The sequence below is a fragment of the Fringilla coelebs genome (genome assembly GCF_963513975.1).
Source record: "Fringilla coelebs genome assembly, chromosome: 17".
NCBI classification, from domain to species: domain Eukaryota; kingdom Metazoa; phylum Chordata; class Aves; order Passeriformes; family Fringillidae; genus Fringilla; species Fringilla coelebs.
The window spans coordinates 12,949,395-13,014,876 of NC_140043.1; the positions used below are offsets into that span (position 1 = coordinate 12,949,395).

General features: G+C 41.6%; 1 protein-coding gene across 1 annotated transcript; it reads left to right on the top strand.

The window, feature by feature from the left end:
- Nucleotides 1-1,020: 1,020 nt before the first annotated feature.
- Nucleotides 1,021-37,357, top strand: IFT81 (intraflagellar transport 81). Its single transcript, XM_084217350.1, has 18 exons — nt 1,021-1,359; nt 2,227-2,330; nt 3,283-3,463; nt 6,333-6,422; nt 7,486-7,551; nt 7,870-7,980; nt 9,218-9,302; nt 15,351-15,514; nt 17,546-17,641; nt 19,366-19,512; nt 26,458-26,607; nt 27,788-27,916; nt 29,034-29,123; nt 30,039-30,125; nt 31,456-31,527; nt 31,616-31,701; nt 35,177-35,222; nt 36,128-37,357. The coding sequence occupies exons 1-18, from the start codon at nt 1,216-1,218 to the stop codon at nt 36,308-36,310; spliced, it is 2,031 nt and encodes a 676-aa protein (XP_084073476.1). The 5' UTR covers nt 1,021-1,215; the 3' UTR covers nt 36,311-37,357.
- Nucleotides 37,358-65,482: the final 28,125 nt, after the last annotated feature.

Below are 65,482 nucleotides of genomic sequence, written 5' to 3' on the forward strand. Positions count from 1 at the left end.
CTAAGACTATCCAAGAACCTAATTGAAATAGCAGAGAGGCTCCAAAATCCAACTATTTCAGGCCTAAGCATGGCTTTTGAAGGATCTGCGAGAACAAACTTGCAGACTGAGAGATTCCATGAGTGAGTTTGACGTTAATTTATAGTCTGGTTCGGATTGTTTGGTGTTTTTGAAGCTGCTGTCCTTGTTTCAGATTTATGCACTACGTATTTATTGCTGCTTTGAGGCATGCTGACAACTGATGTTCAGCCTCGAGGACATAAATTTGCCATTTTTCCCAGATGAAGCCTGGGCCCAGGACTGGCTGTTCCTGTTCCACACAGATCCTCTGCACACCTTTCCATTTCCAAGGAATTAAGTAACCATTCACCTGACACGTACATCAGCCACACTTGACATCCCTTTGTGCTGTCAAAGGCTGCCAGAAATCTTAACTGGGTAACTGCAGCAATCTGTTTGTACATCTCCTACACATGCGACAACAACCTCCCTCAGAAGGAGCCGCAGAGCCAAGTTTATTCTCCAGAGGCTGAATCTCGGACCTATTTCTGCCACTCCTCGCACTCGTTCCGTGAAGGAGCCCCACGAGAGACTTGCCCTGTGCCGTGTCCGCCCCAGCGGCCCTCAGCCTCAATTCCCGGGCCGTTCGCGGCGGGAAGGGGACGGGACGGGGCTGCGGGGCGCAGCGGGAAGGACCGACCGGGCATGCTGTGGGGACACCGGGAGGGCTCCCAGTGCGGCGGGCTCCGCGCTGCCGCAGCCGGCTGTGAGGGCAGCGATCCACGATCCGCCAGAGGAGCCCGGTGCCGGTCGCTGTCCCGGGGCCGGTGCCGCTGCCCTCACAGTTCGGCCGCGCCCCCTCACGGACAGGCCACGCCCCCTCTCAGCTCGGCACCGTCCCGCCACCCTTGGGCACGCCCCCTCCCTGCAAGACCACGCCCCCTCGCCTCGCGGCCCCGGCCCGGTTCGGGCCGCTCGCCGGTAACGCCGGAAGTGACGCCGCGCCCGTGTCCTGGCAACCGTCCCCGCGGTAACGGCGCGCGCGAGGCTCCGGTCGAGGCCTCCCCGCCAGGGCCCGGCCCGGGCCCCGATCCCGCAGCCCCGCCAGGGCCCGGCCCGGGCCCCGCTCCCGGCGCCGAGGGGCGGCCAGACCCGGTCACCGCCGCCCCGGCATCTGCTGTGTGTTCTCTGCAGAGGCTTTGCCGAGACCCAGTTATGGGTGACCAAATGCAGTTCATTGTTGAGAAGCTCAGTCAGGAGCCCTTCAGGAAGAACTACAATTTGATCTCGTTTGATTCGCTGGAGCCGCTGCAGCTGCTGCAGCTGCTCAGTGATGTTCTGGGGGAGATTGACCCGAAGGTAAGGAGGGCCCGCAGGGTGCTCAGACCTCCTGAGCTGGCCTGACACTGGAATTCGCTTCTATTTAAGCCTGGCTCAGTATAATCCGGCAGCGTGTTTGTCTCACCAAAAGAAGTTTTTATGAATCTTCCAGGAAATAAATGCGCCTGGCAAGAATCCTTCCTGCCTGTGCGTCTGAGTGCTCTTGGCAAAGCAGCAAATGCTCCTTGGGGCAGGGCAGCAGCATCCCTGCTCCCCAGAGGCTGATGACGATGTTTTTCCTGTGAAATTAAAGATCTTGGTTCTTACTGACAATCGTGTTTAGTCAAAGTCAGGCTGTGTCCTGCACGCACCCAGGGCAGGAGCTGATCAAGAACTGAACCTCATGACTGTGCTGTTGCAATGGAAATTATATCCCAGTCCTTGGAGGCTGCCAGAAGTGTGTGTGAGATCAGAAGGGACCATTCACACACCTGGGGAGTGGATTTCTGTGCCAGGAAATATGACTTCCAGGGTGAATGTGGTCAGGGTGACTGCACAGATGAGATCCTATGAGCAGGGAGAAGAGATTCCTGGAGTAAATTGACAGGAAAATCCATTAGAAGAGAATTGAAGTTTGGTGATTTAAGGGATGTTCTGTTCAGAGCATCTCACTATTATCTGGTAAAATTATAAAGTCAATTCTTTCAGTGTTGCCAGATAACTAACATCACTTGGACAAACAAATTCATAAAAAAACCAATAATATAATTTATGGCAGGAAATAATATAGTGTTATCCTAAAAATTAATAATTATTAAATCGATTGTTTTATAATAGTTACAATAATTTTTACTATATGAATAATAATAAAGAATAATTACTTATTTAATTTTAAAACCCATTCAGCATGCTGTGGACATCAGAGAGGAGCTGCCAGAACAAACAGCTAAAAGAATGCTCAATCTGCTTGGAATCCTCAAATACAAACCTCCAGGGACTGTGTCAGACCTGTGAGTACCTTTTTGCCTACAAATCACGTTAAAACATCTTTTTTGGGTTATATGATACTGACCTTTAGTTCAGGTGAGCACTGCTTCAATGTCCCCATGGATGTTGGGACGGGATCCCAGGTGTGGCTCCAGCTGGGCACTGTTCCCGTGTCCCCGGGGATCTTTTGGGGTCCCAGCTGGGCGCTGTTCCCGTGTCCCCGGGGATGTTTTGGGGTCCCAGGCAGTGGCGGCTCCGGCCGGCAGAGGGCGCCGCCCGGCCCTGCCCAGCCGCGGTCCCGGTCCCGGTCCTGTCTCACCTGTGCCAGGTGATCCCAAATCCCGCGCTCCCCCTGCTCTGCCGGCATCCCCAAGGCTGTCACAGGAAATAAGGAGCTGTCACTGCTGGGTTTATCCTTGTACTGTGTTACAGGGTTTTATCTGACTCAAGGTAGAAGAATCAGGAGCCTGAACTGCATACTTCCAGCTCAGAATGGGTTGGAAGGGACTTTAAAGATCACCTGTGTTCCAACCCCCTGCCATGAGCTGAGACACCTTTGACTATCCCAGGTTGCTCAGAGCTCCATCCAGCCTGGCCTTGAATACTCCCAGGGATGGGACAGCCACAGCTTCTCTGGGCACCCTGTGCCAGGGCTCAGCACCCTCACAGGGAAGAATTGCTTCCTAATTCAAAGCCCTCTGTCACTGTGAGGCCATTCCCATTGTCCTGGTAAAAAGTTCCTCTCCATCTCTATTTTGTGCTTCCTTCAGGTTCTGGAATGTGCAAATTCCTCAGCCTTCTCTTTTCCAGGCTAATCAAACCCAAGCTCATCATGAGCATTTTCTCTTCTAAGAGCCTTACGAAAATCATTAGGCAAGTGCAGAAGGAATGTCAAAACATTGCAGATTTTTTGTTCCAAGCCAGCATTCTTTGTTTGAGATTTATTGGCATTTTCTCCTGGTTGGTTCCATACAGGAGTGCTTTTCGCCAGGGGCTGGTTACTGGAAGCAAAGCTGTAATTCATCCTGTCTTGCATTGGCTTCTTCAGAGGACCAATGAACTCAGGACCAGAGCTTACCTGGCACGTTTCTTAGTGAAGCTGGAGGTGCCAGCAGAGTTCCTGCAGGATGATACTGTGGCTGACTTCAACAAACAGGTACCATTCCTCATGAATGCCAACATTTCACCTTGATTAAAGGGCCAGCGGGAGGAGGGAAAAATGAATCAGGGAGTTAATGCTGGCACACATGTCCGAGTGAGTTATGTTAAAAGCTTGTTGGAATCAAGGATAAGCAAAGATTCATAATAAAAAGTTGATGTCTTGACCACTTTTCTTCCAATAACCCTGAAATTATGTATTAATAAGTAGCATTGAATTAAAAGGCCTTAAGCCCATTAAGCACTGGGTGCCAAATAATGTTCAGAGCCATTTTGGCTTAGACAGACTTTTAGTTCTTAATTTTTGAGCAGGTTTGAGAGGTTTTTTCCTATGAAATATGACCTGGATATTTTTAACTTTATAAAATTACCACTTCAAACAAGTCCAGAAAATGTTATGACCAAAAGTTGATGTCTCCTAATTATCCACTGATTGTATTTTTAGTCATGATAGTCCTGTGACAGTATTTGATGCCTAATATTTGTATAAGCCTTACTCCAGTTTTGCTTTAACCATTTATTTTTTTGTGAATAAAGAAAAGATTTCTTTTTCTCTGTGCTGACATTCCTACTTATTATGTTCCCACTTCTTTTGTGAGCATTAAATGTTGATTTTAGATAGTCAGACTGGGTGGGTTTGAAATGTAAAGCTTGAAGTGAACCAAAGTTTTGGGTTTATTATCTGACGTACATATTTACTTATTTTTTTCCAGTTTTCTGTGCCTTTTGTTCTGCTAAACCACAGTGGGTTTGAGTGTTTGTAAGAGGTAACCTGATCTGTTAACTCTGCACCAGCAAAGCTGAACAGTCTGACTGAGACTTGACTAAGCCTTTTATTTTTTTGTTACCTCTAACAATATTTGATTTATACCTTGAAATAACTCAGCAGAAGTAGCAGGGAGAGAAGGGAATGCAGATTGTATGTTTTGTTGAGAATGTCACAGTCTTAATGTGTATAAATATCCACCTCCATAATTTCCATTACGTCAGATGTGTTCCTTTTTGGGATTACAGTAATAGAACCATCTCATTAAATTAATACTCTGCTGATTAATTCAAAACAGAAGCTGGGGTAATAGAATGCCTTACTGCACTATAACATGACAGTGCAAATATTTAGATACTAATGAATTAAACAATTAGACTGAGTTATTTAGATACAGCCATGCAATGGTGTCTTTTAAGGGAAATTTCAAAAATGAGAGTTCAGACACCTTGTAACACAGCTAAGTTTTGTGGGTGTGTAGAATCAAGCTAAAATGAACTTTTGTAAATTACTTATAGAAGATACTCAGCAAACCTGCCACCTTCCCAGCTGTGTTGTGATTTAGACATTGGATTGCCTGCAATATATAATTTAAGAAATAAGCAACTTCAGCGCTAATCTCGTTGTTCAGGCTTCAGTGATTTGCTCCCAGGTGCCAGAGATCTCTTTCCATGTAGGAACCTGGGTGGTTTTTTGGTCATTTGAGTGTGTCCCTTATTTCAGGTGCATGTGGAGCTCCCAAAAGGAAAAGTGAGAACCTTATTTTTTGTTATGATCCATCAAACTCTGCTCTGCCTCGTTTGAATCCTATCATTGGCCTTGAAATTTCATGTTCCAAGAGGGAAAATCTTATGGAACTCCTCTTTTGACAGAGGTAGAGACACACAAAGGAAAACTCTTGGACACCAGCAGTGGGAATGCAGTTGCTCAGAGACCACCTGCTCATTTTCATTCTTGTTAAAGGATTTCCAGAGTGCATAAGGGGCATCATGGAAGCCAGTTGGGTTTTACTCCTGCATTTTGTAACTTGTTCCTCCTCATCCAGCCTGTGCATTCCATGTCACACCATTATTTGCCATTTAATCCAGCTCTTTGTGATTTTATCTTCTCCTTAGCCATTTTATTGCTATTTTTTTGAATTCCTTCCAGCTTGTCAGTGTGTTCTTGCTACTGAAACAACCAGAACTGAGCAGAGTGCTCTGGATGCTGCTTCCCCAGGGTTTTATAGAATGGAGGTGCTGCTTCACTGCTCAGGGCTCTGATGCCTTTGTTTGAACTGGCCTTTGCTGTTGCCATTTGGTATTCACTTTCATATCAACTGCTCTTTCCAGGAAGTAAAAAATGACTTGAAACTCTCCTTTTAGATTTTCCCATCTCATTGAAGGGCTGTTTCTGTGGAGATCATTTTCCTTCTACCACAGCTCGCGTTTCTCTGAGTTGAATCTAAATTTATTTCCTCTCCATATTTCTAAACTCTTGCTGTCCCCTGTTATTTCTCTACCCACACAGACTTTCACACTGCCTCTCAGTTTAAGATTCCTGGTGGGCAAAGTACTGGTGTGGAAGTAGCACACTGTCTCCTTGTCTCTGAGTGCTGAGCTGCATCTATCAATCTCTGGGATGTTGTGAGGGTTATGCAACGTGGCACAGCCATTTCTCACGTGTTCACTCAGCTCTGCTCTTGGGCCACTCTGGAAACTCAGGCCCCATTGCTTCCTTCAGAAGAGTTGTTGGAGCAAACACTTCCTTTTGGGGCTGATTTATATATGTGGGATACACAGATGTAGAGTAAGAGAGAGTAATTTATTAATTTGTCCCTCTCGGGTGACATCTTCCTGTTTTGCAAATACACTGGGTACTACAAAAGGTGAAAATACTGAGGAAATTGTGAAGTTCTGATTGTCTCTTCAAATGGAAGATAATGCACTGTGATTTATTTCTGCTTTATAAGTTGACAGGCTTTTGCAATGAGAAAATGCCTTTTTATCTTGTTTTCACCTTATTTCTATGTCTACATTTCTGTCTTAGTAGTAAAACTGTGTTGATCTGAAAATCCTTAGACACAGAGCTCATTCTGCACAATTTCCATTTCATTTCACAGTATGAAGAACTCATGGAAGCATTTAAAAACCTACATAAGGAGCACGAGCAGCTCAAAATATCTGGTTTATCAACTGCAGAAATAAGAAGGGTAAACAAACTCCACAATTTTTTCTTTAGTTGGTGTTTTGCATGTCAGTTCCATGTTTGTTGGCTTTGTGGACAGGGTGAAAGCTGTAGAGGCCAGAGCTGGTGGGCACTGCAGCTGCCTCTTGAGCTGCTCTCTGTTGGCAAACACAAAGCCCTTGCTCATGTTTAGAGCTGAGCTTTCTGGAGCAGATTGGGGAAGGAGGCTGCCAAGACTCTGTGCAGCATGATTTCCAAATATTGGAACTCCATTTCCTCTGAATGCAGACTGATACAAAGCCTTTTGCTTTCCTGATAGCAGCTCATAATTCCAGAGGGTGTTGAATGAATTATGAGCTTAAGTCAACAGAACTGATGAACCCACGTGGCTCAAGTGTTAAGTACAGATATTTGCTCTGTTTCAGCAAAATAATTAAGCTTGTGTACAACTTTCCAGTGGACACACAGAGAAGCCAAGCAAATGCTGAGATAAGGTCTACATTTGGAGAATTCATTTTCCTTTCTCTCATAACTATCAATCTGCACAGACCTGTTGTTGTAAAATAGGACTAAAGGAGAATAATAATAATAATAATAATTAGATACATGTTTCAGCACTAGAAAATGTTTCTTTTAAGACAGTTTTAATACAAAAAGTGGCAGCAGACATCTCTCATAAGCAACTTCATGCAAATTGGTCTGCCAGGAATTGGGTAAAGCTGATGACATTAAGAACATATGTCAGACTGCATCAGATGCTGAATTCGTACTGATTCGTTCCTTGGTGGTTTCTGTTTGTTTGTTTTATTTTAGAGAAATCCACCTGCTTTTATTTTAAATGTTCACTGTAATACTCAAGGATGCAGATGAAGAATGTTAGCATAAAGAGAGTGGGAACTGTGGGGGAAGTAAGAGAGAAGAGAGATTGGAATCCTGGATGTTTGATCATAGATCAATAAAATTACAGCCGCCTCCGTGTATTCAGGGAAGAATTCTGATTTTCATATTAATTTGAAGAGAACTTAGTCCAATCCAATATGCATGGGGAATAAATTAATATTTCTTTATCTATTTTTTCTGCTTTTTAGGACATCAGTGCAATGGAAGAGGAGAAAGATCAACTGGCCAAAAGAGTAGAGCGTCTTAAGAAGAGGGTAATAAGAGAAGTAACACTCCTACATTTCAGTGTCATAATCCTTGGCCTGCAACTCCCATTTTGGAATGCAAACAAGGATTAAGATAAACACACTGTACGTCTAGGAAGGAATCAAGTAACTAATTGACCTACAGGGAATCTCCCCAGGCGTTGATCCAGAGCTTTTAAGAATCTCGAGTCCAGTCCTTTGCTGTCATTTCTGAGTAGTAACGTGTATGGAAGGGAAGTGCTAAGTGGGCTTGTGAGACATATGATCTCTTTAATGCATTTCTCAGCTATCTGACAGCAACATGCACTATTTATCCACTTGCTGTAGGTGGAGACAGTACAAAATCATCAACGGATGCTTGAAATAGCAAGACAGCTTCGCTTAGAGAAAGAGAGAGAAGAATCTCTGGCTCAACAGAAACAAGAACAGAAAAGTCAGGTACTGGCATAACAACATACCTGTTAAAGAGTTGTTGATGTTTGTTTGGGAATTGTGCATTTTAAAAATACATCAGGAACAGCAGTAGATGGGAGAGTTTCTCCCAACCCCAGAAAATTAAATTCCATTTGCAAGATCTGTGTACATTTTAAGGGAAGAGGCTTGACCCTGCAAGTTTTGAACACCACATTGAAGGTACTTGGCTGCCTCAGCTCCCACTGACATCATCCTTTAGCATTCCCAGGAAATGTTCCATGACTTACTGTTGGAGCACCCAAAGGGAACTCTTCACATTTATGGTAATGAGCAAATGTTTCCTTGGTTTGATTTCTATCTCTGTGATCTGCACGAAGGTTTCAGGGGCTGAGCAACACAGCAAGTACCTTGTCTTTTTCCTGGGTGGGGGCAATATGTATTCAGAGGCAACCTTGGGATTTAGACCCCTGCATTTGGGAAAAATGATGTCCTGAGAAGCCCTGGGAGCAGCTGATATCCAAGTGTAAGGGTGGGTTTTATTGTGTCCTGTGTTGTCAAAACGAGATACTGCAATAGAATCCAGTGCCATTTTGTTACAGTCTCACCAAAGTCTGTAGCCTGAATTTCAACACTGTTAAAATGGGGAAGCTCTCAGATGTCTGATATTGCAGCCTTTGTCTGGATGTGGGATCAGTGGGAATCAGTGGCCTCTCGAGCTGTTGGGTCTTTGCTGGAGCCTGATAAGATCATGACTAAAATGAATGTGATGTCCAGTTAATGCCAGTTCTTACTACACATCTCTAAGTCACAGAAATGCAAATCAGCTGGGGCTTGTTTGGCAGGAAGCTTTCCAGACTGCTCTTGGGATGGACAGTGGATTGCTGTGACAACTCAGCTGCATTGCAGGATAAGGAGAGTTGTCTGCTGCAATCCTGATTCCTGCTGCCTTTTGTTGTTGTTGTAATGCTCAAGTCACTCATGTTTTTGGTTGAAAATTGTTGGAGGAATTTCTGCCATCAGAGAAAATATCACTTGGGAGAACAAGAACACTCTTCTCAATTAACAGGAGGGAATATCAAGTAAACCCAGGCCAAGTGTTGAAAATTTGGTCTGGCACATTTCCCTTGTGAAACAGAAAATCAGCAGGCATTAAAGCTGCCGTGTTTTGTGTTTGGGGCTCTCTTGGGGCTCTGTGGGTTGAGTTGTTTGCACGTGGATTTCCAAGCAGTGATCCTGTGTGTGTCCAATTGTCTCTCCAAAGTTGTTCCACACGGAGCAGAGGCTGCAGAGAGCCCAGGTCCAGCTGAAGGAGATGCAGCACATGGTGGCAGATTCCAAACCAGAAAGTGAGTAGGGCTTTTCCTCTTGCATCCTAGGGTAGTGTGGTACAAAACATGCCATAGAATGGTGTATAAATTACTTCCAAAATTAGAGAATCTGACTCCTTCTCAATTTAAATTTAGTAAACCAAGTCATTGTCCTGATCTTTCAAGCACATTTACTATTTCAGTTGCATCACACAACTGCTTTGGCAACTCTTCTGAGTTAAAAGATTTTTCTCAGTCACCACCTCGTAGCAATGTTATTACTTTATAATTTTACTTTGATTTTTTAATGATTCTCATCTGTCACTGAACCACAAGTGGAACTAAAGGAGTATCTGAACCATCTCCCAGGGACTTGCAGTGGATTTTATAACTGTTCCTTTTTTGCAGTAGCTATCAGAGAGTTTATACAGCAAAGCTGTGTCAACAATTCTATTTCAGTTCCTGGGTTTTTTTAAGGCAATGGAAACTCGATGGGTTCAGTTCACAGAAGCAAAGGTAACATAATAAAAAGCCAGTAAATATGTCATTTAATCATTGAGATGAAAATAAAGTTAACATGTTTAATTTCCTTATCTCGAGTCCTGCTTGCAGGGGAAAAAACAAAAAGTATTTAGATGTTCCCAAATCAAAGCTTGGAGTTATTACTTAAGAAAACTTGTGTTGAAATTTTGCCCAAACCAAGACCTCAGGACTCAGCTTTGTAATTGCTTTCCCCAGTTACAAAGGCACTGCCTGTAGCAGCAATTACAGAATGCCAACTGTGGGGTTTTTTTAATAATTGAAATTAGGTGACCACAGTGCACTGAATAGGTTCCATTTATTTTAAAAGCTTTGTTGGTCTACAAGGTAGCACAATTTATTTCATTTTGAAGATTCCCTTTGGCTGCAGTTTGGTACCTCAGCTGCCTCCTGGTATCAGCCCTGTCTGCTGACAGTGCAACAGCTGGATTTTCACTGGAAGTCAGATCCTTCCCTTTAAAAGAAACTTCCTGCATTTTTAATGCTTCAGGTGTTTTTACTCCCTAAACAAGATAAAATGTTCTGAGTTGTTGCCAACGAGCAGAAGCTTTGTTGTCTGTGTTAGGGATTTGATTACTTCACTTTATAATTAATTTTATATTTAAAGAAATGTAAAGGAACTCTGTAAGGAAATGCAACAACTAGCACATATTCATGAGTGTTATTAGCATGCAATTAGCATCAGCCTGCTTGAGCTGTGCCAGGAGAATATGCCTTGTGGTTGGTGGGATTTTAACTCGTAGAAACATCATATTTAGAAGACTTTGTGTTGTATCAGTAATTGTTATGAGCTGCTACAAAACAGCTGGAAGTGATGCTGCTGGTTCACAGATCACTTCTTCTCTGCTTATTCATTTCTCTCCTTCCCTGTTTATTAACTTCAACCTTCCCCTGTTTAATAACTTCAGTACTACTCAGGATATTGTTTAAAGAAGGATTTGCTGCTGGTAGCACTAAGTAACATGGATTTTCATATTCTGGAGGGGTTTTTTGTGGTGTTTGTTGGGTTGAATATGAGCAGTGTTTTTATCAACACTGGGCTCTGGTCTGAATAACCACAACCCAGCTCACACTTACTCTGCAAGATTGACATCATTTTGATCTGCTGCACAAACAGAAATTGATAACATGAAGAAACAAACCCAATCACTGAATTCTTGCTCCCTGTCCATTTTACAGGACATTACTGGTTACTTTATTGGCAGAAATAGGAAGAAGTGAATGAGTAGCTTGAAAATATTGATTAAAAGAATGTGTTAAAATGATCTGTTGATGAACAGTAAAATGTGTCATTTATAAACTTCATTGAGTTAATATGTAGAAATAGATTTAGAACACTGAGAACTTCAAAGATATTGTCAAAGAGGAATTGCTTTGTACAGATGCCTATTTTATTTAATTCTTGATGAAAATCAGAAATTTAGGAGCCTATTACTTAAATATTCTATTTGGTATAAAAAATTAATATTTTTCTCTTCCACACAATGGTCTTTTCCTAAAATTCCAAGTTTAAATGATCTCCTCCAACACTGCAGACATTACAATTAAAGTTATAGAAGTATTTGGTAAAGGAGACTGGCTTAGGTGGAACTTTATTTCATCTTCAAATGATTTTATTTATAATAAAAAGTCACTGTCAATCAATGCAAGGTCATGGTAAAGCACTTTTAAGATAATTTGATATCTGTGATGAGAATACAAGTCTGGTTGGTGAGATTGATGGTGCTGCTGTAGTTGATTTTTTTAAGGTCATTAACTCTCCTACCCCATTTTGAACAAACAAGGCAGCAAAAATTCAATGTGGTCTCTGTTAAAAGGATTGAAAGGAGTTTAGTGGAAGGTTTAGAGAAATGGAATGGATATTTGGCTCTTTTTTTGTTTTTGTTTGGTATTTACACCGGCTTCCTGAAAGAAAATAGCAAATGATCACTGGTGGAATAAAAATAAGGAAATGGCTGAATCATGAGGAGAGCCTTGATTCCAAGTGACCACAATCACTTGGGAAGCCAGGCTCGTGCCAGCAGTGTTTATTTGAAGGACTAGCCAAATTCCAGGCTATTCCTCCAGGAATAATGTATATGCAATGTATTTCTGGCATGTGGGGCTCTTTGCTAAGAAGTGTCTGGGAAGAATTTGTGGGTCAGGAACTGGAGAGCTGGAGCTCCCACTGCCATGGAGGAGGCGCCTTCCCTGCTTTCATTTCTGGGAGAAAATGCCATAGGAGAGTTTCTTTTCCTCTGGGTTTGGCTCTGGCACATCCAGCCCTGCAGCCCCAGGCCAATTCAACATTCAAGAAGAGCACTGAAAGGTCAGAGAGGTTTCAAAGAGCTCTAATAATAATTAGAAACATGAAAAGCTTAGAATCACAAATTCAGGAAGATTTTGGTTTTTCAAGTGTTTGCATGTCCCAGGCCTCTGTTCAAGAGAGGGAAAGGAGAAGTGGTGTTCCTGGAACCTGTGGAGGAAATCATTTCAGCCCTGTCTTTGTGGCTGCAGAAAGGGAAGGGAAGGATTTGATGCTGGAAGTTTGTTCTAGACATTGTCATGGCCTTCCCATGAGGTATTAAACCAATTGTTGGCAGAGAGTCATGAAATGAGTGTCCCTCTCTCTTTCCCCCCCTTTTAAAAACTGAATTCCTGTTGCAAATGGTTCTGGTCCAGGATGCCCAGCTGGCAGCTTGTAGTGGGATTCTGAGCACAAAGTTAATCAAGATTTAGCTCCATTAACAGAATTGTGCAGAGAAAATTGCCTCTCTTCTACATGACTGAGCAAGCACGAATAAACTCTTTCTCCCACCCCTCTCTTTATAATAACAATAATAAAAAATTTTGAATGGAAAACATGAGGAGTGCTCTGAATAGCTCTCCACATGTAAATATGTGGCTGGCAGAAGCTTGCTAAAATAACCTGAGGGCACAGAGCCAGATTTCTGTGCTGCTTACGTGTGTAGATTTTGTAACCATAAGTCAATGTTGAAACATTAAAAACAGAATTTATATGTGTAATGGAAAGATCTGAAGTATGCTGGCCTTTTTTCCTCTCTAGCCTGGGAATTTCAAAAGAATGCTTTTCACTGAAAAAAATCCCCAAACCAGGAGCTGTCCTGTGTTTTGGTTTTTAAGGTTCTGTTTAGCAGCAAAAGTAGCTCTTAGGTAGTTACTGCTCCGTGTGTTGAGTTGTACAGGAGGAGAAATATATCCAGTGCATTCAGGAAAGAAATTATATTACTCATGAGGGATGTTGACATCATGTCTTTCCCCATCAAGAAATCAAGTTTTAACTGGTTTTGTTGCTCCATGAGGACTCAGCACAGCACAGAACCACTCAGGGGGTAACAGGACTTGGTAGCAGCTCCGAGGTTATTTGAGAAATAAATCAGATTGTGATCAAGGTTATACCCTGTGAACTCAAAAGGTCTCTGCTCTTATCAAAGCTCTTGTGGTTCTTTGCTAACTTTCTTGTCATATCTACAACAAATCATTTAAGCATGTACCTTTTTATGAGAAAACTGGAGTAGCACGAGAAGTGAAGTGTTGGTTATAAATGCAGGTTTCTTTGCTGCTGAAAACCTCAAGAAATTGATTTAATTAAAATATTAATATTTCATATCAGAATAATGTAATTGATATCACATTGATTTCCACACCACAGATCTTGGTGATAAATAGCAGGCTGGGAGGGGTGCTCCACTCAGTTCTGAGGTGACAACTCAGCTCACAGGCTACGTGGGAAGCAGCTTTGCTGCATTTGCAGAGGTGGGAGATTTCTAGTGAGACATTAAGATGTGGTCCCTCCTGCCCAGCTCTGTCATGGGCTGAGGTAGATTGGAATTGAGTTCTTCTGGAGGAAAGGAGTGGGAAATCTCTCCCAGGAAGTCCCAGTGTGTTTCCCAGGGTGCAGCTGCAGTGCCAAGTGCACGATGGCAGAGGAGCTCCACTCTCCCGCTCCAGAACCAGTCTGGGGGCTCTTTGTTTTGATAAATGGCCCCTCCACGAAGGGGAAAAGGTCCCGTGGATGTGTTGCTTTCCATACACACAGAAATCAACAAACTGGGAAAGAGGAACTCCCACTCATTTTTAGTTTGTGTTGACTTTTTTGGCAGCGCTGCTTTCCCCAGGGCTTGTTTTTTTCTCCCAGTTCTTGAGGTTTTCTCAAGAGCTGATGGCTTATTTCCCTTCTGGCAGCTCTCCTGTCAGAGTGGGCTGGGAGCAGGGCTCAGGAGGATCTCTCAGGACACTGATTTAGAGGTAAATAGCAACAGAAAAACGGGGGCCCCTTTTCCTGGGCTCTTTCACTTTGTTCTGACCTTTCCCTTTGGCAGTCAGGCTTCTTAGCCTGAGAACCAAAAGCTGTTCTCATCTACATCCTTTCCCATCTCTGTTTCACCAGCATCAGCTGCACTTTTGTATCTCTGTGCTCAACTTCTCTCTGCATATGCAGTAAATGGAAGAGATGGAGATGGTGAACTTCTTGTTTTCCTTGGCATTTCATCATAATTCCGGCTTCTCCCTAATAAGGAGAGAACTAAAATCCCAACCTTTACAAGTTGTTTGAAAACCAAAAAGAACCCTGGATCACCTGGATCATGAAAAATACTCTGGAATACCCATTCCCACTCTCATCTGACATGCAGCTTCTGAATCTTGTAGTCCTTGGCACAGGAATTGTAGTTCTTGCAGTCCTTGCCTCTGAGGAGTTATTCACTAACTGCCTGCTGTCAGTGGGGACTGTGCAGTGTCATTTAAATAGATGTTTCCTTTTATTCTGTTGCATTTTTCTATCTGTGAATTGTTCTTATCTTGAGTTTATTTGTAAATTATCTGTTAAGAAGCCTGAATTACTCTGCCTAGAAAGAGCCAAGTCCTCCTAAGCCTGGTAAGGTGTAGGTGCATCAGGCTGCTGTCCAGCAAAGCTCATAAATGGGGTTGCTTTTTTCTATTGGATTGTTATTTTCTTCATTCTCAGTCTATAAACTGTCCTGAGATGAAATGTTTGTTCTTTCAAGAAGAAATCTTTACAGGGAGGCAATCTGTGTTCCAGCAATGTAAAGGACCCTTAAAGTAGGCATACATTAAACTTTGCTCATTTTAAGGCCTTTTTAAATGCCAGACAGAAAAAAAGTTTTACTTTAAGCATGAATCTCCAAGGATATAATAAATCTATCAATGAGCTAGGCCAAATTAAGATTTTTCTACAGATAAAGTTCTAATGGCTGTTTATATCAGCAGTGTGTGTTGAATTCTGTATCTGACTCAGCTGGAGTTTCCTGTGAGATGGGGTTTACTTGTTATTAATGAGAAGAATCTCTCAAGGAGCTGATAGTTACATGTTCAAGATAGAGGTGCATAATAAATCCTCTTATATTGTTTAAGATCCAGATTAAAAATTTAAATCAAGTAACTCCTCCTTTCTCTGAGCACTGAAGACTCAAATGTTATGCTGTTATTGTAATCAGCTGCTAAATACTTTAATGTGTTGGGGAAATCAAACTTAATTATCTGCTACATTGCTTTTATAGACACTCACTGATTTAATTTGTTTTTAAGGTTTAATGAAGAAACTAGAAGAGGAGATAAATTTCAATTCCTACCTGGTAAATGAAAAAATACCCAGAGAGATGGAAAGTAAAAAGACTTCAGTGTATTTCTTACAGAAGTTGGTTGCAGAGCCAGCCATGACTCAAGCTGATCTCACTGCCCTGGAAAGTGAGGTGAGGGACCAAGGTCACCCTGCATTTGTGTTCTGCAGCATGCTCTGGGCTGCCTGGACTCTGCAGTGTTCTTATCCCTGCTTCCTATCCCAGAGAAAATGTTTCATTCCCAGAGCAGCCTCCCTTCAGTTGTAAAACCAAAGTTGTCTCAATCCCTAATTGCAAACTCTCTGATAAGCTGTTTTTAAATACCCACAAAAGAGACAGGAATAAGCCAACCCCAAACCAAACCCCAAACCCAAACATAACCTCAGGTGCTAGTGAGGAAATTGTGTTAATTCAGCACTAAAGGGCTGATTTTTCTTCTCTTCAGATTTCATTTGTTTGAAATTCTCCCTGCCATCGAGGGGGTTTATCCCAACACATCCAGAGCTTGTGGAGGGAACAGCATTCCCTGAGGGATGTGTGCTCACAAGATGATGCCTTAATCCCCATGCAATGGCTCAGAACTCTCAGTGTTTGGAAGAGCCCTGCATTGTTTGATTTAGTTTTTAAGAACAAAGAAAATTTAGGCATCAAATACTTGATTTACCTTTCCAGGCTTTTTCATAAGTTAAAAGCAAATAGTCTGAGAAAAACCCCTATTTGTCAGATATCCAGAACGTGCAGAGGGGTTTGTTGCCACACAAGTACATTTATATATTAACTCAATGAAATTTTCCTATTTGCCTAATCCTAAATAAAAGATTAAATTTGAAATATAATGTCCTAGAAGAATTTCGAGGAATGCTAATTATTAGTACTTCTATTGATGATAATGATGAAGATTTACACCAATGTTACAGGGAAGAAGAGCAGTTTCCTACCAGCTGGTGTTTAATACCCCTGGGATTTCCAGCTCAGGCTTTGCCATGAAATGGAGATAATGAGGAAACAGAGGATCCATCTTAAGGGATGACAGCATTAATAAATGGCAGATTAGGGCTGAAATAATAAACCAGCCCTCTGATTCTGCCTCTGCTTTCCTAGATTAGTTCCTCTAATCAAAACAATATTTGTGGCTGCAGTTATGTCTTTCAGCCATGCTTGAAACCCTGGTTTTTTTCACATTTCTTTTCCAAGAGTGTCGTTGGGTTTATTGTAATACTTTAAAAAGCTTCAAGTTTTTCCCTCTTTCTCCATGATGTAACCTTTGATTTGTTATATTTTGGAAGTATCTTCTTCTTGAAAGATAATAAAAACATGTCATACACTTGGCTGTAGTCACAGCATGGCCTTAGGCAGCTTTTTTTTTCTTTCTTAAGTAGGCTTTTTATTATCTCAGTGCCTTAAAAAGGAGCTGAAGAGCACCAACCATGCTTCCACCATGCATTTTATAATATAAAACCCAGGATTTTATTTACAGGAGGGCATTCTTATGCCATTTTCAAATTCAAGCCTGTTCTACCACTAATAGAATGGAATTCACAGGAGAGTTTGTTGGGTTTTTTTCTCCAGGTGTTGGAGTATTTTTAGTCCTATTGAGCAATTTATTTGAGATTCTCAGTTTTCCAAGCACATGGATGTTTCCCCCAGAACTTGCAGGGTGATGCCCAGCACTGTGCCTGGGTTCTGCTCTGACTCCCTGGGCTTGCAGCACATGTCCACACTGCTCCCTTAGCAGCAGCAGAGGATGAAAGTGTTGATGAAATCTTTATCACTTAACCTTATTTGCTTCCCTTTGAACTTCTGTTAAATGGTTGAATGAAAGGGAATTTTAGTTCATGTCAATAAAATTACATTTTTCACTCAGTATGTGGCAATTTCTTTTTTCTGTACCAACTCACTGCATTTTCTCTCCACATGCACCAGTTTACTTCATTTTCAGGGCCAACATCATGGTTCTGCCTTATCATAAAGGCACAGAACTGGAATCCAAAAACAGCCTCTTCCTGGCCAATACTTAATGACTCACAGAGCTTTTTGGGTCTGTTTCTGTGTTTTAAAAAAAGGAACTGGCTGGATTGTAAATCTGGGTTGCAAAGCATTTAATTCTTGGAGAAGACAAAGACACCAAGCTCTGTTTCCTTAGTTTTCCACTGTGTCTTGCAGATAGAGGAGGTCACTGCACAAATGAATCAGCTGATTGAGAAAAGGATCATCACCTATGAGCCAACTGACAGCAAATTCTCCATGTATCGCCAGCAGGTAAGGAGGAACAAAATGTGGGTTAAGCAGGAGCAGGAGGAAAAAATCAGTCTCTGATTGGTTTCCATGCTGATTTTTTCCTTTGGTTTTTCTATTTAGCATCATCAGTAGAAATACATAATAATGGAAGTCAGAAGGAAAATAAAGAGCTGTTGAACATATATATATATGTTTAGGGCTGAGGCAAAGGTTGCTTTCAGTCATGTCAGTGAATCCTTTGACTGCAGTCCTTGCAGCACAGCAGTTCTGCAAGGGGCATTTTGGAGGAGCTACTTTGGTAAAGTTCCAGCTGTGGATGGATTCTTCCAAGGCAGCATGGGGCTGCCTGCTGCAGCTCTGTGCCTTCCTTAGGTCTGACCAAATGTCATTTTTCTTTGATTTCTCATCCTGAGGCTGTAAAATCATCTTGCTATAGAATAGGCTGTCTGGTCCAGTCTTAGTAAATTCCCAAGTTATAAAAAGGATTGATGAACTCAGTGATTTGCAGAGCTTACACAGGAACCTGAGTGATTCCTTCTCCAGGTTACCTGCACCACTGCTAATTTTATGGAGGATCTTCAGTGTGATGCTTATGGTGATGGCTTGAAAACTCAAAAGGCTTAAGTAAAATGTACCAATGGGAGGGAAAAAATATGGATAAGATATGTACTGCAGTTCAGTCCCAAATGCAAAGTGAAACTCTGTTTTTATTTGGAAGAGATGCTCTTCCTGAGAGAGAATCCTGCTCTGGAATGTGCTGGGACCAAGGAGGGTCCACCTCAGGAGCTGAGGTTGCTGCTGGGAGCTCAGAGTCTGGGGAGCTTTTTGCTTTCTTCTGCCAGGGTCTGTTTCACAAAATAATCAGCTCTGTTGTCCCCTGGTTTGTCACCACAGACACCTCGTGCAGCAGAGAGCTGAGCTCCCACCCCAGCACGATTCTGTTGGAGATTTATTTAGGGAGAAAGCTGGTCCTCTCAGCTGAGTGTGAGAAAACTGCTGTGTTTTGGCTTCATTTTTTTGGAAGTTTTCCCTTAAACATGAAGAAACCAGCCATGCCTCAAATTCCTGTACCTGCCTCTAAATGCATGTGTTGTGTTATTTTAGAGTATTTTTCAACAGGATACAGAAAAATGGGTTTTTTAAAAATCCTTGAACCAATGTATACTTATGTTGCCAAATCTGTTCTGTTCAAAACTCAGGTACTATTAAATATTCAGTCTTGTATAAAATATTAAGTGTTTTATCTTCCAGACTAAGAAAAAAAATAATCTGTAATCTACACTATTTCTGTACTTTATTGATTTATTCATCATCTTCTAGCTATTTGCCAAGACTTAGTGTAACATATTTCTGTAGGTTGGAGTAGGTTGGAGTTATAAAAATCTGTATTATGACATTTGTGAGATCTTGGATAACTCTCCAGTTGAGCCATGTTGGTGTATCTTGCATATGCACCAGGAGGGACTAAGCAGAAGAAATGGAGCAGCTAAAATGCCTGCCTTTTTCCTCAATGAAAACCAAAAAATGAGGTGAAGAAATGTAAATCTAAAATGTAAAATACATCAGCTTGAGTCTGGGCAAAAAGGCTGTGCTGGAAACCTCATCCATTCTGGAGAAAGTTGAGATGCTGCAGCCAACTTCAATGAGGTTGTGGTTTAACCTGCTGTATATAATTTATACATTTTATCTAAAAATCATTTTTCTCCTGATTAAACAAGGCAATTTTTACGTTAATGATCTTGCAGGCTTCTATAATTTCCCGGAAAAAAGAAGCCAAGGCAGAAGAGCTTCAGGCTGCCAAGGAGGAGATGTCCAGCCTGGAGAAGCAGGTGGAGCAGAAGAACAGCCAGGCCCATGAGCTGGGAGGCTCTGAAGTCCTGACTGAGGATGAGGTAGGGATTTGTAGCTATTTTCAAATGATTAATTTCTCTTACTCACATCGTGCCCAATCCATTGCAAGGTGTGCAAGGACTCAGTGTTGGGCTGGATTAATATTCCAAATAATGGCAATATCATCACAGTGGTGTGATGGTGAATAACTAACCAGAAAGGTTAGAAATCATATAAAAAAGTCTGTATGATTATAAAGCATAATTCCAGTGATTAGCAGAGATGCAATTAGTCCTGTGGTATTTATAACCCACAAAAGTTTTTACTTAAAACCCAAATTTCCCAGACCCTCCCGAGGTTCAGCTGTGACACTGACTTTGGCTGGCACAGACAGTGAGATTGGCAGCTGTACTTCTCAAAGCAGCTTTTTCTGCTTCAGAAGTTTGCAAAGAATAAGGGAGCTGCAGTTTGGTACTGGTTTGCCAGCAAAATAAATTGACTTTTCTTCAGCCAGTAATTTTTTCCCAGTTGGGAAGAATCCTGCTAAGGGAACTTACAGGCAGAGTCACTGAACTAAAGAGAATTTTATCTGCATCATTCTCAGAGTTAATATCCTTCTCCCATGCATTGTCTTTGCACTGCCATCATTTAGCCAGAAGCACACACTCTTGGCTTGCCTGTTCTTTGTTTTTGTGCTTTTTTAGCATACTACTAAACACAGGGAACACCCTTTTTAGAAGGAACTCCCTTCCTAATCCCAGAGGACGTGGCTGCTCCACAAAATCAGTTACTTTTAAAGGAGTCTAAAAGTGTGGATGAAGAGTTCAGGTGGGAGGAATGGCACAGAGAAGTGGAAATTGGTGTGAAGATGAAGATGTTGGTTTCTCTTCCCATCACACACGGTTCCCTTTCCCTTGGTAACAATAAGAGGGAACCCACTGCATTGCATTTCTCTCCACTCCAAGGTTTTCAGCTCCAGTGGACACATTGCTGGAGTCTTTGACAAGTTTTTAAGTAAAAATTAAAGCAGAAAGCTGACAATTTGTGTTTTGTGACATGTGATGGAAAGAAGAGTTTAATTAATCAACAAGAATGTATTACCAAGACAGCAGCATATGTTTTACATTATCTGCACAGGCACTGTAAGGTAAGAAATAATTGTGCCTATTCTTCAGGAGACAAGAAACTGATCCATAGAAATCTGAGGAGAACTGGGTAGGAAGGAAACCTCACAACATTGTGAAAGGCTTAGTAATGAAAAACTCAAGTTAACTGTCTGACACAAGGAAGTGGCTCAAGACAGAAAAAGGACAAGATCTGTTTTGGACATGGCCTGCATTCCTTTTGTTCAAATATGTTCTGCTTTTGATTTTTAAAATATTTTCAATTCTTCATAGAGACAAGGATAAAGGAGCAATTTGGAAAAAACCGCTGGCTTAAAATCAGAAGTGTTTGTCTTTTCATAAGAAGCATTTCCTGGTTTGTAAAATATTTTCTGCAAGGAAATGTGTACTGGCAAGGAAGTCAATATATAAATCCATGTCCTGTTCATGTTTATTACTTCCTTAGGTGAAGTGCAGTGGTACTCACAGGCACCAGTGCAGAGCAGTAAAAAGGGTGTTTCCTGTGCCTAAAGACTAGGAAAAGATTTGAATTCTTGATGGTTTTTGGTCATTTCTGTTTCAAAGGTCATGGTTTCCTCATCTGGAAGGTGGAGACAGCAATGTTTAGTTCTTTGTAGATGTTTGCTGCCAGAATTGCTGCACAGGGCCTTGGTGCTGTGGATTCTGCATCTCCTCCCAGTCCATGGCAAATGCACAGAGCCAATCCTGCCTCAGAGGGGGTGTGAGGAGCCAGGGCTGAGATGAGACAGGGCTGGCAGGGAAGAGGTGATGAGCAAAAGTGGCATGAGCAGTTCTCCCTCCCCAGTGAAAGTCTGGGTTCCTCACTCCCAGCCAACCTCCTGCTGCAGGTTTGTTTCTGGTATGTTCCGCTTCAGGATTTGTATTTTCTGGTTCAGTGCTCCAGTTTTGAGGCAATAGCAGAGGAAATGTTGATTAATGTGGTGGTGAGTCAGTGCTGCAGTTCATGGGGACAGGAGGAGTTTGTCCATTCAACCTTCACTTCACACTCTGACAGCCAAGAGCTTCCTTGCACTTTCCTCTTCCAGTGACACGTTTGACATTTAGTTCCTCCATTTTTAAAAAGGCAGAAAGAGGGAGTTTTAACAAATAGCTTTGCTGTCTTAAATTTAAATGGATTCTTTAATCCTATCAAAGTGTTACAGTCAAATCAAAGCACTGTTTTTCTCCCTATACCCAGCATTTCTGATCTTTGCTTTGTCTCACTTTGCTCTGTTCTGTTCCATCCCATGGCACTCTCAAGGCTTGGCAATGGAGGAATCAGCACCTTCCTAACTGGTGCTCCCAAAGCAGCATTTGGATCTCCAGTTGAGGTGGTTTTAGCCTTTCCTTCACCAAAAGGTCAGGCCTGGCTTAGATTTTTAGGTGCTGGTGTTTTGCTTTCTTCCACAGTCATGAAAAGCATTCCACTGGCTGTGAGAGGTTGTACACCTGGATAGAACTCAGCAGAAACAGCAGGGAGTAACCAATTCACTTACATCAAACACAGAAAAGTAGGAATAAATTGTCTTTGTGGATTCTGAAGTCTTTTTAAGTACTTCAATCAAAGTGCAGTGAGCAGGGGGCACAGTTGGCAGCTCCTCACTGCAGCTGTCAGATCCTGAAAATTAGGGAATCACATGTTGACACTTGGAATGCTGGATGGTTCAATTACAAGTGATCCTAGGTAAAGCTGGGCTATTTTTAGTCCTTTACACAACCCATTGTACTTTCCAGAGTTCAGCACAGGGCCCCAAGAATGCTGAGTTTCCCAAGGATTCAGAGTTTTCTCAGAGCTTGGCCACTTTTCCTCCAGAACTCTTGAGCCACCTGAATCTGCCAGATTTTTGCTGTGGAAGTTCCCTGAACCAAACACCTGCAGAGATTCAGGGAAATCTCCCAGAGCTGAGCACTCCCTCAGCACCCCCTGCCATGGATAAATCCTGCATCTCACTGACCTGTGAATCTTCCCTGAGCACTGAAAATGGGTTTTCATTACAAATATTTAGATTGATTCAAATTATTAGCAATGGCTGCTTTAATACTTCTTGCCTGACCAGAAGCAAGCACTCTTGGAAAATGCTAAGGAAGAGTTTTCCTGGCTGAGCTGTGCCATGAGCAGCCTGTAGGATACTTTCACTTTATTAGACTGAGCTTCTACTGCTCTTATCTTTTAGAAACTCATCCTTCTATGTCTGAGTTGTTAACTCTGTCCAACACTGTCTGTACTAGCTTGAATTTAGAGCCTCTTAGGAAAAAATATGGAAAACCTGTCATGTTCAGGAACTTTTCCTAACTGAATTTTAATACTTTGGACAGTCTGTATCCCATTAATTAGTCTAGTTAGAAATTAAAACATCTGTTCCTCACTTATTAATAAAAATAGATATAGTCAGCTAAGATTTTCTGCTGCATGAATCCAGGAATACTATTTTAAAAGACTTGACTCCAAAGTGAGCAATTTATCTGGGATTTGTTCTTTGGAGAAAACAAGCTTTATCCATTTTCTCCTTTAATGATAATCTTGGAATAAGAACCTTGTGAAAACTTCTCCTGGGGCAAATGTGAGGTTAAAGGAGATGAGGTGAAGAGCTTGTAGTGAAAAGCCAAGGCTGCAAAGGGGAGCTGGGCTCTGGTCCTGACCTCAGAGGTCACCAGGCTGACGTCCTTTCCTGCAGGGGGAGAACCTGCCAGGCTCTGGATGCCCCTGGAGAAGCCATTTCTACATCCCTGATTGCATTTTTGTTTAGAACTGTTATGGTAATTCCTTCACTAAGTGTGGAGAGACTGAATCTGGTGATACCAACCTCTTCCAGATTCTAATAAATGGAGAAGCATAAAGGAGGTGCATTGCTGGATTCTTCCAATCAAAATGGAGCATAATCCAGGAAATGTGCCCAGGGATGGTACATGCCTGTGTTATATGAGAAATCAAAGTCCTGTTTTCATTCACTGTGTTCCATAATCTGCATTCCAGGCTTGTTATGTTACAGTCACCCATAAAAATAGCCAAGTGGAAAGGCAGAATCTTTGCTTGCTTTCCCTTGGATGGTTTTTGTGTCTCCAGGGGCTCTGACTGGGCTGACACAGGCTCCAGGCTGGTTTGCTTCCACTGCTCCCTTAATGCCAGCACTTGGTTCTCATCCAGTCATTTCATCTCAGAAGCTGAAATAATTGCTTGTGTTCAATTGCTTGAGAAAGAAAAGCTGCTGGTGGCCATGGCCTTGACTGGAACATCCCTGCATGGGCAGATCCATGGGAATTCCAGGATGAGCCTGCTGAGTCTGGACACAGGGAGCAGCTGCCTCGGTCTGTGGGAAAATGCTGCTGCTGCTCAGGAGTGGATTCCTTTGGTTACTTCACTTGAAAGTGATGTGGCCAAACAATGTTATTTCTCTGTGAACTATTCCAATTATTGAAAAGCCCTTTCACCACAGTAAAATGTTCTGTGGCATTGATTTCTCACATATGCAAGAGGTGTATAAAGCCTCAGAAGCAATGCTCACACAGATGAAAACATTGGTATTTTATATGTTCTTTTAATTTTTGGAAACCTATGGAATGACTCTCAGCTTTTAGGCTGAACAAACCTAATTTTGCTGTAAGATCCCTACAAGCTGTTGATTTAAGTAGAGTTAAATCTAAGAGCTCCAGCCCAGAACTTGGCCCTGGATCTAAAGGAGCCTTCAGTCAGTGAGATTTTGAGGAGCTAATCTGTGCTGCCCTTGGAGTAAATCAGGTCCTTTGAACATTTTGCCAAATTATTGATTCATTTTCTACACAGATGATCACTTTCCTGCTGTTGTTTATATCTGTTTTACTTTGTTTGCTGCAATAAAAGCTGTGTGAAAGGTCAAGTTTGCTTTAAAAAGCCAGAGGTTGTGCTGACATGCACCTCCTAAAAGGAACAGATTTCAGTTGTCACTGTGAGCAACTTGTAGTTCATTTGGGATGAAATTTGTATTATATAGTCCTAAGGTAATCAACTAATAATAGAACAGTGGTGGAATTGGTTCGTTAATCAACAAGATCCTTTGACTTCCATTGTAAAATACATTATGCTTTGAATATTGAATATGCAAATACCCTTCTTCCCACTCGAGCTATTTTCAAGACCTTAAAAGTGAAGAGAATTATAGTTTGCTTTTCATCCTGGGATGCACTGACAGAAGATCATTCAAATTTGATAGCTCTGTGTGGTCACATATTAAGTTTAATCCTTTACCTCATTCTTTATTATATTCCACTGGTCAAATGAAATGTCCCAAGGATGAAGACAGATTGCTGTGCTTTCCCTTTTTTCCTCAGCTGGTTGGAGAGATTGTATTTATACTTTTGTAATCACTTGGAAATCACAGAAAGCTTGGTATTGTCTAAGCAATTAAATGAAAAAAAAAAGTCTTTTGTATTAATGAAGAGGAGGTGATGGAATTTGCTAAGAAAAGGAATGAATTTGGTGCTGCTGTATTAAATGTGCCAGTAATGTAGCAGAGAGTGTGACAGGGGCTCAGGTGACCTTGTGTATCCTTGTCCTGGGTAGTAGCAGGATGTAGGATGTTATCCCAAAGCCTCTCAGAGGCCAATCTGCATAGAGCACATTGAGTAATTTGTGGGTTTGTTCTTTCACCAAAAACGTTTATAGCTTTTGGCTTTAAAAATAGTTCTGGAGCGTAGCAAGAGAGAGGCAGCTTTGGCCTAGATATTGCACAGGATGGCAGATGAACAGGGTTGATTTCATTGTGGGCAGTTTGCCCAGGACACTTTTTATAGAACATACAGTTACTCTGGGGGTTCTTAGCCTTTGGTCACATTGGGGGTTTGGGTTTATTCTGTAGAAGGGGGAGGGATAATTTCACAAAAAGAAAAATTAATGTAAATTTTGAAATTGAAGTTATTTTATGTTTGAATTTCAAACCTGTATCAGTGGGAGTGGGATTAATTTTCCTCCTGGGGCTGCCTGGTCTGTGCTCCCTGCACACACTGAACACCTCCTCATCCAGGAGCATTCTGAAGCCTGTTCTTACATCATTTACTCCCATAAATTTTATTTGCTTTGCATCTCTGGATCTGAATGCATTTTTTGAGCTGTGATTGGCATTTACCTTGTAGCTCTCATGTAAAATCCAGCAATAAGAGCTGAGACTGCACAACAGATGGAAAACATTAAAGCACAGAAAAATCTTTCCTGTTTGTTTCAGCCCCTGGTGCTTGTGTTTCAAACTGAACACACACAGGTCCAGGTGTGAATCAGCTAAGGCTGTTGGACTGTAAGGATTTTTATTATTTTACTCGGTTTATAATAAAAATGTAAATACTCCATTGCTTTAGATTTTGAGTGAAATAGATACTGCATTTCTCTGTTTCTATGTTTTTATTTTCCTGGGTTTGAAAACTTAGCCAGCAATATCATCCAGGTCTGCAGGAGTCAAGGAAAGAGAACAACAAGTTTTAACTACTGAGAACATAAAAAAAAATAAAATCTTTTCCCATGTCCTCTTTCCTTCCAATTTAGCTGCTGGCTATTACCATGTTTTGGTCTGCAGGGCTGGGGCTCTGTTACAAGTGCAAATTACTGTTGCATTAAGTTTTTATTATCCATGACTCCCAAAACGTTTTGCAAGGAGTATTTACTTTTCCAGCTGTCAAATGGTGGTGAGCAGAAGGGAGTGATCTCAGGCCTGCAAACGAGTGAGCTGGGACAGAAAGCAGAGGAGCTGCTTTCCTTGATCTCCCTCAGTGAACGAACGCAGAGCTGAAAATAAATAGACCCCGGGCATCCTGAATTCCAGCCCTCTGTTCCAACCACTGCATTTTGGATGTGCAGGACACAGAGCCCAATTACATTTTCTGCTGTGCTGAGGCCCTGTTGCTGCTCTCTCCCCCCAGTTCAAGCAGTACGTGAGCAAGCTCCGGAGCAAGAACACGCTCTACAAGAGGAAGCGGCAGGAGGTGGCGGAAATCACGGCCGAGTACGGGATCCTGCAGAGGACCGAGGAGCTCCTGCGGCAGCGCCACGAGGCCACTCAGCAGCAGCTGGTACCTCAGCTGGGGCTGCTCCCCACCCTCCCTGCCCTGGGGGCAGCCTGAGCATCCCAGGATGCTGCTGGCATTATTCCATTGTGTGTCACCTTGTGCTGCTCCCCAGCTCCTGCTGCCCTGGGAACAGTCTGAGCATCCCAGGGATCCTGCTGGGATTATTCCAGTGTGTATCACCTTGTGCTGCTCCCCCAGCCCTCCCTACCCTGGGGGCAGCCTGAGCATCCCAGGATGCTGCTGGGATTATTCCATTGTGTGTCACCTTGTGCTGCTCCCCAGCTCCTGCTGCCCTGGGAGCAGCCTGAGCATCCCAGGATGCTGCTGGGTATTGATATCACCCCCAGCTCCTGCTGCCCTCCCTGAAGGAGCCTTTGGGGTAGAAAAGGGATTTTTGGCTGTTGACTCTGAGGCTGCTCTACTTTGTGTCCATCAGAACTGGTCTGCAGCTTCTTTTTAGACTGAGAGGCCTGACCCTGCTTTTTAAAGTGGATGGTAAATCTGTACAAATGCTGCTTGGGGCAAGGCTGGATGCTTAAATTACTTTTTGGTATCCATAGATGTAGTGAGGGTTTAGAGAATGACCAGCAGCAAATAGGATCCAAGTTACTGCTGTAAAATATATAGGAATAGTATTTAAAGAAAGAGCAGGCCAGAAGGAAACATTCTAACCCCAGAATATTTAGAATAAAATATGTTTAAATTTAAAACTGGATGAATCTTCCCTAAGCCAGAAGGATTTCTGCTCTGGATAACTGTAAGCATCTCAAATTCAGGAACACTCTGTGGTATTTTCTTCCAATCCCTATATTCTTGTTACCAAAATACTTTACAAAATAATTTGCAGTATTTTCTGATGAAGCAGACAGATTTTACACATTGAACTTCTTCAGAGCCTGACCTCCAGCCCGCTTTGCTCTGTGGAAACTCTCTGTTCACTTCACTGAGCAGTGGATGGCCAAATATTGTATTTACAGAGGGGTTTTCTTGTCCTGCTGTTCATGCATTAGATAAAATCTACTTTTCTGGAAGCTAGATTAATATATTATAATAAATTTATTAACAAAATAAATTAATCACAGTACTTACCTTTTTACTTCTTCACAATATTTGGCTCCACAGAGGAATTTTCTGTTTCTTGGTTAATGGACTCAAACCCAGCATTTATTGTTTGTGTCTGCAGCAAGCAATTGAGGAGAAGAAAGGAATCTCTGGATACAGCTACACCCAGGAGGAGCTGGAAAGAGTCTCTGCAGTGAAGAGTGAAATGGATGAAATGAAAGGCCAGACATTAGATAACATATCTGAAATGGTGATTTTTGTCTTAAACTATTGCATTTCCTCAGTTTGAGTGTCTGGTTCTTCAGGATATAAAACCCAATTTAATGTTTTTGTTTGGGTTTATCATTTTCCTTTAATCTGTGTTTATACATATATATATATATATATATATATAAATATTTCTAACAAATACATCTGCAAAGATAATCTTGACAAAGTTTACTAAAATTTACATTTCTCTTTTTTAAAATCCTACAAATAAATCCTTCTATTCTTGCCTCCAGAAACTTTAGGGATATCAAATCTTCTTGCCTTTGATTTTTTACTTTTTTGGTGATTTCAGAAGTGGTTTCATATTTGTTCTTATTTGACACATTATTTGAAAGAGATGAATGGTTTGAATCTGTAATGGAGGCTTTTTCTAAAATGTTTGTAAATCACTGGAGTTAAGCATTTGTTGAAAAGATACTTAATATGCTTAAAGAGCTAATAGCCTGTCTTTTTCTTTATAGGCTGATTTTCAATTGCCCTTAGAACTGTCATGTTTTAATTTACCTGCCCACATAGCCATAGAAGCAAGAAAGAACTTGAATTTTTAATTTAAAAATATTATAAGAGAGCAAAAAGCAAAATAGCATCATTTTAACTCATTAGGGCATTTCTAAAATACAATGGTGTAACTAAAATAGAATTACTCTCAAACAGAAAGGTGGATGCAATTTGAATTTTCAGTCTAAATATATCAAAGTGACTCAGTTTTAGCATTTTCAAGCTTTATTTAACCTATGTATTTGTTTTCTTAGGGATTTCCTCCTTTCTCTGAGCCCCCTCTGTGCTTCCCCTTCATCTCCCCTGCTCCTTCAGCTCTTTGGTGTCTGCCACAAGAGCAGTGCCCTGGACTTCTCTGGGATGTCCTCAGTTGGAACAGTGGGAGCAGAATTTGCCTGGTTTGTGGGAATGACCCCACTGCCAGATGGGCTTTTCCCCTTTCTTAATTAGGCCTGAACTTCAGTTGGATAATTAAGGTTTCATCACACATTTTTGCTCTCCGTATTTTGGTTTACTTCCCTTTCTTTTCACATTCCTAATTACATAAATGTACAATTAGGGTTATAGAGTTCATGAATATTATTTTGTCCCTTTCTCAGGTGAAGAAACTGAATGCTATGGTGGCAGAGAAGAAGGCAAGCCTTGCTCCTGTCATCAAAGAGCTGAGGCAGCTGCGTCAGAACTGCCAGGTTTGTAGAAACACTCCCTTCTTTCTGTGTAAACCAAGTCAAACCCACAAATTAAATCCAATTTCCAGATCTCTGAAGGGCTCTACAAGGACATGATCAACTCTGAGGGAAAGCTGGAAATAGCAGAATGTGTCAACAGCATTTGCAGCAAGCAACGTGCTAAAGGTTGGGATTTGTAAAAGCTGACAGTGCAGGCACAGAATTCAGTCCTTTATAGCAATTTAAAAAATTACTACATCAGGGAAAAGTGTGAAAAGTCAGAGTTCAAACCTAAAGCAAAGCTAGTTTCAGATTAGTTGCAAAGCTATTTCTGGATTTCAGCACTGGTGATCCCAACCAAGCCTGTTTTTCTGAGTGGATTGCAGATAACTTCTCATCCAAATGTTGGCTGCATTGATCTAATTCCTGCTTTAGTCTGTGGCTCTGACAAATTTGTCCATTTGTTCTCAAAATTTTATAGAGAGCTGGGGAAAAAAAGTCTTTTGGGTGTACAGCTGCCATAAGTTGGCTCTTTACCATGGAATTAAGTAAACTGATGCATTTATCTATCAGTGAAATTTCCAGAAAATCTACTTTTAATGCTTCCATTCAAAGTGTCAGCGGATGAAATCCAGCAAAGAGGTTGTTTGTGCTTTTCATAGGGAACACTTATAGTGATCCTTTCTTAATGTCTATTTTTATAATTATTTGTTCTTTCTTCTTGCAAACACAGCCTTGTTACCCTGGCAGGGAACAGAGGGAATTTCCTTCTCTCTGATCCCCAGAATGGGGGGGTTGGTGCTTCCCTGTGTAACCACGGCCATGTGCCTGTGAGGGTCACATCCAGGAGCTGGGGCTGGTGTGTGAGGGGCCTGAGTGTCACATGCCAGCCAAAGGAAGATTTCCTTGATGCAGCCTTTTGCCCTTTTCACCAAGGAATTAACTCAGGAATGTGATGAGAAGAAGATCCAATATGACAGTTGTGCGGCCGGGCTGGAGACCAATCGCTCGGCGCTGGAGCAGGTGAGCTGGGGCTGGCTCCTGCTGGGGTTGATGCTGGGCTGCAGTGCCCCTGCCTCCCTCAGCAGGAGGAAAGTACAAATCAGTGAGACAGTGTGACCCTAGGCCGTGCCTGGAGCTGCTCTGGGGGGTGGCTGCAGTCACACAGGTGCTGAGCAGCAGCACATGGGCTCAGGGTGCTTTGTGCAGCTCTGATCAGCAAGGGTGTGAGTCTGCCAGAAATGCTGCTGCCCTGGAGAGTGTCTGTTAGGGAGGAGTTTGACCATAAAATAAAGATTAATTGATCAAGGCAAATCTTTCTATGTAGTTAGCAGTTTCACTGCATTAGCAACAAATTCAGTGGATAATTAATGACTGAAACTGGTGGTGAGGAGACTTCATTAAGTGGGACTGTCTTGTATTGCTGCTTTGTCTCACTCCATCACTCCTGTGAATTTTGACTGGGCTTGGTTTCTCAAGGCCTCGCCCTCAGAAGAATATACTGCAAGGTAAACAGGGAGTTTAAAGTGTGGGTGGATATACAGACAGTTGTTTTCCTGCTCTAAAAGTTCCTTCGTACCAGATGGACCTGGTATGAAATGGACCTTCCAAAGGAGCTATTTTACAGCAGCAATCAAGGCTTTTCTTCTTGGCTGACAACTCCTAGTCATTTTCTACCATGGTGACAATCACATCCACTGACTGACCTGGACATGAGTTGAACTGTAGAATTCAGTTTTCCAGCTGATGGTCTGGAAATCACACAGTGACAGAGCTCTGGAATTGCAAATGCTGTGCAGCCTGGAATGTGTGCAGGAATTCCATTGGGATCATGAGGTTTTTTGGGAATGGGAGATTTAAAGATGGCAGCGACCCACTATGTCCAGACTCCTCCATATAATTATTGCTTGGTGATTAACATACTATTGGCATGTCTGTAGCTTCTATCATGCACTTTGCAGATGTGTTCCAGGAAATGCTTGTTCACAGCTGTGCCTGGCACTTCAGATGTGCTGAGGAACAGGAGTCTTGGCAGCACTGTGAAGTGTCTGTTACAAGTCAGGCATTAATAAAAACCTGGTAACAACCATTTTGCATCTCTGACTGTGACTGAAACTGCAAATCTAAAAACACTCAGTTGTCCTTCGCTCTAAAAGAGGCTTGAGAGAAGCCCAAATTTTATAAACATTTTAGAATTTATCAGTTCAGGATTATTACTATTACTATTATTATTATTAGCATTATCATTACTGTTATTAAAATTATAAACTCTCATGGTTTATATGGCAACACAGGGCATCTGCTGGGAGCTTGCAGTCACCATGAGCTTTGGAATCTTTCTCTTTTCCCACAGGAAGTGAAAGGGCTTCTTGAGGAGTGTGCCCAGGAAGAGAGCAACTACCGTTACATTAACTGCATGAGAAGGGTGAGAGCACCAACTGTTCTCTGTGAAATGAAATGGCAATTATAATATACACACCCATAGATGTATTTCATGGTGTGCTTCTTCCCAGAGCCTGGAGATCCAGCTGCAGCGTGCCAAGGAGGAGATGAAGGCCTACGTGTCCCCAGACCCGCAGGAGCGGCGCAGGGCGGTTCGGTGAGCGGGGAGGGCTCTCTCCCCTTGGCAGGATTCTCTCCCCTTGGCAGGATTCTCTCCCCTCAAGGTGACCTGAAGGAGATTCACAAACTGAGGCTGAAGTCAGGAATTTTCTCATTGGCATTTGGGCCGGAGGAGTTCACCTGATAAATTTAGAAACGCTATAATAATCTAAAAATAAGCATCTCGGATTCCAGCCTATACTGCTGTGAATGTACAAGTTCTGTCAGACATACCAGGAGATTTGCCCCTCCCACTGGAGATTCTCAGCCCAGGACAGGCTTTAAATGGCAGCCCCACACCCTGAGGATGGTTCTGCACCATCCCATGACCCTCCATCCTTACCCTCAGTTTCACTGACTCCAGTAAAAAGCCACTTTCTTCATCCCATGACTCTTTTCAGGACCCCTCGCCTTTGACTGGCAGCAAGAGAAACAGGAAATGCTATAAATTGAGCTGCTGATTATTTTTGGTGTAGTTTTCTATTTTAAATAGAATTTTTTCCTGCCAAAGATGGAAATGTTTTCTGAGAATAAGATATTTCGGATTCATTATCTGTGCTAAGAAGTCTAAATGTTACCATGCCGTAGAGATTTTTTACACTTAACTAAGTGTAACTAAACTAAATATTTTTGTAAAAGCATCCTGTTGAACATTTTGTGTATGTTCAATCTTCTAATACAACGTAAAAGCTGAAACAAAATTCGGGCAACAGTCAACAAACTGTTTCAAAATTAAGCATCAGGAAAGTCCAAAACATTTATAATTTCCAGTTGGTAAAAGTGTCAAAATACCCAGGGCTTATTCTTCATAATTAGCTTTTCAAAGTTTCAGAATATTGCATGAAATAGAAATTCTGTTTTCCAGAAAAGTAAATCTTAGATCCTTGTTGTCAACAAAATAATCCAGTTGTTGTCAGTAGTTTTACAAGGTGGTCTTTGCTTTCCCACCACAGTATTTCCCAGTCATGAAAACATTTATCAAAACAGTTCTAAAATTCATGTTTGCTCAGTTTTATGGCCATTGATAGGGAAATGTGTCAGACAGTGAGAAAACTCCAGGGATTCTCTCAGGAGAATCCATCAGACTCTTTTCTGAAGCCCCTTGCACTGGTACCAGTGGAGCTTCTTCTCCATGGTTTAGAAGAAGAGGCAGAGATCTGCAGGAAGGGAAGGACCAGAGTAACATCCATCACAGAGACCCTCTGCAAGGATGTGAGCATGGGAGTGCTCAAACACTGGGTAGGAAAGAGTGTAGCAAAGTCAGAGTAAGCAAAGAATCAAAACTACAAACGTTGGGGAGGGACAAGAGAAGGATGAGGAGAGAAAAGGTGATGGAGGCTGAGAGGGCTCTTGCTCCATCTCACAAAATGATGAAAGGCTGTAGGAAATAAACATTTATCGAATGAAGGAAACATGAAACAGCATAATTAAGCAGAAGGCTGAACAGATAAAACCTTAGTGATGATGTGAATATTCATGAGGATGAGGACCTGAGGCAGCAGGGTCAGAGAGGAGTGGGAGCTCAGGTTGGTTGACTCCAACTCCAGTCCTTGGGAATGGAACATCCAGGACGTGGGGATTCACACAGAGCAGCCATCAGAGCCCAGTGCTGGGATGGAGCACGAGCCCAGCCGAGCAATCCCAGGTATGGGCAGGGAATGTGAGCGGCTGTCACCCCTCTGTGCTGTCCCCATTTCACTTCCCCACTGTGGAAATGATCCTCCCACAGGGACCAGCCAGTCCTGACCTTGCTAAGAGGTCACAGAGCTGTCTCATTTCAGTGAGTTACAGCAAAGTTCAGCAGAGAGATCTTAGCAAAATATAAAATGAGACAATGACATTTTTCTCTAGACATCCCTTTAGAACCTGAATGTATTTTTCAGCAAGTGCTGGAATGTAAACGGAGTAAAAATGAACCATAAATAGAATTGCACTTTCCTAACAACGTATTGAACAAAAAATGTCTTAATTCAGACCCTCTTTATTGAATATAAACTCTCTGTTCCGTGGAGTCACTTGTTAGGAATGTGAAAAGTTAATTTTCTTTTCTAAAAATAAAAAGTTGTGGGGTTTTAACAAAGTTATTAAGTTACATTCTTTCCAGTCATCATTATAAATAGTAAAGAAAAACTTACTAGGAAAGACATAAAATTTTCTGATGATTACTTTGAAAAATCTACTTTAAAAAAAAGAAAAAGAGGGTGTTCTGGAGGCCAAATGTGTGAGAACACATGCTGTGTGCCAGGGCAAAGAAGCAGCTTCAGCCAGCATTGCTGGGATCAGTGGGACAGCACAGCACCTGGAGCAGCCTCAGCACGGCCCTGATCTCTTCTGGCTGGAATTGTCCAAGAGCAAGAGATCCTAAAGCGATCCAGCTCCGTTCCTGTGGAGCAGGACCAGCTGGCCCCAGGCCCAAGTGCTCCAGTCAAAGTCCTGCAGTACTTGGGAGAAAGGGAAGGAATGAGGGAACACAGAGCTCTGGGTCCACACAGCTGCTCTCACACTCCAGGAAACCCTCAGGTTCTGGCATCATGAAGGGGGACATTTCTTTCTGGAAATTAGGATTTCTGTACTCAGAGGTCGTCTACCCTGAGCACTTTAGAAAGCTCTTTAAATGAGCTGGGTTATTTGGAATTCCATGAGCTGATTCTCACACCAGAAAAATGTAATAATTACACACAAAATACAATTGATTTTTTTTTTCCAAATGGCTCAGTGCACAGTTTTTTTTTTCCTATTGTCACATTTCAGAAAAGCTAAAGATAAGTGCCTGTGCTGTCTGTGGACGGTGCTGTTGGGGTTTGCATATTTTACTGTCAGGGGTCATGTGTCAGCTCTGGCTATGGCAGAGTGATGAGGCCACCTGGTACAGCCAGAGGTGGCCAGCCAGGGCTTTCCATGCTGCAAGTCAGCATTAACACTTCTCAGCCTGCACCCAGGCCTGAAATGTGAGGGCAGTTGTCTGGGAGAGGAGCGTGCAGCATTGCCACTGCACTCATGGCCTTGTCAGGCCTGGGCTGAAATGCCCTTTCCCCTCATTCCTGGACTTTCCCACTCATCCCAACGCTGCATGCACAGCAGTTAAGGGCTGTGGGTCTGTAAATTCTGACACCTGTACGAGTGAGGCTGTGGCCCCCCTCAGGATGTCACCAGGATAAATGAATTAGGATCAGGATCTCATCTGCATGGCCTCACTATTGCCCTCAAGCTGGAAGGAGCAGTGATCATGCCTCCTTCAAAAATGTAAGAGACCTTACAGTATCACTTTTCCCAGCTGCACAGCTGAGACAAGGAGATCTGATCCTTCAAATCAAGGATTCATTTTGTCCAATGACAAAAAGGTTTCTTTTTGTTTCCTCTTCTGTCTCATTTATGAACCTCCCAATACTTCCATCATTTTCCATGTTTGCATCTTTATTCTGCCCTGTTATATAGAACCAAATCATGATAAAATAATTTTGTGTTTCCTTTAGAGAACAGTATACACGAATAATCCTTGAACAAGAAAACCTTGGGAAGGTAAGAATGAGGCTTTTACCTTGTACAGCCATTGTACAGTTTGCATTTTCGTGGGGCTGTGGTCAGTCTTTTATAAAAAGCATTGTGCAGCCTACAAAGAAAATTCCATCACTGCTGGCATTGGTAATTAATACCCTGGAAAAGGATCCTGCTCCCTCCTCAGGGCTTGATTTCCTGCAGGGAATAGCATGAGCTGCTGTAAGGGACAGGCAAACAGCTCAATGTGACAGCACATTCCCTGAAAACCATTTGGATAAGACCCTGAACAGGGGCATAACAAACTGTGCCAGCTCAGATTTTCTGTTGTATATAAAGCAACCTGTTGAAGACAATAAATTCTGAGCCTGTCACCCTTATCACTGCTGCTAAAGGCCAGGGGATCAGCAGTGTCAGACAAAAGCAGTTGTCCAGTTTTAATCTTGTCTGAAGCTCAGATCAGCAGGGACGAGGCTGGGCTTAGCAAGTCACACCAAACAGCTTTTATTAATTTCCTTTTCTTACTCAGTCTGAGTGATTTTTACAGATCTGGGCTGCCTCTCTTAATAATCAGGAGGAGGTTTAATTGTAAAACATTGATTTTGTGTTAGAGTATCTTGGTATGAATCCATTGCAGGTTGTACCTCGATGCTGCAAGGGCTCTGCATGGAAATGATGTCAGATTTTTAGCATAAGTTCTCAAATAGATAAGACTAGACAGTTCAAAACCATGGAAATAGTTGTCAATCCATACAAAGATCTAAGTCCCAGGTGTTAATGCCTTTAGCACTTGCAGGGAGTGTTATCAGTGTGAACAAAACAGTATTTCCATAGCATATAAAAATCTCTGTCATTCCAAGCTGCTTATGTGAGCAGCTTTTGTGGTGTAGAGCTGTTGCAGAAACCTGATATTTTCGTATTTTTAACAGAAACTACGAGAGAAACAGAAAGTTGTCCGGGAAAGTCACGGGCTGAATATGAAGCAAATGAAAATGTGGCAGGACTTTGAGAAATTAATGGAATGTAAGAGAGAATGTTTTCTGAAACAACAAAATCAAGCAGCCATTGGTCAGATCATTCAGGAAGGAGGTAAAGATAGGCTTGTATTATGAATTCTTCCTCCTGATACCCACATGAAGTAAGAGGACTCTTGTTAAATACTGTTGCTTTCATCAATTCTACAATTTTTGTACATGGTTTGGTTTTGGTGCATAAAGAAGGAGAGCAAAGAACCCCTCTGGAAGCTTTTGCTCCAGTGTCTCAGTGCCCATGTGCCATGGTTGGAAGCTGTTGGGAGGGCTGCACTGGGGTGAACCTGCTCGTAAATCCGTGTTTTAGGAGGCCAGGAATGGCATCTGCAGGGAGATCAAAGGGAAACAAATCCTCTGCAGGGTCACAGAAAACTCATGTAATTGCTCTGTCTCTCATTCTCTATCGATAAGGTTACATTTCTGCAAGGCCTGAGAGTCTTGATGTTGTGTAATTGTGGCCCTCCTGGCTTGGCCCTGTTGTCCCCATTGTCCTTACCCACCCAGCGTGGCAGCAGGAGCTGCTGGCCTGGCCCCAGCACTCCTGGCCATTCTTTCCTTGCACGGTTGAGCTCAGCTGATTGCCTGGAGAACAATCACTTGGATTCTGAGCTTTTTCCATTATCTTTTGCTGTTGTTGTTTTTAACACAAGTTTTTTCCTTGCACATGTACCCCCTTTATATTTTCTGAGAGTGAAAATGTGAAGGGAGCTCAGCTGAAGCTTTCCCCAGGGAGGAGTTTTGAGCTGTTTTGTCTGCACAGTGCAATTCCAAAGGGATTATACACACAAAGAGGGTCAGCCCAGGGCTGGAGGTTATCCATGGATGTAGATATGGCCCAGGGGTTCTTGCATCTGGCCTGGAGCACAGCCCTGAGCTGGAAGCCTCAGGCAGCTGTCCCTGCCCTCAGAGGTGGCCCAGGGCTGAGCCTGGGGCACAGGACTGAGAGTGTCCCTCACATGTCACCATTCCAGATGAGCAGCTCCTGGCCCCCGTCACAGATCAGCAGCACAGAGATAATTCTGTGGGGCCAGAACTCCTGCTGCTCTCCTTTGGCTTACTGGATTCCTAGATAGGTTGGTGGGTTTTTTATAGTTTTTCCTGCCTGAAGTAGAGTGTCTTTTTTCAGGATATAAAAAAAGTAATTTTGCTTTCTTTGATACCTAACGATGAGATCTTTTGCTGGTTTCTATATCCAGAGTATGGTAATTATATATAAAGTTCCTGGTTTGCCTTTGCATTACATATATTTGTTAACAGGACTAAAATAAAAGCTGGCAAAATTACATTTTGACTGTATGGTATTCTTCTTTTTTACATTTTTTAGGTGAAAGAAGGAAATTGTTGGTGGCTGGGTCACAGGAAAAATGGGTTATTTAATTACATTTATTTGAGAAGCTTCCAAAGGGCTCACAGTGTGAGGAGTGGGTCTCAGATCCACAAATCCCAGGACATCCTCCTGCCAGCCCTCCCACACTGCCAAATAGCTGGAGATAGTTTTTCCCAACAGCTGCACACTGACCCCACTGGCCTAGGCCAGGGAGAGCAGGGTGCCCCTGGCACAGGGTGGAAGGAAGGCACAGGCACAGGTGGAGCTGTGCCACCACCCCCTGCCTCCAGGAGCTGATTGCTGCAGGATTCAGTGAGGCAGGGAAGGAATCTCTGGCAGGGAGAAGCTCAGGAAAGGCCAGGCTGTGTGGGGTGGGCACAGCCACCTCCAGAGACACCTGGCTGCTTTGTGCCATCATTCCTGCAGCTGCCCAGGGTGCAGAGCTGCAGGAGCCATGGCAAAGCCATTCCTGGACTTCCAGCGGAGGCGTTCGCTGAAGGCTCGACAGCAATAGGAAAATCACACAGACAAGGAGATGTGAGACACACTGAAAACGTGGGATAATCACCAAAAATGGACATTTAGGTTACTTAGGAATCAGCCTGTGGTTCAGAGTCACTAGACAGGGCAGGGAGAAAGGGGATTTCATAGACTGGAAGTCAAAACTTTCAACCAAACCTTAGAAATCCTATTTGACTGGACCATTTACACAAAGATGTATGACAGGGATTAGCCTGCAGCCCAGGAAAAAGCAATGCCTTGGAAATTCACAGCAATGATGTGGAGTAAGACTGAGTACAATCATTTTCTGGTTTTCTGTTCTGTTACCCTAAAAATAGTTCCTCTTTCTTCCTTATAAAAACAGTTTATTGCTAGTTACTCAAAGATGACGTGATTGTTGTTCTGATCTGATTAGTGCTCTGTCATTTGTGCTGCACCAAGAAAGGGCACACATACACAGCAGCAGCAGCAGCAAAATGACTTTCTGAGATGAAGCAAAAAATCATAATAACTGTTATCAAAGGAAAATTGGAAAAACTGAAACACTATTTTTAGCTTTTTATACAAGTGGACATTTAATAAATGCAGGTTTAATGGATTCTGTTCACTGGCTTTTCCACCTAGCTCAGGATTTGGTAGGAACATTCAAAAATCTTGGAATGTCACAGTTTTCCTATCTTGCAACAAAATGCTAACTTCTCAGTTTTTTACTTTGTTAGTATTATAGCCTGGCTGGATAATAAGATTAAACATTCTAAATGGCAAAATACTTGCATTTCTATTGGGAAGGTCCAAATAAATCAAAAATAGAGGTACATATGGGGCAGCAGCACTTACCAGATTTGTCCCAGCTGGAACACCAATCCAAGCAGTCACATGAGCAGCAGCTCACTTTCTTTCCAAAGGCTTCTCCTTATCCCTGTGAGGATGGCATCCATCCCAGCTATAAAACTACTGTAATATTCTGCACCTTTGAGGGATTTAGTGATGTTGATTTCAGCTGTCCTTGGAGAAACAGCAAGATCCACATGGACCTGAGAGATGAAATAGTTCCAGACATCAGAAACAGGCATGAGAAAGCAGCACATCCACTGTTTTGTGGGAGCAGCCATTTACCATCTGGGTATCAGATAATTTGGTTTATATTAGAGGTACCATCTTACTTCCATTTGAACTATAATAACTAAAATGGATGTTATAAAACTTCCTTTGCTACCCAAATCTAGGATTGCTTATTTTCATCTCTTTACTGTCATGGACATTACTACTGAGGATGTCACATGCATATAGGTGTCCACAGTCATGAAGGTTTTTGTGTTTAAATATTCCAGTTTGCAGAGCTTTCTTGACAAGACTTGCCTGCAGTGTGATGCTGCTCTCAGTTGCAGAGCAGGCTGCAGCAGAGGTGTCAGCAGTGCCTGGAGATGCCCATGGATCATGTACTACCTATGGAATCAATATGGGATCTTGTTCAGGAGCTGGAGTTGGATCAGTGTTCTGTGTCTGGCCCAGAGGCAGCTGGTGCTCACTCCCTGGTCACTGTTCTCAGAGAGCCATGGGTGCAGAGCCCATGGATCCCCTCTCTGGCAGTGCTTGGCCAGCCTGGAGCCAGCTCCCGTGACTGACTGAAGACAGGGGACTGGAGCTTGGTCACCTGAAGTGTCCCTTGGGGTAAGGCTGTGAGACAGTGTGGGACACTCCTCCATCACCCTGCCTGGAACAAGGGCAGCTCTGGGTTCTCTCTGGCCCTGTTTGCTCAGAGCCCATGGAAAAGGCAAATCCCAGTGCCCGGGGTTATCTCTCCCGGCAGGAGGTTCCTGCCCCGGGAGCGCCGTTAACCCTTCAGCTGCCTCGCTCCAGTGCGCTGTAACGGGACTGACATCCCACGCCGTGCCAGCCTTCCAGTAAGGAAGTGTTACACGAATCAACAACTTTATCACAAGGTCCCACCTGTCTGGCAACACCCACGTGGGGAGTTGTTTTCTAACAATCAGAATCTGACCTATTTCCAGCTTGTTTAAAGAGTTCTTTAAATTCTCTCTGAATTTAAAGCCGGATCTCCAAACTCCCGAGGCAATCCAAGGCACTTGGATTCCAAGGGCACTGGGGGAAAAGGGCATTTTTCACACTGGTTTCCCTGATTCCTGTGGTGGTGTCATCCTGGGTGAGCAGCTCTGGGGACTTGGAGAGGGAGCAATCATGTCCCAAATAATCAGCAGGAACTGGGAGACAAACCTGACTTTCACAAGCCCTGACTTCAGTGGGAGTTTTGCCAAAACAAGGTCTGCTGGATTTAGCTCTGTTCTTCATCCTGACAGAACAAGCAGGAATTAAAGGGCCCATCATCAGATTTATAGCACACTGAAAATAAAAATAACAGTAATTATCTAAAATAACGCCTTTCAGCCAACACAAATCAATGTTCCATTGGACATGTTCTAATTTATAGCAAAAATTAAATGTTTGTGGAAGATTTTCTCAGAGCACAAACAATCGAAATAACAAGTCTTGAGCAAAGTGGTTTGATTTTTCGTAGACATTTATGAGAGGCTGTTGCACAAATCCAGTGCTGAAATATTGAGTGTTTATCATTTGATGAAAACTGTATTCTTTACCTTGTATTTAAAGGCACTATTTAGATTTATTATTAAAAAGTGCATTTTTGCCTCTTTTTTTGCCATTCTGCATAGTAATGAAAAAACTCCATTTTTGCTAATTAGGATACACACATCCAGCATTTGTTGAAAGCCGGGAGCTGGAGGTTTTTTCCTGCAAATGGATCTACTCAAGCCAATGTCTATTTTCCTGCTTCAGTTCAGTCTCTTAATACACAGTAAGATGTCATTTTTAACCTTCTAAGTTTTATTGCAACTGCTCAAGTTCTAAACCCACTCATTTATTCAATAAGCACTTAATTAAATCTACTCTCGAAATAGGATAAAGCCCAAACCTGCACTTTTTGCTAATACCAGAAAAAATGCAGTTGACAGGAATATGGGAAATGGGATCTTACCAGCTATCAAAGAGAAATTCCTTTCTCTCTCCCTACTTATTTTTCCTGGAATGGAATAGGAAATATGCTTTGCTCTTTGGGAGCAACAACAACAACCATAAAGATTTACATCACATACAAATAATGACCAAGTAAGGAAAATAATGAAGGAACCAATCTCCCAATTTCTTTATATATTTTGCAACTGGATCATACTGGAAAAAAACCTAAAACCATTAAGATTTTCTGCAATTAATATTTGGGGGGGGTTAATGTTTGGTTTTTTTAAACTGGATTATTATTTTTTAAACAGCAGTTGAAACTCTAAGGTTATAAAGAATTAATAATTCAGCAGTTTACTTGGTTTACACTACCACAGCATTTTCTGGTGAGTAAACCAGGGTTTAGGCATTTCTTTGCAGTTATTATAGAAGTTTTAGAGCCATTAGTAAAGAATTACCAAGAGCAAAAAGGGCTGATTAATTACTCTGGGATTCTAAAAATGGAAACATTTAAAATTAAAATCACATTAAAATCGTACATTTTGCTTATCAACTGCTATTTAAATGATGCAGTGCCCTAAAGCAGCTTTCTGTGGACTGCAGCATTAAAACCTTGGAGATTTTATAAAGTATTTATAAAACACTGTCCCCATCTCCCTCGTTGTGTGCTGGGAGCCTGCCGTGTTTTTATAGCGCGTTAAAAAGCAAACAGAACCATCAGAGCACGGAAAGTCACCCACAGACAACCTGCTCCACAAATCCTGTACACTGATGTTACATCCTCTGGCCCAAAGGGTTCCTCCTCTCCTTGGTTTTCCCTTCCCATGGGCGCAGGGAGCAGCGAGGGAGGCAGCTGATGTTCCTGGGGCAGTGAGGGGAACTGGGCAGTGCCAGGAACTGGGCAATGCCAGCATCATCCTGACATGAAATCTCCTCCAGAACACATCTCCCACAGCTCCTGACCAGGCTCTAACAGCGAGAGGCAGCGTGGCTCACTCACAGTGGGCTCTTGCTGTGGTGTTACTGCTCCTTTTGTGGTTTTTATTTACTATTCACTTCAATATTTCTATGGAAAATGCACCACTTTAAACTCTCATACCATGAAGGTTCTTTTCTGCTTCTTGGTTTAACTGAAGGGTGATCATAAAACACAAAGAGAGGGAAAGAGGGAACTCATAGACTGGAAAAAGCACTATAAATATTTTCCTGGGGTCATGGACACAACCTTGTATCATTTCACCCAGTGTTGTGGAAAGAATTAGACAACCCTTGCATGAAATATCTAAAAGGTGTTTACAATCCAATCCCAAATTAATGTGGCTTTTTCTTTAAAGAAAACATCCCCTGATTCTTAATTCTGTTATCGAATTTATTTTCAGCCTTTGAGGGGATTCACTTGCCGGTGACTTGGCAGTGTCAGACAAATGTTTGACTTTTATTCTGACACTTGTTGAAGAATTTGATTGAAACTATATATGTCTAGATAACACCCAACAAAGTGCCCCTCTTGCGTTTGTTTCGAGATATTTTTGGAAACAACAGAGGCGACCTTGGACAGAGCTGCTTTTCCAATTTAGGAATTCATTTGGTCTAAGAGAGTAAAATTATACTCTTTAATCCTTTTGTGTACCCACAAACTAGACAGTTTCATTTTATGCTACTGCAGAATTGTTTTTCTGTACCTTCTTGGAGGTGTTGATCTGTTTAGGATAAGAATTAGTTTGGGGAATCAACAGCTACTTTCAAATGTACACATAAATAGTTTCTCATGTATCACATGCCCCTTAAAAATATTGTGTAATCCAGAATCTCAGCAGCCCTTTATGTAACACCTTTGCTCCTCTAGAACCAATGCCAATCAAAGGTGTTTGCCTTTGTCTTTGCTTAGAAAAATGGGATTTCAAGGCAGAGCTAACAGAGACTTGATGTAAAATCTAAATGGGGAGTGGAAGGGGCTGACACCTGTCCCCTGCAGCACAAAGGGTGTTTGTCAGGCTCCCAGTGGAAAAGCCAAGGTCTGGAGCCAGGTCCTCTCTCCCCCAATTGTTCTCTCCCGACTTGGGTTGCCAGCTGTGCAATTGTCTCTGCAAGGTTTTATTGCATCTAATCACTTAGGATGTGTTAAATAGTTTGCACTTAATTTTCTATACAATCAATATATTTTAATTCATTTCTATTGCTCTGCTACAGATCTCCTGCACTCAGGGACAAAATGGGATTAGTTTGTGGCAATGATAATGCAGTTTCCCTGCTGGAAACAAAAAGAGAACTGACAGAGTAAATGTTCTTGTCATTTATCCTGTACAAGATTTGCTCCCTTCAATACTAATGTTGTCCAGTGTTACCTAATGATCAAATCCAAGGAATAACATGGAAACTAAATCTCCACATGCCAGTGGGATTTATCTGGGATAAGTGGCATATGCTTGGGAGTATATTGTTTATATTAATTTGATCACACTCCGTGTCAATGCACACTTTTATAGCTCTGTTACACTCTGACTCTGACTGATGGCTCAAGTTCTAACTCCAGAATATCCAGTTCCCTGATTCTATGGCATTGTCATGTAAAGTATTTGTGGACAGCTTAAGAGAAGCGACTCTGATCCTGTGAATCCATGTGACTACATTGGCACATCCACAAATCAGGTTAAAATCAACTATTTGGTGCAGCAACTCCATCACAGAACCTCAAAATAATCGACAAACAAGTCATAGTGAATTCTGTTGGCCATGTAGCCAGATCAACAAGTTGCTGCATTAATGTTATTATCTGGAGGAACAAACCCCACTCTGGAACTGAACAGAAGCAAAGCAGGAATCCAGTCCCTGTCTCTGGGCTGTGGTCTCAGGGCATGCCCAGGATTCCCAACCTGGTGTCCCTGTGAAACCTCCTGAGGCTGATCCTGAATATTGCTGTTCAGGCCCCCAAGCCCCCATCCAGGCCGAGGTTTGGGTTGCTGGAACACAAAGGAATGACATCTCACACGTCACAGAATTTCCCAGCGTACGAGTCAGTGTCCTCACTTGGAGTATCCTCAGCTGACCCTGCCACTGCCTGAAAAGCAATTCAGGAGTGAAATCTCTGGACATTTGAGATGTGAGAATTCATTGAAAAGTGTAACGGAAAGGTCAGAACAGCTAAAAAATAAACAAACATGATACAGACAGAGATAAAGGCAATTCCTGAAGGAGCTTTTAATTATATTGCAAAGAGGAATTTCAAACATAAAAAGCAGCACAACTCCTTCATGGAGCTAATGGAGTCAACAAAATGAAATGTGAGATTTTGCTCCTACCCTGAGATTTTTTTGTAATGCCAGAGAGATAAGATCAGGAGAAGCCCTGTGTGCAAGTGTGCACACAAGGTTGGGTCTCACTTAGAAACCAGAACACAACCTGGAATTTGTGGGCTTGCTCTTTGTACATTTCAGTTGTTAACAAGTGTCTACTTTGTCCTGTAGCTGAAATATTAATTATATAACCTGAAACTGAAATAACTGGGAATTCTATTTTTTCTTAGAGGAAATGAAGCTATTTTTAATATTGTATTCTATTATTGGAATATTGTTCAATATTGTCTTCAGAAATTGCAAAGATGCATAAATGTGAAAGAGCTGCCAGAGAAAAACTGGCTGGCTTGGAGCATGGTAAGGGATGGGAGAGTTTGGGTTTCTGGTTTATTGCCCCAGGCAGCTCTGGACCAAGCTGCTGCTTCTGCTTGTCCGTCTCCTCCTCACAGTGCTGGAATTGGCTGGATTAGCCCTCAAATAGAAGAGCAGCAGATTTATCTCTAAGCACTAAATCTTGCTTTTACATATGAGAACAACTCCAGGGTAACCTCAGTTAATGAATAACCCAGTCAATGGTGAAAGCTCCTATTTAGTCTGATAAATTTGGCCTTAAAAACTTTTGTTGATACAAGCCTATACAACAGGGGAATTAAAACATTTTCCCCCATGAGAAATTCAGTGTTGAGAGAAAGAAAGATAATTAAATAGTCAGATAATTTCATTTTTTAAAAGTTATGTTTAAAAAACCCCCAGAACTTTAGAATACAAAGTCAAAATTTTCATGAGAAAATTTAGACTTTTGGGGAAAAAAATACCAAACCCAGGTTCTTTGGTCAATACAAAAAATTGAAACCAATTCAAAATGCTTTGATGGAGAAGTTCTCCTTACACCATGCACAGCCTGTTACTGAGTAGTTCATTTGGAATCAGATTAACTCCTCATCACAGACTCAGCAATATTTCCAGTATTATATCCCACAAGCAGAGACATGAATACTGGAGTTTCATAATAAAGGAAATTTCTTTGATACAGCAGCTGCATCAGAGCCAATTTCACCTGCAAACACACAGTGCTAATGCAATTTATCTTTATTTGAAACAATCCATATGGGTACATCCAGTTTTTATAAAAGGGCATTCAACAGAGAGGTTTGCAATGTTGTGGCTTCCCTGGTGCATAAATATTGAATCCCCAAACACAACATTAGCTAATTAAGTTGGGGGTGATTATTGGCTGGAGGAAGAGAACACATTAAGTGAGCATGGGTGAGGCCTGCCCTCTCTCTGCACACACTGTGGTTGCTCCCTGAATGCAAGGAGGATGTGGGTTTCCAGGAGATTAACCCCAGCAATAATTTGCACCTGGAATCTAAAAGGAAGCCAAAATAAAAATTGGATGGAGCTTCTTAAGTTGCAGGGTGCTGCATAGACTGTGTGGAACTTCAGCCAAAGCTTGCTCAAAACAAGAATCCCTCCAGTAAAATGGTGGTGAGAACTCTGCTTTCAGCTGCAGTTGTTCCTTGGCACACACCAACACATTCCATGAACAGTCAGGAGGAAAACCCAAGAGAAGAGGTGGGATTATCCTGCTCTGTGGCACCTCAGTCTAAACCAGCCTGGAATTATGGTGACAATGTTTTTTTCAGTGGTGCTGGCACAACTCTGTGGGACTGCAGAGTCAGGCTTATCACAATCTCTTGATGAAAGATGATTATTAACTCAGTTGTTCAGTTTATGGCCACAAAACAACTGAGAGCACAACTGAAGGGGTGGAGAGCTCCAGGTGAGGACCTGGGAGAAAGGAACATGAAGAACAAGGGCTGGAGCTTCCTAAACTATCCACTCCCTCAAAAAAAACAATTTCTGCAGAGCTGTACCTCTGGCTGCAGTCCCTGTTGTCATCAACGTGCTTCAGGGACAGTATGAAGACAAATTAGAAAAATAACAACTGTTTTATTAAAAAGCTCCCAAGCCAAGGTGAAATTTTCCCTTCATCAAAACCTGCTCCCCTAATGGATGTTGAGTGATCACAAAGTTAAACAGCAGAAAACAAGACAGAGTTTTATCACTTAAGAAATGCCTACCAGGCAATCAGTGCTGGGAAGGCAGGAAATTAATACTCATAACTTCTGGTTACTCTGGCAGCAGGGTTGTGCTCCTCTCCTTCGTGTGAGTCTCAGAAAATGAAATCCCAAGATACAGAATGATCACCTGGGCTTTTGATTTTCCAGGGAATGCTTTTTCCTGCATCACCTCATTGTCCTCCCCTCTGAGAATGTATGCATCTGTTAAAGTGGAACATATAGTTCTGGAAATGTGTCGCCTACACGATGGATAAATCAGACTGAGCCTCTTTCCTGATGTAATGTCTTGGACAGATCCCTTCTGAGCTCCTCCACAGGAATTTGGAACAAACAAAGGGAAATCAGACTGCCCTAATTAGTGCACCCCATTATTTACACTGACTTCATGACTTTTATTTAATGCCACAAGAAGTCCCAGACACACTGTACATGTTCTGTGTATTGATAGGTAATGTGAGGTAAAATACAAGAACGGGGAGATTGTAAAAATACTTATGCAAGAAACTGTGGAAAAAATCAAAATACTGCAATCCAGTGTGGGCTATTATGTAATTCAAGTAGACAATATTTTTCAATCTCTTAAGCAATGAAAATTTAAAATATGCAATAAACTCTACATTGCCATGTGTCTTGTTTATGGTCAGTTTAAGGATTGCAGACTGTGTCAGTCTGGTTTGGGCTTTGCCTTTGCCAAATTGAGAGAGAAGTTGTAAAGGAAACATTCCTAACTATTTTTCTGAGTAAATGCTTTCATCCTGAGCTTTATTAAAAACACACATAACTAATGTAAATGTAATAATAACATATCTCATTGCCAGAAGTTCATGCAACATCATTAAGATATGCATAAAAATGCCATATAAAATCAAGATGTCTGCTTACAGTCATTGTTAGACTCTCCTTAAGATTAACAGGATGACAATTTCTAGGGGAATAATTCACCCCTGCTCTCAGTATAACCCCTGTGCACAGGATGAACTAACCTCTTTTGAGTCAATCAAGTCACACCTACCTGGGATAAAAGAGTGCGACCCAAATAATCCATAATTAGATCCTCAGCTGCCAGCACTATCAATCTCCTGAGGCCTGGGCTGGCCTGAGCTGCCCTCGTTCTCCAGCTGCATTTCAGGCAACAGGATTCATTCTTGAAAGAAAAGATAAATTTTTCAGGCATGTGGAATACTAAAATAATGTTGTTGGACATTCATTGTCTTGAAGTATCTTCATTTGTTGCCATTAACATATAATCAGGAACCAGGTGATAACCTTGCCAAGCAGAACAGCAATTCAGTTATTGCTCATGCAAGTGGGGGCTGCTTGATGCCTTTTAATACTCCCTGAAGGGAAATTCAGATGCTGTTCAAACAGCATCAACAAGATTTAAGATCTTCATATTGGGTTCAATCTGCCAAAATCACTACCCAAAAGTTCAGCTGCACACACCCTGTACACAAATTCATTTTTAGAAAGCCAAAAAACTGGATCAATATTGAAATTATAAAATAATTTATTTTCCTATTATTCTTATATATTGGGTGTTTAATATCTCTCACCTTTCAGGAACTTGATATTCTTGGGATAATTCAAATTGATGCTCTCTGTTTCTAGCACTATTTTTTCAGTGGTCATTACATAAATGTAGTGGTTACATGTGGCTTTGAAATTCCACAATGATATCACTTAAAACAAAAATAAATATTTCCATTTTAGCAGCTTATGATGTAATTAACTGAAAAATGTTGCATGCAAAGATTTTAATTTTATATAGAATCCCTTATTCACAGCACAGCCCTTATGACACTTAAACCTGTTTGAAAAAGAAAATCTTATTGGTATCAGGTACAAATAAAACTCATTCCTTTCCAAAACCATCTGGATTAAATCCTTTCAAGCACTGACACACCGAGGCACACCGAATCCTTCCAAAGGATCAGAAGGCCCTCACACAAACTGCAGGGATTTTTTCCTCATTTCTATGGCATATGTTGTATCAGAAAATCTCAGTTAAAAGAAATTTCATGCTCAAAATGGAAATCTTTTCTCACATGTACCGCAGCCAGAAATTCCTGTGATGGCAGAATTAAATTTGGCGTTGTTCTCAAATGGTAAGGAAGCTACAATATGGAACAATTACCTTTTTTTTTTATTCCTAACTACAGAAATTGTTACTTTCTCTGAACATTTATAATCATCTTAAAGACTCATCAGTAGCTGTCAAAGAAGTCCATTGTCTCTGCCCAGAATTTCTTTTGAATTTTTTAGAGGAATTTGCATATGTGCTGATCTAGAAGAAATAATTAATCCCTTTTTTATGTAAAATGCAATGAGTGCAGCAGATGGGAAGTGATATTCACTTACAAACACATGTAAGCAGCATCTTAACCTCAGCTGAGATTGTTTTTGCCACAACACAGAAAGGTGAACTGCTACCAGAGGGCCACAACCAGCACATAAATTAAATTCCAGACTGGTCAGACTGGAGAGAGAACAATTTTGATGATTTCAGTGTCTATCTTCTGCCAATATTTTTATTTTCTTTCTCTAAAAATACCCCTAGAGGAAAAAATCTCACTGCATGTAACTTCTTTCTGTTGAGTCATTTGGTTTGTTTATGAATCCTATGTAGAGGTGCAGTTTTCCAGAAAGCCTCCTGCATGCAGAATAACTCCCCTCTGAACAGACTCTCTACCTGAGCATCAGGGAAACAAATAAACCTGTGGCTGAGGACATTTCAAGGACAAGGAAAATTACTGTTGAGAGGAGAATTATCTGATTTGCTTCATGTTTATTTTTTCTTATCTCTAGCAATCTGCTCTCCAACAGAAGATGCTTATTTGCAGAGGAGAAAACTGTCTCCTCCTTGGACTGATGCCCAACTGGAGCAATGGTGCCACTAAGGACAAGAAGAACACTCTGAGCATGGATTAACTCATGTAACAGTGACCAGTGTTAGAGGAGCAATGGTTTGTCATATATGCCAACTAATTGAGGATAAATTCTTCATTTTTTCCCATCACACTTCTTCCCCACTAGGCTAAGTCTGCCTTCCACCCTGGAGGTGCATATTCCCAAGTAAAATATTCTACATGTAAAATTTTAGAATTAATTATTCCCAAAGAAGTCGTGTAGGGAAGCTCTAGGGTACAGCTCTGTTAATTTATTTTACACATGCTTACTGCCAAGTTAGGGGGTTTTACAACTTCACAGGAAGCCTTTCTTTGAGGAACTGCTTAGAAAAACTTGTTCAGTCCTGGTGTCCTGTGACAAAGGAACAATTCCAGGTTACCAGCTCAAGTAAACCTGACTGCAGCAGCCTGGTGGGGGCACAGGTTAAGAAGCAGAAAAGACCTGTTAAATTTTTTGCTGCAATTGAATCACTAAGAAAAGTGAAAAAGGGAAAAAAAAATAAGGCTCAGCCTTTCCATCTGCTTAAGGCTCAACCCTTATTTTTAGTTTATTTCTCATGCAGTGACTTTGTCTTGCAAACTCTTTCATGCGAGGCATTAACTAAGGCTGAGTTACTGGTGTGCCAGTGATGGTATCCAGTAGTTACTAATATAAACCTGGGTGTTTGTGTGCTCTGAGTCTTTGCCTCAGTAATATCTTTAAATATAATAGTCTCTGCCTGTTGGCTTGTTTTCTCATAGGGAGGGTGACAGAACATTTTGTGTTCTCTTATCTTCAATAGCAATGAAACAGGAGGAGCTCCACAATGCGAAACCAAATCTACTGCTATTAATACAACATCCCAGGCACAGAGAAGAGATTTGTTTATTTACCAAAGCTAGAGATGCCTCTCTCTGACCTTTCTTGTGCTTGTGTGCTTTAGCTGGGAATAGATTCCTTAGAACTGGGTGCTCTTTTAAAAATATACAGTAAAAAACATACACACAACACCCCCGAAACAGAGCCCAGGCTGCAGCCCAAATTGCATGAAGTGACACACAGCTTTGGGGAGTTAGAACAAGCCTAACTAGGGCACAGTCCATATTCAGTTTTGATTCCTCTGCTAGAGCTCAGAGATCAGTCAGCTCTCCAAAGCCCACTCGCCTTCCTCGCTGCCACTCAGCAACACGTTCTGACTATAACCATACATGGGCCCATTTCTGTCTGAGGCCCAACAGCTCCCTGCAGCCCAAGAAACCTGCCAGGATGGATCTTCTCCTTCTCTGCATAATTAAAAAGTGCTTCACACTGGGAGGTACTTGGTTTAAAAAGCCCCAAACAAACCAGAGATTCTTTTCCTGGAATTCACCCTGCTTTACCTGGGCTTTAAACCAGCGCGAATCATCCCATACACAAACCAAACATTTTTTTAACTATCTTTTTCACAGTTTGTTGTGTTTAGTGACTGCCTGGACAACTTAAAATAGTATCTGGAAGAGTTAAATCTTGCATTAGCATTAGGGATTCAACCTGGTTTAACCTCACAGACCCAGGATTTTTTTGTTAAGCTGGTGCATTTCTGGTATAGCAAAAGCTATAGCTGGAGTTCTCCACAGCTCCTTTTGGTGATCCCTGCTGGACAGCCTTGCACTGAGGTTCCTCAGCTTTCTTCTCCTCAGAGCAGCAGCCCTGCACCACAGCTGGCAAGAAGGAGTGTGGGTTGGCTCCTCAGCTCTGAGCTCTCCAGCTCAGCACATAAATTTAACTTACCCCTAATTTTGGTACCCGCTCCATGACTGGTATTTTCATCTAAGCAGACTAATAATGACTTACAGAAGCAGATCTGGGAGTAGGAACAGGAAACAAGGGAAGGAACTGGCCCTACGTGTCCTGATTCTAAAGTAATAACCATTACACCATCTATAAAAGGGAAACAACAGTTATGCCATGTCCTCCACCAAGAGTTATGACAGAAGGCAGCAGGCCTTGTCATTGTCAAAGGCCCTTGGTTTGACAATGTCAATCACCTGTAGAATTAGAAATAGGAGGCAAAAGTTCAAAACATGGGCTGCCTTTTCTCTGCAACCACTGGGCAAAATTATTTATAAATAAAATCTTCCAAATATTATTCTCAACCATACATCAGTCTAGAAGGCCAAAAACCTGTCTTTCATTACTCCAGAAACTACTTCCCACTTCTGAAGGAACTGGTTTAGGAGTGATGCATCCCCTCATGCTCTGACCAACTTCACACTTCATTTTTTATCCAAATCTAAGTAACAGGCTTTGGGGACCTTGTCTGTGTTCCTTCCTACTCAAGTCTGTTCCATCTGCCTGATCCCCTTGGTGACTTTATAATACTTCTTTTGTGTCACCACAACTCCTGCTGCCTCCCAGTCAAGCTTCCCACACTGATCTGCACTCCCTTCTTTTGCATCTTCACTGTCTGCATCTGCAAGTACATGAATAAGGGCTTGTTTGTGTGCACCAACTTTACTATGACCACTTTCATGATTCAGGTTCAGGCAGAGAATTCTACACACACAGCAAAACTCTTCTCCATGGAAAAATGTCAAAAAGCAGGAATTAGGGGAAAGTTCTGTGAGGAACCTGTGGAAAGGGGTCCCTCACTCTGCCTGATTCACAGCTGGGGCTTCTCCCTGGCAGCTGAGACTGGTGATGTGAGAGGTTAGGCAAGAGTGGGAGCAGATTCCTGTGGGGCTTCACCAGCCAAATTCCTATCTAGCAAAAGGTTGCTACAGCAACTCTGAGCCTCCTGAGATACAGAAATTATTGTAATGGTGCTGAAATGCCTCCCCACTGCTCTGAGACAGGATAAGGATAATCCTTCCCTTTGATACAGAATGGTTGCCCACTGCCACAGTTCAGCTCTGTACAAGCACCAGGTTTCCTGAACTTGCCAGGAGCTCAAGGCTACTTTTCCCTTTCCCTCATTTACACACAAACACAGAAATAAAAAACCTAAACATCAGACAACAAGAACTACAGTTCCAACACCTTTTTTTTCCCATGGAGACCGTAAGAGAAAAACCAAATCATGTGGCAGAAGTTAATATACTGCTGAGTGGGCTGAACAGAATTTAGCAACCTGTACAAAGCCAAAATATGTATTTTCCAGAGCAGAGTTTGTGGTTGTCAAAAAACACATAGATAGAAAAAAGCATAAACCAAGCAAAGCAGGACAATACCCCTCAGAGCTTCTCAATGACTCAATGTCAGCAGGTTTTTGGCTGCCCCCAGCCTGTGCTTGTGTTCCTCTGGCATCTGTCCCGCTCACAGGTCGTTCAGTCCACTGGACTATGTAATAAATACCAGACAGAGATGATGCTTTAGACAGAGCAGGAACACTTGTGACTGAAACAGGTCCTGAATCTAGAATGGGGTGGCCTGAGGACAATGGGGACATAGAAACAGCAAGTGGTGTATGCTGTAAGTGGAAAAAATTTCACAGAACTTCTCCCATTTCCCTCCTTTTCACTTTTCAGCAAGCCAGTTTGGTCTAGGAGCCAAAAATGAAAACAGCAGTATCACTGATCTGAAGTAGTACCTGTGCTTACCTGAAATAACTGGATGACATTTTAAATTATTTCTTTTAAAACAGCAGTCATAAGTTTTGTATAGATGCCCAGCTTTAACCTGAGCATTACATTTTGGCCACAACAAAAAAGACCAAATTTCTCTTTAAAAAAGAGTAATTTATACTGGGTATAAATCCAGTCAAATCCATGCAGTTACCTCCTGGCTGAATTTGGCCTAACATGCCTAAAAACCCCTTGGGATGGTTCAATTCCAAGCATTGCACTAATCCAATCTCCTGCAGCTGCTGAATGCTGTGATATTTGGTGTCAGCACACGGCATCTGAGACTTTTTGACACAAGCTTGGTGCCATTAATAGAGTATTTAATTGCTTTTTCACTTTTTACCAGGTCTGTGAGCTTTTGGATTAGCACTGAAAAGCTTCAGAACAAACCCTTCTTTCAGTGTGACAAAATATCTTGCTTAAGTCAGAGAAAATTTTTCTTTTTTATTTCTCTCAGTTTAGTGTCTACTGTGAAGATGATTTTCAGAGATCAAGAAAAGCATATAATGTTTAAAACAAAACATTTGTTAACTTAGGATTTCTTGGATATTTCTGCTTTCTTATTTATACTACGTCCTGGACCTTGTGAAATCACTGTTTAACTTTCAGTATTATTTATGGAAGCAAGCCTGTTGCTGTTTCCAGATCTCACAGAGAACTTTCAGTTTGCAGTTTCAGTACCAGGTGTGTAGTCCTGGTTTAAATTAATGGAGTAAAAAAGCAATATAAAACAAGGATTTAACCCTCTCACACCCTGGCTGGGTCTTCACAGGTACGATGTTTTTCTGCCTCTAAGCTCTCTCATTGGAGTCAGGCTCCTGAGTCCTCAACCCTCCTCTTCTCTGACAGTTTGGAATTTGGGGATGCACAGCCTTTTCAGTGCAGCAGAGGTAAGCACTAGTTTTGGGGCTTTTCTGTATTGCAGAGAGAGAGAGATTTGAAATATTGCCCCCTTGGTTATACATATAAAATACCAAAGCAAGGAAAGAGATTCGAGGAAATGAACAAATTTTATGAGGCTTTGCATGCTGTCACTATTGATCAAAACTCTTCAATCCACAGCAGAAAGAGGCAGACAAGGCATAATGATTCAGTGCACTGGATGTGTGAGAAATCATTATCAACTTCTGTGCTGTCAGTGTGACTACTCTGACTTAACAGCCACGAGGGAAAAAATCAGCTTCAAGTGGGACCCTCCTGAGCACATGGCCCTGGATTTGCAGGCACTGTGTGCTGTCCCTCACAGCTGCAGAAACTGAGTGCAAAGAGATCTAAAATGGGAGCAAATCAGAAATTAACATTTTGCATTCATTTGCATGGGCAGAAGTGACCATGCACACAGGAAAGTCACGTGGCTGCTCCAAGGAGGCTGGAAATGGTTGCACAATAATGACTATAATGAAAATGATGACAGCAATAATAAGTGACTAATTTAAAACTCTGCTCAGGTGCTGCCTTACCTCGCAGTCCCCTCGCTGACACCTGGAGCTTTGTGTCACATGGGATCATTGCTCAGGCTCCAGCACCACACCAGCATTGGGGAAATCCACTCAGGATTGGGCTCCTGGGATCACACACAGAAGCTGCAGTCTGATGGTGGTAGAAGGATGGAATATTGTTGTTTTCCAATGCTGCTATTTTTCTTTTAAACCTGGGGAAATGCATCCCTAAGTCTTTATTTAAAAGAGAAAATATTAGGACTTCAAAATCAAGCACGCAGTGAAATTAGAAAATTTCAGTGTTAGAAAAAGAAGCCAGGAATCTTGTAATTAAAGATTCCTTCAGGGCATATGCATGGAAAGGCAACCTTTATTCTGGCATTTTCCAACTTCACTGTACTTGCAAATTATGCATATTTTGGCAAAGATTTTGTATCTGTAAAATGTATATATTATATATAGAACTGAATTAATCTCTGATATATTTTTGCCTCATAAATACAGTTTCCTGTTTCCATGCTAGAATCTACAGCATTAACATATTCACATGCCAGTTGCTGGATTTATTCTTGATAATCCAAAGGCTAAGACTGGACGTGCTCAGCCTCTCCAAATTTCAGTCTTATCTAGAATTTTTTCTGAGTCACCCAGATAAATTATCTCAATGTCCTGGTAAAGTGACTTCTCTTGTCCAGGGGCTCTGGGGAGCTCCAATTTTTTTTTTCCCACATCTGACACACAATTATGAGTTCAAATGCTAAGACTGATGGACAGAATTTTTCTTCTATTTCACTGATTTAATTTTTGAGAATGTTTAATGTTGTACCAAGAATTTATAAATAAAAGTAGTTTTAAAAACACTATGTGAGCAAGAGTGTGGCAAATTTATTTCAGTGTGCAACAAGCCACATAAAGAAAAAGCAACACAATGAATCTGAAAATAATCTTCCTGTAGAATTGGAAAAGTGGAAGAAAGGCTGAGAAGGAGAGACACACTAATTCATCTTCTTGCAAATCATGTAAGAATGAGACATATTCATTTGTACTTGAGCAGAGAATTTCATTCTCCAGGAAAAAAAATCTATAAATTTTTTCTCATAAATTAAATAAATGAGCTAACAAATTATAAAAGAAAAAAAGCACTCAAATATTGAATTATACACATGGTTCATTTTCATTCATGTCCTCCTTCTGTAATATAAATGTTCTGCAAAAGCAGCAAAACTGTTCTTTGCTGCTGCCTTCAAGTGGAAGTTTCTCTGTGTCTAATGCAAACATTTCAGTCCCATTTAATTCAGTGAAAACCGAGGCACTCAGAGCCAGGCACTGAGGCCTCTGTTGGACCCAGGAGCCGAGCACAGAGCCTTTAGCATTGCACCTGCACACCCATCCCATGGCCCTCTTCCCTCTTCCTGCCTGGGGACACTTTCAGGGACAAAAAGAGCACCAAGCACCCTGGGACAGGCTCAGGGATCTGCTGTGCCCACGGGAACCAGCCCACATGCCAAGAACACAAACCACGCTGGGATCAGGAAATCCTGACTGCCTCCAGGGAGGGGTTAATGAAGGATAAGTGTGTACACTTGCTGTTTGGTGCTCAAATAGCACTTCCTTATGACAGTGTGCATTTCTTAATCTGCAAAGGTCAATGGATTGCTCTTTAGTTCCTTCCAAATGCCTGTGCAATGAACTTTGTCATTTTTCATACACATTTCTCAGCAAAGAACTGGTGGTACAGGTTTGAGGCTTAAAATGCCTCTTCAGCAGCAAACAGCTCTCACTGCACTGTACTTCCACACTCCCCACACAGCTTTAGAACTGTCAGAGTCACTAAGCAGAGACTCTCCTGTAGCCTCACTCTCAATTTGCACAGAACCTTGCACAAGCTAAACAATAAGAAGTACAATTATTAATTTCCTTTTAACCCTCTTGCAATATAAATGATCAGCCAAAGTATTGAATGTGCAACACAAGTGCAAAGAGATGTAGGAAAACTAAGATAATGTTATCGACCTGCAGCGTGGCTGTGGTTAACAGCAGCTTGGAGGAACAACTTACTCTGCATTAGATTTAAAAAAGAGGTGGAAATATTGCAGGTCAACAGCTTGTCCAAACTGCAGAAATGCCCTGAGAATGGTATGAATGAGCAAAGCCCTAATCCTGGGAGCTAAAGCACACAGCTGCTGCTCCCCTTTCCCCAAGTGGTGCTCCACTGGAAGCAGGCATGCTGCTGTGGACACCCAGACCCCAGGTTTGGGATATATTCTGAGCCAGTGTGGATGGTTGGAATAGCACTGGAAATCTCCATGCAGCACCAGGACAGCAGGGTTTAACTTAGCAGGTAGTGGAATGCACAAGCACAGCACAGAGACAAGACTGGGGAATTAGGCTGCTGGCAAGTAGCAGCTGAAAGCTGATTGAACACAACAGATTGGGCTTTCAGAGTGGACAGATAGGCAGCAGCTATTTAAATGGAGTATTAACAGTTTTGCTCTTAATTATTTCCAAACCTTCCAGCTAATGCAAACTCAGCATGGCATGTATTTTGGCCTCAATTAATTATTTGTTGTTTCTCTGTGAATCCAGCTAAAAGAAGGCTGAGTGGTTTGTTGAGAATTTCTGCCTCGTTAAAATCATTCTCTTAAGTGCTTGGCTTACTTCTGCAAGCAGCTGTCATGTAAGTAACTGAATCTATGCCTCACAAAAATGGCCACTTTCTCCATTTCAAGTGGAATTTCTTTCTGAAATGACACTACCCCGCAAGCCAACAAATGGTTCACCAGTGGCAGGTGGAAGGCCATGAAACTCCAGAGCTAAATGTGGAAACTCTTCGCCTTCAGAAAAGGGAGATTCCTGTCTTGCCTATCTTGCATCTTACTTTTTAGTCTGGGAGGAGCTGACGTTGAGGCATTTCTATGTCTGGAACAGCTTTTTCTAGAATTTTCTGGAAGTATTTATTAGGATATTTTCCCTCAGATCCTTGTATATTAGTCATGTGAAAGCCACAACAGCTGGTTTACACATCAAAAAATAAACAATTACTAATAAAAATGTCAAACCTCTCCTAAACATCTCTGAAATAAGAAAATTATCTTCCTAAATATGTTTGAACAGACTGCTTTAAAGCAGCTATTTCCAAAAGAGGTCTCTCTTCATATCTGTACTTTCTACATCCTCCTTAATACACATTTTGTATAAAATACCTGAGATCTCTCATCAATACTAATCCAATATGGATCCAGACACACAATAGCACTTGTGACAGATGGGACAGAATGTCCTACATGACATTTATTCAGCTTGTGAGAGGACAAATGTAAAGCTTATGGCAGCATAAAGTAAAAAAGGTTCATGGAGCCAACACATGGTCCAGCGCACGGACTGTGACTGACACAAAGCCAACCCATCCCAAAATCTGACACACATTTTCACTGTCATGGTGAATTTATAGCCTGGGATTTTTATAGTCTCTTCCTCAAAAAAAAAAAAACCAAAACCCAAACCAAAAAACCACACCCAACCCAAAACCCCCTTCAATTTCTGCTTTTTATTTCATTGCACTTAGGAGAAGAAGAACATCCTCTCATCGAATTGACGTGAGAATGAGTTTAACTGAGCCTCTTTCCCAATCAGAATAATTGAATTGATGCTTCTTTGAGCCAAAACAGTAAAAAAAAATAAACTACTGGTACTGCTTTGGTGTACAATGGCTTTCAGGCCTCTGGTTTGGATGATTCAGAAGGAATCAAAATGTACACAAAGAGTAACAAAACCCAGTCTTGAGTCAGCCAGGATCAAACAAAAGGATCAATTGGCAAGTCATGGTTTCCAGTGGCAACCACAGTTTTTCAAGCAAAAATTGTTAATGGATAGGAGATTAAAAAAATATTGGACATCACATTTAGTAGGAGTTGAGATGAGCTGCATACATCCCATGCCACATGGAAAGACATCTCTTTCCCATCAGCCAAATGTCTGTACAGAAGGAAACATAAAAGCAACAGAAGCTGCTCATGGCTGCAGCACATCACAGCCAGCATAAAATGGCTATAAAATGCCCCTAATTCCTGTATTTTGAGGCCTTAACAGGTATCAGAAAACCACTCAAAAGTTTGCTCAGCATATCAGAATACTGAATGCTCCAAGTTTTCTTATAGAAGATGAGCATCCCCAGGCTTTGACGGAATACCTGCCAGATCACGGCTTGGTGATTGGACATTTTTTTTTAAAGTGGTGCTTGCCTTTAAAAGTCAGTTTAATCAGAGGAGATCTCCCAGCTTTGCAGAGCACCAGGGAATTCTGTACAGCAAATATGAATTAGTAAATCCACTTATCCTCCCCACAGTTGTCATAAACAGGTGCTGCATGAACACAGGCCAAAACCAATTCACGTCTTCACCATTCTCAATGAGATTTTCATTTGTCTTTCTTCTTAGCTTTTTTCTGTGACATTTGAAATGAGCAGACTCTTGTATCTGCAGAGTAATCAAGTTCACATTTGGGAATGGTACATGAACTCTACACACTGCCCCGAGGCCCAGGCCTGAAGGAATTCCAAGTGTGCAGAGATGGAATATGCAAAGCCAGGAATAGGAGGTGGTTTAACCCAGCAGGCAGCCAAACACCACACAGCCCCTCACTCACACCACTCTACAGCAGACACTGGCAGGAAAATTAAATTAACTCTGTCCCAGGTAACCCCAGGACAGAGCAGCACAGTGACATTGCTCGCTGTGAGAAGGAAAGTGCATTTTTGGACTGGGGAGGCAGAGGGGCAGGAAAATGGTGTGATTTGGAACAACAGTGCTTCTCCCTCCCTTTGCACGGGTACAAAGAGCTGCACAAGTGTTGTTCCAGTTCAGTGCTGCCACAACTCCCCATGTGAAGGCAGCACCAGCCAGGAGTGGAGTAGCAGAATGCTGGTTGTGTTCTTTCAGTGCTGCAGAATTTCTGGCTGCCACACCTAAATTATTCCTGGAGTACCTGGTGCTCCTCCTCCCCCTCCTGCATGGCTGACTGAAGCTACAACGTGGCCCTAATTTTGCAGCAAGTCTCAACAAGAACAGTAAACAGTCCGCAGCATTCCTGGCACCCGGAGCAGGCAGGAGCAGGAATTGTCTTTTAGCAGTTGCCATCCACAAGAGACAGAATGTGTTTTCCAGTTAGGAATTCTGGCTAAAAGCTATGAACCCAGATAGACAATTTGTAGTGCACCTTCCATTTCAGCTATAGATGCTTGAATTTGCAGTCAGATATGACAGGACAATGTCTGATAATGCTTTTGCTTTCTCTTTCAATCCAAGCTTCTTTTCACTACTCCATTGAAGGCAACATTAGACAACTGTGTCCAAAAAGCACAGTGTGGTGCTGCATGCTTTTCACATTTCCAGCAAGAAAATAAGACTATTTAATTTTCATTTCATTTAAGCATCCTCTGATATATTTATCTCTATAAATTTATATGTATTTATTTATCACTGTATAGTAACTGAATTTTTTTACTAAATGCCATTAATAGGGCAGAGACACAAAGTGCTTACCCACACAAACCAGTGTTAGAATTAGAAGGGTATTTCTTAAAATTTTACTCCATTGTTGGTTAAGAAAAAAGTCAGAATCTTCATCTACAATGCACTTGGATTCTAAACATTATTTTGCCCAGTTCAAAGATCCTGTATTATGTCTCCAGCTGGCTTTTTCTTAGAGCTATACAGCTGGAGCACAGAAGTGTTCTGAAATGTCCCAACTGAATTTCAAATGAATATCAGAAATAGGCAAGGATATACATGATACATGCAGAATATGTGTCTAGGGAAATCACAGAAGATCTAGTTTCCACTAGTTGGTTATACATAAATTATTTAGGCAGTAAGCCTGTTGATTAGCTGGAGGCAAAGGTATCTATTTTAGGTGTACTTATGGTCAGGATTAACTCATGAAACTTGGATGGCATCTCCCATAAAATGGCTAATATAGTTTCAGCAACCTCCTGCAAAAATTAAATAGTCTCTTTTTTATCACTTTTATATTTTTTAAAATTATTTTTTGCTTTTCCTTAACAAATAGGACACGATTTTTGAAAATCATGTGACAAATGTCTTACAAAAGCACACTAGAAACTATTTAGGGTGACAGGAGAAGAAAGAGGACTGGGAGCCAGGAGACCATTTCTATTTCTAGTTCTGCCATAGACTGTGTGACTGTGACTTTGAACCTCAGCTCCCGTTTTTGTGAAATGGGGATGACAATCCTCTTCTCTCAGGGATATTTTATAACATAATTTTCATTTCTTTAAGGTTTATGAAATACTTGAGACCCTTGATTAGAAGCTGCAAATACAAATAATTAATCAAGTAACAGAAAACACAGTATCAGCACTACTGCTATTATTGCTAATAATAATAATAATGCTTGTTAATGTTATTAATATCAAATTATAAGATCACTAGCATTGTTCTGACAAAAACCCCAACCTGTACAGAGCAGGAAAATCATTGTAGCTCACTTCTAGGAACAAGAATGCTGCCAGCAGAGTTTCAACATGGGACTAGAAAAGAATTCTTTAAGTTCTCCATCTGAGCAATTGTAGGTGGTAAAAATGAATATATTTTCAATAATGCTTTGTGACATGGGAGTAGAAGCAGCTTTAAGAGCTTAACAGTATTTTTAAAATATGACTCAGGGGAGGTTTTCTTTTTCTAACAGAACTGGGGGGGGGGGAACCACCCAGGAGTTAAACAATCTTTTAGAAACCCAAAACCTTGAAATAGAACAAGAATTGTAGGTCAGGATAATTTGAGTTCACATGCAACATCATTGACATATAATAAATCTATGTATAAAAAAGCAGATGTCTTCTATTGGAAGCATTGAGTTCTGACAGATAAACTGTAAGAATTTCTGTTCTGTGAGTGACCAAAACCTACCAGAGGTAATTTGGGAGCTTAAACCCCTTCGAAAACCTGTCATTTCTCTGAAATACCTAGACAGATTGTATTAAGTGGTAGAAATGAGGTGAGGAAATGGAAGCATAGGCGATCAATATAACATTTATTCCACTAAAGAAAAACATGTTCAGGTTTGGTTAGAGTCACATTAATAGAGGATGAAGGCAGTCCAGCAGGTTTTTTTTCCTCCTGAATAGCCCATGTTAGGAAGCATTTGTGAAAACCTTAGAAAGGTAGGGAAAGGTGACAGACTGCAATTGTACCCACTAATCTTACCACAAAAATATTGCCTTTTAAAAAACAAAACCCATGTGGATTGTGGGTTACACAGATTTCTGAGGGTTCAGACTGGAAGACTTTAACTGGTAAACCAAAAAGAGCATTTGGTTTCAATCCCTCATTTTGTCTTATTTCATGACAGAAAGAAAAAAAAAATCACCTCAAAAGAATTATATAATAAACAGAATTTTGGAAATTCTATTTAATATACCCCATAACCAATAGAGAAGCTGGTTTAATGGCATACAAGAATTTTATCAGTGTCTGAAAACTGAAGTGTGCTACTTCACTGTATTACTAATGACTACTTATGAGTTTGGAGGAAATCCTCCACCAGAAGCACAGAAACTTCAGCTTGTCTCATACCACAAAGTGTCAGAAATCTAAGAAAAGTGGAGTCGTGCCATTAGTCTCAAACAATGCCTGAAAATGGAGTCATCTCCATGAGTAAGAAAAGCTGTTCAATCTTACGTTATTGCTACTCACCTACATGGAGTGCACCTACATGCCTTCCTTTCAATCTTGGAAAGTCAGAGAGAGTGTGACTTCTCCCTGTGACTCAGCAAATACATGGATTGGCAGAAGCCATGGTGGAACTGTCCATGGCACCATGCAAGAACTCTGGAAAAAGGGAAATATTTATTGTTGTACAAACACCTTGATTAATGCCTCTGAAAGGGTCAAGAGATTAAAAAACAGAAGAAGTTTTAAAACCAAGTAATTCAGATTCACTTAAACCAGAGTCTTACTGCACAAAGCCTGAGTAACTCCTTTGCTCAGGAATTTCTGACCACGACCACCAGTACAGAAATTCAGCTTTCTATTGCACTGTTGAGTGCACTCTCAGTTTGAAGTTCTGCAGGCACTACACAACATGATCACCCCATGACACCCTCACCTTGTTACAGACAGAAAACACAGGGCAGTTCTGTAACACCCTACAAACAACAAACCTCCATTTTCTAAACATTGTGCTTGGCCATGCAGCCCCCTAGAAGCTCCCAGCCTCATCTACAGAGAGCAATACTGAGATCCAGAAGACTACAAGGAACATTTACAAAAGAAAGAAAAAATGGCAGCAAGCTGCCAAATTAATCAGAATTAGACCATGATTATATGGAAAAATCAGGTCAGGATGAGATAAGAATTCAAATCATGTGGGCACCAACCAGTGCTTTATTTCTAAAGTTGCTGTGCATTTTTTAAAATAACAGTCCAGCTGATTTCTTTTCCAGGGAACTGACTCACCATCAAAATAAGGAGAAATTATTTTTTCAGATATGTATGATGGACGTTGGTTCTGATGTTTCTCCCTCCCATACACCTAAATCTCCTACTGACACCAGTGTGGCATACACAGGTTTTTCCAAGCAGGGAAATGGAGATTTGTGGCAAATACTCCAATGGAGTCTTCGGAAAGGAACCAAATGACTCTGAATAAGATACAGAAATAAAATAAGAGATCTAGCAAGCCAAACTGTGATCTCTCATAGTTACTGTCACTGAGATCAGACTCTGTCTCGCTGCCTCTTTACACTTCCAAGGCAGCAAGGAGCTGCTCTGTGCAGGAACAGAGATCCAGTTCCAGAAATCTCCCAGCAGCAACACCACCTTTTGTGTTCACAGTCTCTCAGTCTCTGTGAAGTCAAATTCTACCTGCTGCTGATACAGGAGCACACATTGCCTAGGAATAAAAATTATTCAGAATAAACTCAGATTATCTTAATTATCAACATTCAAACTCATATTTTATCATTTATTCCTCTGCTGGGTTTGTGTAACTGTTTCATCTCAGTATTTTTTGCATTTTGCTGTTTAAGCTATAAGCTTCTTAAAGGGGGAGAGAGGGTAAAAAAACCCCTTGACATAATACCATGAATTCAAAGAACAAGCTGACTGGAAAAAATAGTTACTATATTTAAACTGCATTATCCTATGACAGAACTGCAGATTTAAAACCTTTCCACTTTGATACAGCACTTTTGCAGCATTTTAATATGCCTTAGTAGATTTCAATTGGCTGCAACATTTTAATAACTGTAATTTCAGAGGAATAAAATAGTACTGTGGGAGGAAGAAACAATGCCCCCATTTGTCACTCACGAAGACTTGTATTTGAAATCAGCCAGGGTGATGAGAGCAGTGAGTTTGGTGGTCTCAACATAAGCCCCATTAGGCAATTAGCCAGTCTGCAAAAATCATGACATAATTTGGCACAATTAAGCAGAATATTCTCACTTGGTCTATGTTCACTAAAAGAGATCCTATTGCAGGTCAGCATTTGTGTTTTGGCTCAACAACTGGCATTTTATGTTGTGCTCTTCCATGCTGAGTTTAGCTCCACTCAAAACTATTAATCTTGTTTGAAAATGGAGCTACAAAACATATGTGTTTGTGTACAGCAAGAGACAATTCACATTATGACCAGTAACTCTGCTGCGAATCTGCTTTGCAGCAGTAGGGATGACTTAATGTTATTGCAATTTGAAGGAAAGCATCCTGCAGTCCTCTCTCAGGCCAAATTCCCATTTACTTCAATTAGTAAGCATTACAGGAACTGTTTTAATGCTGCTGCCTGATGTGTTGGCTGCTTCTTCTTAATATATTACAGTGAAAAAAGATAGCAGGCCAAATGTACAAATACACACTTCCATTACGTGCATGGAATCTCTGCAAGGCCAAAACTGCCCCATTTTGTTGTGGCTCTTCCCCAGGTACCACTCTAAGGGGTTCCACTCTAATGACAAACTGCAACTTTGCAGCAGCAAAATGAATTGATTTCCTTCCTTAAAAATGGAGAATGTAAAGCTCTCTGCACCTGCTGGAAGCCTGGAAGCTCTCATGAGCTTGTTTGCTTCAGGCAGAGCTGAGGTGCTGTCATATTGATTGGGGTCAAAATAGCCATCTTTAGCTAACCATGTCCTTTAGATAACCATCTTCTTTAAGAGACCAGACAAATGTCATGGAAAGCTTTATGAATCCTTGCAGAGCGATGGGAAACAACACTGATTTCAACTCACAATTCTAAATTTGTATGATCTCAAGTGATGCCAAATTTAGCAGGTACTGCTTCTGCTGCAGTGTCTACACGGGTATTTGTAGCTCCTTCTGCACTGTGCTGTCTAGACCATGAATTGTATCTGCAAATGTTTCTCAAATGTGTGGCTGTCAGAGGATTGGGAAGGCATCACCTGCAAAGGAACCCTCAGCAGAGGTCCTGCACTTCTAGGGAAGGACAGGGAAAGGACTGTGAAGGAAATGCAGAGCTCATTCTGCCCTGGAAGAGAGAGAACTGTAGAACAGCACTTAATTCAGTAATTCTTCTCTCAAAATTCACTGAGCCATAACAGAACACGTGACAGAAATAAACACAGGCAGAGGACTGTGCTTCCAGGTTCTTTCCAGATTTTATCTAGGGTGGAAAAATGGGGAAGAATCAAGTTCTCTGTACTGAATGGATGAGGGAGAAACAAGAATGGGAGCTGTCAAACTGTAGCTGAACTAGTGAACCCCAGAGAATGCCAAGAGTTCTCCAGGATTTGCTAGAAATCAGACTCTGCCTTCCTAGCACCATTTCCTCCTGTTAACAAGTTAGATAGAAAGAACACAGTAACTACTTTATTCTACCCTCTGCCAAGATCTAATTGCATGTGCCATGCCTCTGGTATGCTTAAAATAATTTTCCATAAGGCCTTTAGGAAACAGGCACAAAAAGAAAACCAAGAATGACATAGGAAATACAACACAGAAATACAAATAATATGAAATGTGACCAGGGCTTCTTTCTAGTGTCATTTTGTTTTGAGAATAGTTAGAGATGCCTAATTGTAATACTTTAAAATAGTGAGAAAATGAAAGGCAGGACTTTCAAGTCCATTACATGTGCACTCGTATATGAAGG

Coding starts and splice junctions, on each gene's coding strand:
- IFT81 (XM_084217350.1), top strand. CDS start 1,216: ATGGGTGACCAAATGCAGTTCATTGTTGAGAAGCTCAGTCAGGAGCCC. Junction 1,360..2,226: donor TGGGGGAGATTGACCCGAAG/GTAAGGAGGGCC, acceptor AAACCCATTCAG/CATGCTGTGGACATCAGAGA. Junction 27,917..29,033: donor TAGATAACATATCTGAAATG/GTGATTTTTGTC, acceptor TCCCTTTCTCAG/GTGAAGAAACTGAATGCTAT.